Here is a 72,089-nt window from a genome sequence, read left to right as displayed (position 1 = left end):
ATTTTGGAAATCTCGAACTGATATGACTAATATCGAGGTAAGAAGGATGTTGGTGTGATTACCATCGAATAAGAATTCTTTCGGGATAAGTTAGGATTCAGAGTCGCGTAAGAATGAGTATCAAATACGATTCTTGGGTAGTATAGTATTTGAATTGCTAAAGTGACGGGATACAATTTCCTTTATGTATCGTTGTCCATTGTATCGGTTTCTTTCATGGCTAGAAAGTGAGCAGATTTGGTGAGGCGATCAACGATAACCCCGATAGTGTCATAACTGCCGACTGTTTTCGGTAGTTTCAGAATGAAATCCATCGTCATCCCTTCCCATTTCCATTGTGGGATCTCGGCTTGTTGAAGTAATCCGGATGGCTTTTGGCTCACCATTCTCGCGAGGTATACGAATAATCTTCTTACTATAAATAACTTTCACTTTCGTCCTTGAAAGTCAGTCCGTTCCAACTATTTCCTCAAAGCTTTCTAACTCGATGAGTATTAGGTTAATTTTAAGGTCCATTCCAACCAAATCTTATTATACTGCCGTGAAAATTTTTATCAACCTTCTCAAATAACATCTGCTTGTGCGCGAGTAACTAATCCTTTCCAACTACTACTATAAAACTTCCAAGTTTTGTTGGCATGAGGTCATCTCCAAATGACCCACCTGTTAATTTTTAAGGTACTATCTTAAATTACTCCTCTATCTCTGCCAACTTACCATTAGCTTGTCCTATAGAATACTTAACTCTCATGATTGTTAATGGCTTATTAGTCATCACACTAGGATTCTTAGATATAAGGTTTCTATCACTCTAGTATTAAACAATTCCGAGACGATAAATCGTTGTGAAGAAACGTACCCTAACTAAAATCAGGATCCATGCGAGTCTCCATAGCTGAGATAACGATTGCTCTATCGTATGTGAGTCCAAAGTTTTTCCTGTTTAAGAACTTTTTTCTTAAGTATTCAGGGTGTCTATATCTATAACAAATTTTTGGGTTACAGTATCTAGACTACGTGGTTATTCTTTCCCTACCTCTAACGGACCATAATGCGTATACTCAAGCGGTTCCTACCAAAATTTCCTTTGAATCACTTCATATTCCTCATGTAGTAACGTTGGGACTTTTGTATGATTTACTTCAATATAATCACGCTGGCCTGGCGTCATTATATTGTACTAAATCGCACGTTCATTCCAATATCGCTCCATATGGTCAATGTAACGTGATCACTTCAAGTTCTACTCAGTTTCATATAACGTTGCTTTATCTATGCTATCTCAAAACATATCTACATAGTTAATCTCACGGTTCCTCGGTGTGGGTGCGTATGTCCCGCAGATCATGCATCAATGCCTAAATGTCCCGAAATTTCTTCAAAATATTCGGGTTCCGGTAATGTCGTTAGGTTCCTTTCTAGAAATTCAATATGCGTCTCGTGTCGAGTTGTACGTGTAGCAAGTAGTAATACGATATGTTTCGAGGCGACTCCCAAGTCTTTGGGTATGGCTGAGCATCAGTGGAAGGCACTCTGACCTTGTGAAAGGAGATGTCCTCCCGACTTCTCCAATGCCTAAGAGTGTCAGGGACCTAAGTCCAGAAGTGTCGTTAGATCGTCGAGTAGTGGTGGAGAATGGAAGAGATAAGTGACGGTCACGAAAGTGTACGGGATACGGGTCATCTTGCAGAAACTGAACATCCTTCGAATGTTCATACGTTGTACGTGGCTAATTAGGGTGAGCTTGAGGTGCGGTTACTCCGACAAATCCTCCTAGATTGCGTGAAGTAATGTTCCGATTTCTGGAATGGTAGAACAGTAGTAACAGGTGGATTACATTACTAGTACTTAGAGTTAGAAGAGTGGGGAAAAGGGTTCAGAAAACATCTGAATTAGGAAAGATAAGTTCTCCAAGTCGGTATAGCGAAAAGCAGACGGGTAGCAAGCACGTAATCAGGCATAGTAACTACAGCAGCCTAGATCGTCTACAGCAGTGCATAGCATGGCAATGAAAACAGTACTAAACAGAAGTAACAAGCGAAAGCAGATAGTAGCATGCAGCAGCGTAAAATAAGCACACAGTAAGTTCGCATGGCAGTAAAGGTAAGTAGTAGCATGCAGTAAGATTATACAGCAGTAGAAATAAGCAGTGGCATGCAGTAGTAGTAAGCAGTAACATGCAGTAATATAACATAGTAGCATGCAGTGGTCTGCAGAAACAAGTAAATTAGCAAGTTGTAGATTAGTCCTATTAGTGAATCCTACTTGGTCCGGTCTAGACTCACTAATGCAACCTAATTCCCTACAACCAATGCTCTGATACCAACTGTGACGCCCCGTACAAAATCATCGTGTACGGTACATCAACAACAGGATCATTACAAGGTCAAACACTATATGCTGTTTGAAAACCAGTTTTGCATTCATGAACAGATAACGTTTTACAAAAGATGAATAGGAAACATTAATATGAGTACATGATACTAAGGTCATTTAAAAGCTATTGTTTTGAAAATAACATAAGTTGGGAATGCAAAGTAAAAGTTTCATGCTTGAGACATCTCTAAGTAATGCAGCGGAAGTCTAACACAGCAAGTCTGTAACAGCAAGTCTATACACCGAGACTAGAATAGCAAGGCTAACAGCAGAAGCAACAACGTCTAAACACCTGAGAAATACATGCTTAAAAAGTCAACACGAATGTTGGTGAGCTATAGTTTGTTTGTATCAGTAATGTAACGTAGGCCACGAGATTTCAGTGCCGCAAACAGCGTATCAAAACAGTATGTTCAAATCAGTATGAATAAGTATATGTATAACCGTGGGCACCCGGTAACTAGACTTAACGTTTATAACCCCCTGAAAGTACACTTGGCGAGTGCGTATGTTCACGAAGTATTAAACACCCGTTAAATGCTAGCGCGACTAGCCCGAGTGGGGATGTCAAACCCTATGGATCCATATCTAAGATTCGCGTTCACCGGTTTAAAAACCAATGATTAAACGTTACCGTGCTAAGGGGAATATTTATGCCGTTGTATAACCCACACACATATAAAGTTTAAGTACTCGTGCCTAGTATGTAAAACGTAAAAAGCGCATGTATTCTCAGTCCCAAAATAGTTAAAGTAAAAAGGGATGCTATAACTCACAGTGATAAAAGCGGTAAAGTCGGTAATGAAAGTACGCAAGTAGTAAGTCGGTCCGAAAGGTCGTCAACCTAAATCAAAGGTTACTAGGTCAGTAGGTTGTCTTAATAAGTTCTAATAGTGCATAAAATAAGTTTAAGTGTCATCATCATCATCATTCATCATCATAAAAGCTAAGTGAGTTTGACAAGAATAGAGATCGAAACAATAGGCTGACTTCGGTCAGCTGCTACGACCTCTACGTAAATCGAAAAGACGCATGGTCAGTGGATATGGCTCCGTATATGAGTCCCCTAACAGCTGACCAATTTTCAGGACCTAACTCGTCTTCGTTTGACCGTGGCGACGGTTTAAGTGCGAGTAGGTCAGAAATTTCAGCACAACGTTAATAGGGTGTAGTGACTCTCGGAGGGCCATAAATCCTAAACCGTAACTCGGATTAAGACGAGGCCTAAACGGAAAATCATATACTCGAACCGAACTAACTTAAAATCAACTTTCCAGTAGCCCAGGTGGTCTGATCAGATACGAAAATCAGTGGACATGTGCTCCAGTGGGGGTTCTTGGTGCTCGATGCTCATCACGGTTCTCATCCTTGATGCTTGTAGCTTCAAGTGTACAACTCGTTGATGGTTTAGCATCACTTTTGACCATGATTCACCATCAATACACAATATGTTAAGACCAAGTAAGAATACAACTCATTCATGAGTCTTAGATGGATGATGAACCAAGGTTACATCATATCCTTAGTCTTAACACTAATACAAGTCACAATAACAACTAAAGTTACAAACTTTACATCAATTTAACAAGTATGAACACAATCTAAGTCAAAAGAGGTGATGGAACCCTAAGCTAGAGAGCTTGGATCCATTTCACACAAGTTACAAGGTTACAAAGCTAGAAAGCTTGAACCTTTAAGTGTTCTTGAAGATCTTGAAGCATAAAGCTTGGATCTTTAAGATATATGAAGATAACAAACACAAGTTTGAATCTTTTTCACAAAACAACATGATCAAAGCAAAAAGAACTTAGATCTAACAAAAAGATATGAAGATTCAAGCTAGAAAGCTTGCATCTTGATTGTTCTTGAAGATCTTGAAGCATAAAGCTTGGATCTTGAAGATGCATGAAGATTACAAACAAAAGTTTGAATCTTTATCATAAAATAGAAAGATTAAAGTATAAAAGAAGTAGATCTACAAAAGTTATGAAGATTCAAGCTAAAAGCTTGAATCTTCCATGTTCTTGAAAGATTCATGCTTGAATCAACAAGATATAAGTAAGATCAAAGCTAAAAGGAACTTTGATCTCCATAAAATGATGATGATGATCATGAATTTGAAAAGAAAAAGAAGAAGGAAAAGAAGACTTACAAGCAACGCTAGAAAGGAAAGAAAGAGAGAAAGAACAAGTGTGTGAAAAATCAAAATGATCAAGTGTGGAAATGAGAGGCTAAAGGCTAGTATTTATAAGCAAAGAGTGATCACATGGATTGATGACATGGCAAGATCTAGGGTGGTGGTGGTGGACGGTTTATGGAGGGGGAGGGGAAGGACAAAAAGTTTACTTTTTGGCTAATGGTGTCTAAAATGTGTCCTTTTGCTAGAATCTTATGTAACAAAGTTAATTATCCTTATCCATAATGCTAGCATGACTCACTAATTATTTATTTATTTATTTATTTATTATTATGGGCCACTAGTAAATATATTTGGGCTAATTAATTGGGTCACTAGCTAGAGTAGGGTGGGCTTGAGCCCAACAAGGTAAAAAGTCCAAAAAGGCTAACTATTGGGCTTTAGCAATTAAATAAATAAAATTAAGCATCCAAAGGCCCAAGTAATTATTATTATAAAATAATAATTAATATTTCGCTGTTAGTTTGGTCACGTACAAGTACATTTTGTACCCAACCAAACTGTGGGGACTTAATGACGTACGTCACGCCACGCTGCATCACGTGCCGCGTCACACGCAAAGCATGACATCTAGTACACTAGACCCTTGGCTAGTAGCTTCAGTATATTCAAGTTAACGCCACGTGACTAGTATCGTGACAACCTCACGGTGTTGACTTGGTATTGCTGAGCTGGACTAAAATCCTACATATCAAGAACGTGGAGGACGTGGAGTGGGTTGTAGGCTTTTTTAGAAGGTTCTAGTGGCAGTTATGGAGAGTGGGCACTATTATAGCGGTTATTATACATAACCGCCCATTATCCATCTATAAATAGTGCTCTTAAGCCTCATTTTAAGGCTAATCAATCGGCACACACTAATCTTTTTTTTCATCTCTACCTTGGAGGCTCGGCAAAAGACAAACAACACCACACCCTTCAACCCCATCTAACCGAAGGAACCACTTCCAGAGGTTAGTTCATCCTTTTATTTATCTCCACTCGAACCAAACGATTTTGGTTTGAGCATAGAAATAGCACAAACATTAAATAATCGAAGCCCAAACAAATAGCACAAATAATATGAGACAGAATGCAATTATATCCCTTTATCTAAACGCCAGTTAAGGGAATTTTAAGAATGTATTAGAACTACACGTGATGATAACAGTATCTTAAGTTAACCATCATTATATTATTGAAAATGATTGACATCACTTAAAAATCAAACAAAGGATACACATTTTTAAAAGCACCCTTCTCAAGCACTTCTGTATACCTCAAAAAGGTATATGATATACTATTGGATAATAAAAGATTTAATTTGATCCAACTACTATAATTCAAAGATCCTTATCAATACAATGGTTAACCCTTTTCCATGTGTACCTATAGTCAAAATTCTTAGAAAATTTTGAAATTTAAACCCAATTGTATGAAATCAAAATCAGAAAACGGCTTTGGCAAGGTCATGCCTGATTTAATTTATTAGCATATTTTATTGGCAAAGTCAACGATGGTATGTACCAATGGTTTACAATATTTATGCATCTGTTCCTCATCATAATTCAGTATCAATAATCGAGTCGACGTTTATGAATTGTTCTTCTTGTATCGTATTGAGAACGGGTTGCTTTTCATCCTGTTGTCAATCTTCAATCTGTAACATTTGATGAGTACCTCAATAGAGGGTTTGATGAATCAGAGGAATATAATGATATGTTTTTTTTGTGGTGAACCCTAATGTAACCGATGCTGTAAAACGAATTGAGCAGGAATGACTTTGTTTCCGTGCAAGGGATTATGGTAACAAAAAACTTTTATTGGTCTATTAGTATTTAAATTTGATCTTAATCATTGAATTAAGGGGGGTAATGTATGTTTTTTTTAAATCTAATGGCTGTTATTAATTTAATTTTTTATTTATTTATTACTCTATTAAGAGTTTCTTTTAATATATAGTAGAGATAGAGATAGAGATAGAGATAGAGATAGAGATAGAGATTATGTAGCAATAACTTAACTCCGTCTCTTATTTTATTATGTACTCCAACAATTGTAACACATGTCACCAACGAACGTTTGATTCAACGGTATCAAGCCTCAGAGTGGAAGGGCCCGCGACTAGTTGTCAAATAACCCGGGTTCAATTCCTGGGGGCGGAAGGTTTTCTCTCCAATTTCCTGCCATTAGTTGCCAAGCAACCCAGGTTCCACAATTAGTTGCCAAGCAACCGGGGTAGGAGTTTTCTTCTAGCGTGTGTGGGTGAAAATGATGAGCGTTGTTGAAATAAACGATCCGCTGATGCAAATTCGCCGTTAAAAAAAATTGTAACACATGTCAAATATGGTGGAATTGTGGTCAAATAGCCACATGTATTTTGTGGTATTACTATTGTTTTGGAAGGCTTCCTTGTTGTGTGGTACATCCTTACACATTCACCTACCATATTATTTACTAGTATAAATACAACCATAAGTAAGCTCATTCATCATCCCAAATTCAAGAGTTAATCTTGTATACTAATAGATAAATAGAGAGTTAGCGAGTGTTAACCTCCTAATTACAAGAGATATAAAGATTGGTGTTTATCCTTGTAATTAGAGAGAAGTGTAATGCCTATTATTCTTATTAGTAAAACGTTTCTTTCCTTGCCCGTAGTTTTTACCCTATTGGGGTTTTCCACGTTAAATTTCAATGTCCTATTATTATTGCTATTTCAATTATTACTAGCGGTTTGCTATAATTCGGTGTCATTTTTCTCAACAAGTGGTATCAAAAGCTAAGGTTCTTATATCTAGTGTGTTTTAGTGTACTTATCGTATGCTCTGTGGTTTCCACGATGGTGGACTTTCACATCATAAAATAAGTAAGGTTATTTTCACCCGATAAAAGTTCTCGTGTACTATTTCTCAAAAAATAGTATTGTTGAAAAGAAGATTGTAATTATAGCAATGTCTACAAAATTTAAAATTGAAAAATTTAACGGGCGTAATTTCTCGTTATGGAAATTAAAGATGGAAGCTGTCCTGAGAAAGGATAAGTGTTTAGCGGCCATCAGTTAACTGTCATTCTAGCTCACTAATAAAGAATCGGAAGAGATGGACGGCTAAGCTATCGTAAATCTTCATCTGGCACTAGCAGATGGCGTTTTGTCTAGCATAGAAGAAAAGAAACAGCAAAAGAGATTTGGGATTACCTCGTAAAATTGTACGAGACCAAATCACTTCTCAATAAAATATTCCTTAAAAGGAAACTTTATGTCTTACGCATGAGTGAATCCACTTCAGTGAATGAGCACATTAATAGGTTAAATACTCTATTTTCTCAACTCGCTTCATTGAGTTGCAATATAGAGTTACAAGAACGTGTTGAACTTCTACTTCAAAGTCTACCTGACTCGTATGATCAACTCATTATCAACCTAACTAATAATATTCTCACGGAATATCTAGTCTGTGATGATGTTGCAGCTGCTGTTCTAGTAGAAGAGAGTCGCCACAATAATAAGGAGGACAAACAGGCCGGTTCACGACAAGTGGAGGCCTTGGTGGTGACAGGAGGTAGATCTATAGAATGTGGCCCAAGTGGGAGTCACAATCTTGGTAAATCGAAGTGAAGAAAAAAGAAGACCTACATATGCTACAACAGTGGCAAGAAAGGTCATCTGAAGAAGGATTGTCGGAGTTTAAATAACTCTAATCCTCAAGGAAATACTGCAAGTATTTCAGAAGATGGGACTGCTTTGGTTAGTGAAACAGTAGTAGCAAATGAAGGCAGGATGACATTTGTTGATGTTGGTTATTTGACTCAGGAGCTACTTTTCACATGACCTCTAGAAGAGAATGGTTCAAACATTATGAACGTATCTCAGGAGGATCTGTATACATTTGCAATGATCATGAACTAAAGATCATTGGAATTGGAGATATCATTCTGAAGATGCACGATGGTACAATTCGTACTATTCAAGGAGTACGTGTAACGACTCGTCAAAATCGCTAATGATGTAGTTCGTTAATCATTGATTCCATAGTGAGGTTTTGACCTCTATATGATACGTTTTAAATAAAAATATTGCATTCGTTAAAATAAGTGACTTTCTAAACATAGAAAGTTATACACATGTGGGCGATTACTTAAGTATAAGTAAATCTCCAGAAACACATAAGTCTTTATCTTACATATTGACATCAAAGTCAAATTATTTATTAAACAACGTAGTTTTGTTTCGAATGCAATAAACTTTAAACAAAGCATGAGAGACTTCATGCAAGCAACAAGCACATCATAGCGGAAGCAGTCTAAGGACCTGAGAATAAAACATGCTAAAAAAAGTTACCACGAATGTTAGTGAGTTATAGGTTTAATTGCTCGAGTCATAAGTATATAAAGATGGACCACAAGATTTCATTAAAAGTTTATCAATAGATTCTATGTAACAGAGCACCCTGGTAACTAAACTCACTAAAATAATAATTACCCCCTGTTGTTTTAATACACGCAAACCAACGTGTCGTAAACTCAAGTAACATACGTCCGTTAAAAGGCTAGCGCTCTAGTTCAGACGGGGATGTCAAGCCCTATGGATCCATATACAATTACTCGCCCCCACCAGTCCACATCCTATGTACTGGCAGCTACTAGTTACCAAAGCTAAGGTATTTTCGGTTTAAACTCAGTGTAGAATTAAGTATGTACTTGTGTCTATTGCATTTAAAATAAAGTGCATGTATTCCCAGTGCAAAAATATTTAAAGCATTTAAAAAGGAAATCTATAAACTCACTATACAATATTTGAAAAATATAAGTGCAGCGGTAGTGTAAAAATTACACGGTCGACTCCGGATTCACAAACCTAGATCAAGAAAATATATATAAAGATATATAACAACAAATAATAATACAAGTTTATATAACATATATAATACTTTTACTTGTCTTTCATTAGAAATTAATTGTTAGTAGTTATATAATAAGTATATATATATATATATATATATATATATATATATATATATATATATATATATATATATATATATTTCAGGTTCGTGTACTTAGCTTATCTCATAGTGTATTTATCATCTATAGGTGTACTAGGAACCCTTGGATAGCTATTTGAGTCCTCTAACTAATCCAATTCGTCATATGTCCTGAATCAAGGTATAGGTTAGTTAAAATTATAAAATTGTCCAAAACAGTCCAAAACAGTCCAAACAGTCCAATAATCGTCATAGAAACAGTTAGTAGGGTATGATAAATAGCTAAACTTATTATTTTTCTTAGCTATTCTAAAATTTAGTTATTAACATATATATTAACATGGGTTAGGAAGAAAAATACTCTAGGTCTTATTTAGCATAGTTTTTAAGTTAAATATATTAAGCATACAACGTTAATCTTAATCAAAAGTTTCGGTTCACAATTTCTTTGTTACCTCATATATTTTGGTCATACAAATTGCTGGAGACTCCTTAATATGTTGCGTTTTCAGAACATATTCAAAATGTTTTGGTTTCATAGTTGAAGTTAGGCTTATGCTCTCAACTTGTAAGGGTGGACAGATTCGGAGAAATTCCGAACTGTAGTCACCAAATAAAAATGAAAAATACCATTTTCTTTGAGATAATTGATGATTTTTGTACAGAAAATCAATATTATGTAGTTGAACATTTTCCTAAAGAAGCCTTTAAAACAAAGTCTAAGATAGCTTTTTAATTTTTATGTCAAAATAGTTTTTAAAAACCGAAAGAGACTAAATGTTGTTGTTAAGTTTTAAGTGACTTATACATGTATACAAGTTATTAATTCTTAAAGTAACTTAGTATAATGTTATAATACATATATATAAGTGTTTTTCCAGTCATGTTAGTAAGGTTAGCTTAGTTTTCTAACAAGTTTGGTTTACACCAAAACAAGTTCTAGTTTTTACAAGTTTTATAAACTTAAAAAGATAGCAATAAAGTAGGAATTTAACGAGAGTTTTAAGAAGTGTTTTACCTTGATTTTAAAGCTAGATGATGAGAAAAATGCTTGGTGATGATCTAGTATGAAGATATAAGTATTTTGAGAGAGTAATTTGGAGTAAAGAATGAGAAAATTGAATGGAAAAATGGAGTGGTATATATGGACGAATTTTAAGTTCATAATGGAGTCATATGTTTTCAAAATGGTTAGTAAATTTGTGAGTTTTTGTGTCATGAATCATTAACAAGACAAAAGATGCTAGGATACAAAAATGAGGCGGCTAGGAGTGTATTTTCCAATAGTTATACATCTAGAAGCTTTCATATAATACTCGTATAAATATCGCATAAATACGAGTAGAATATTTGATGAAAACGAATCAGAATACGAATGTTTCTATCTTAATAAGTATAAGTATGTTAAAGTATGTATTCATAGCTTTCAAGAGTGTATTTATACATTCATAATACATTTTATATAAATACATTTTAATATGGGTTTAACTACGTCGATAAATATTATTATATATATATATATATATATATATATATATATATATATATATATATATATATATATATATATAGTTTGAAAACCTATAAGTTGTTAATACGAAAATGTAGGTGTAATACTTTGTTAATATACTTCATGAGATACTTAATTATTGTATTTTCAAGTTAGGTATATATATATATATATATATATATATATATATATATATATATATATATATATATATATATACACACACACACACATACATATATATTTAATACACGTAATAACATTCGTGAATCATCAAAATGTTCGAAAGAGGTGAATGACTTCATAAAACCTTTCAAAAATTTTGAGACTCATAATAACACGTTTGCTTATCACGTCAAAAACATTATATCATGTAATTATAAGGTTTAAATTAAGTCAAACATTTTCGGGTGATCACAGTACGACACGTGGAGAGTTTGAAGAAGAACTTATTATCTTTAGGATTAGATGATCTTGATTGTAAGATGGAGATACAAGACAAGATCATGAAAATTAAGAAAGGCGCAGTTGTACTTATGAATTAAAGGAGAAAATGTGGATGCTAATTTATACATTCTGAAAATGTGGGTGCTAATTTATACATTCTGAAAATGTGGGTGCTAATTTATACATTCTGAAAGGTAATAATAATAATAATAATAATAATAATAATAATAATAATAATAATAATAATAATAATAATAATAATAATAATAATAATAATAATAATAATAATAATAATAATAATAATAATGGTTATATTAAACATAGTTATTTATTCAACTAATAATAATAAACTTGGAAATGATAATATTAATAATAATAAATGTAATAATGATAATAATATGAACAAACTACCTTTTAAAACGAGTTGTAAAAAAATGCCTTCGCCTAGGCTCGAACCCGAGACCTCTCGTTAAACCCAAACAACACTTAACCAACTGGTCTAACTCACTTTTCTGATTAATTACCCAATATAAATTTATTTATTCTGGTTTCAGTCGGATTCTCTTTTCTCCTTCTTCCATAAAACTCAATCGACCAAAATTCAATCCATAATCATAATAACAAATCAATTTGTAGTTTTAAAACGCTCAACTGAAGTAGAATCAAATTGTTTTGATCAATTAATTTAAACAGTAAAATAAAAAAAATAGCAGCAACAGACCCCAAAACACGGTTTTAAATTCAATCATCAATCTTTAATTTGACACTGTTTTAGACAGAAATTTCTACATGATAGTGGTTTCAAATCAACACTGTAAACTTTATGTAACCTTATTTGGATCCAAAACTTTGAATTGAACTCGAATTTTACCAAGAACGTCACGGTTGACTTTTTAGAATTAATCTTTAACTCAAGAATTCAAACTCGATACTAAAAATTGGAAAATGAAACTTTGCAGAAAGATTAAATAGAAGATTCCTAACATGATGGCATTCTTACATTTTGAAAATTGGTTCGTATTCAAATTATAGGCAAAAAGATGAGAGAACAGAGTACGTGCCTGGGTCCATAAACAGTTTTTCTGTTTTTAATTCAATAATCAGTAAGTGATGTATTTGATATTGATGGTGAGAAAGTTGACTGGTTTACTAACAAAGAAAGAGTGATGATTTGATATATTAATGAGTGAATGTCGACATGAATATATATCAGAAACAGAAAATAATAAGAAAAATGTAAAATAAAAATTGATGGTGACCTTCAACTGATTTTAACCTCATCTGATAGAAATCGAATTTTTTTGTACTGGATTAGATAAAGACTCGTAACAAATTAGGGACAGAATCCAAATCTTACACAGTTTAGAAAGTGATTTGAAGCAGAAAGCAAAATTCTTTATATTTATTTATATATTTAATTGTAATTATATATATATATATATATATATATATATATATATATATATATATATATATATATATATATATATAATCAATATATGTATTCTTTTATATATGTATATCTGTATTATACGTATATATATGTATATGTATATATATATATGTATATATATATATATATGTTTATATTTTCGATTAAATATATGTAGTTCATAAATTTTTATTATTGATAATGTTATAAAGTATTAATACTAATAATAAAACTAATAATTTATTAATAATGCTATCAAAATACAAATAATAATACTAAATATTACATTAATAATACTAATAATATCAATATAAATTTCAATAATAATACAGATATGATAATATTACTAATTTTAATAGTAACTAATAATAATACTAGTTATAATAATATTAATATTATTAGTGATAATAATAACATTAATAATATAATAATACAACTCAAATTTTATATATATATATATATATATATATATATATATATATATATATATATATATATATATATATATATATATATATATATATATATATATATTTTATTTTAGAAGTAATAATATTACTAATACAAATATTAATATGAATATTAACAATAATACTAATGATGAAATTAATGATAATGATATTAATATATCACTTATATTCAAACTTGTAATTTAATACAATATCTTTTATTATTTATGTATTAATATATTATGTAATGACTTTTACTGAGTAGTTAATATTCATATTATATATATATATATATATATATATATATATATATTTATTTATTTATTTATATCATCCTATATATATATTTATATATAATAATAGTAATTTAATTATTCTAATTGTTATTTTACATTTTGAATTCAAATGATTCATTTATATTTTATTATTTTCAATACCTACATTTATATATATATATATATATATATATATATATATATATATATATATATATATATATATATTTATATATATATATATATATATATATATTTATATATATATATATTTGCAACACTTGTTCGTGAATCATCGGGAATTGGTCAAAGATTAATTGCATTCACATAAACAGTTTCAAATATTTTTAGACTCAAAATTATAGACTTTGCTTATCGTGTCGAATTCATATAAGAATAAAGTTTAAATTTGATCGAAAATTTCCGGGTCGTCACAGTTCACTCTGATGTGTGGCAAGCATCGGTAGAATACCAAGGAAGAGCAAAGTATTTTGTATCATTTATTGATGATTACACTAGGTAGTTGGGTGTGCCCGATTAAGAGGAAGGTGGATGTGTTTGAAGTTTTCAAAGATTACAAAGCGCGGGTTGAACTTGAATCTAGTAAAAAGATCAAGTGTTTGAGGACAGATAATGGAGGAGAGTACACTGGTCATGAATTTGATAAATTCAGCAAACAAGAAGGCATCAAAAGGCAGTTCACAATAGCATACACTCCTCAACAAAATAGAGTGGCAGAGCGGATGAACAGAACCTTGTTAGATAAAACAAGGGCGATGTTGGCAACTGCAAGCTTGTGGTAATCATTTTAGACAGAAGCTGTCAATACTACTTGTTATGTGATAAATCGGTCACCATCAACTGCAATTGAGTTAAAGTCACCGATGGAGATCTGAACTGGAAAACCAGTTAATTATTCAGACCTTCATGTATTTGGAAGTCATGTGTACGCAATGTACAATTTTCAAGAAATGACAAAGTTGGATCTAAAGTTCAGAAAGTGTTTGTTCTTGGGGTATGCTGACGGAGTTAAGGGGTATCGCTTGTGGGACCCCACTGCCCATGAAGTTTGTCGTCAGCAGAGATGTTGTTTTGAAATATGCCAACGAATGATTCCAAGTAATATCTTTAAAATGAGCTAATGCACAGCAGAAGATTTCTTTTATACCTGAGAATAAATATGCTTTAAAGTGTCAACCAAAAGGTTGGTGAGTTCTTTAGTTTATCATAATCATTCATTTCCATCATTTTAATAGACCACAAGAATTTCATTTCTAGTTCTCATAAATATACGTCCCATGCATAGAGACAAAAATCATTCATATGGATTGAACACCTGGTAACCGACATTAACAAGATGCATATAAGAATATCCCCTATCATTCCGGGAAATCCTTCGGACATGATAAAACAACATCGAAGTACTAAAGCATCCAGTACTTTGGATGAGGTTCGTTAGGCCCAATAGATCTATCTTTAGGATTCGCGTCAATTAGGAGTGCACTAATTCTCAAAATTAGTGATGTTCCTTAATTCTTAGGCTACCAATCAAAAAGGGGCATATTCGGCTTCGATCATTCAACCATATAATGTAGTTTCGATTACTTGTGTCTATTTCGTAAAACATTTATAAAAATTTCGCATGTATTCTCAGCCCAAAAATATAAAGGGTAAAAAGGAAAATGAAACTCACCTTACTGTATTTCGTAGTAAAAATACATATAACGTCATTGAACAAGTGCAAGGTTGGCCTCGGATTCACGAACCTATATTAATTATATATATTTATATGTCATTCAATATTTGTCTAACAATTTAGGTCAAGTCGTAGTGTATCACAATCCTAATGCTCGAGACTAATATGCAAAAGTCAACAAAAGTCAATTTGACTAAAAATGATTTCCAAAATTTATACATGATTAATATATAGTTTAAATATCGTCGTTTTATATTTTTAAAAGATTTAATAAAGTAAATAATATTATTCATTTATTAATAAATAAAAATATACTTTTATATATCTTAAGTAGTAAAATTTATAAAGTTCATTTAATATTATAAAAATATTATGATAGATTCTATTAAGGTATTTATATTATATTTATTTGATAAAATAACCTTGATAATAATAATAAGTAAAAGTTGTATTATTTTGTAATAATGATTATTATTATTCTATTAATAAAAATATCAATATTTATATTTATTAAAAAAAGATATTATGATAAAATGATAATTCTAATTATGATAACTTTAATATTTACGATACTTTTATATATTAACTTTTAAAAATAATAATTTTATTTAAAATAGTAATAATAATGATATTTTATAATAACAATGACATTTCTATTAAAATGATAATTTTTGTTAAAATGATAGTTTTAATACTAATGATACTTTTAAAAATAATAATAATGATAAAAATAATAAGAACGATAATTTTATCTAAATTAATATCTTATAATATTTTAATTTCATCATGATACTCATGCTCATTATTTCCTAATCGATTCATTTAATAGCTTTTAAATCGTCTTTTATATCGCGTTCATATTAATGGTAATAATAGTAATCATAAAAATTAGGAGTTACTAATATTAGTTTTTAATTATAAATATTATGATAATATTAATGATAATACTTAATTATAACTTTAACGATAATAACGATAGTAATAATAATAAAAATAACAATTTTTAATGATAATACTTTTTATTGATAATGATAATAATAATAATAATAATAATAATAATAATAATAATAATAATAATAATAATAATAATAATAATAATAATAATAATAATAATAATAATAATAATAATAATAATAATAAGATAAAAATTATAACGACGATAATAACGACGATAATAATAATCATTTTTAATAATAATACAAAAATTCAATTGACTATAATTTCATCGAAACCATTCAACATCTAAATGAAAAGTTCTTAATTTTTCGCTAGCTTTCCAATGACATGCATATCTTATACCTTATCTCAACCGCATATGTAACTAATTCAGGATTCAACATAACCTATTTAACGACAATAGCAAAAATACAAGCATGCATAATCCTATATACTCGAGCACTAGTCAGGGATACACCAATGATATATAAAAGTTAAGTTATGAGTGCTCACGTATCAATATTGAGATTCAATATTGCAGGAAAGGTACGTAGACGCAACGGAGATAATAAACACTAAATTGACCTCACAAGCATACCCATGAGTCATACCCATCACCTCCATAGCTATAACCCATAATTTCCTTATCCCTATCCTACTCGAAAAACCGGTTTTTGATATCACTTGAGCAGAACCTCGTCGTAGTATTTTATGTATAATACATAATAATAATAATACCTCTAATTTTTGATATCATAAGATTAATAATAATCTTTAATAATAATATTAATAATTAAAATAAATAAATAATATAAGTAATACGGAGCAATATAGAGTGATAGGTGAAAAATGAATCAGAAAACGAAAATGCTCGAGCTTTAAAGGAATTGATCCTCACCTAATCGATGATTGATCATAATTTAAATAATATAATAATATAATATAATAATATAATATATATAAAACGTGTTAAAATAGTGAAAAATAGTGAAGAACAGTAAAGACGCCTCAATTATGTAAACATTACACGTTTCGCGTAAAGTTTACAAATTCTGCGTAATGTAAATTCGCGTAGATGGGTACGCGATCCGCATATGGTGTCTTCACGAAAGTTGTATATTTTTGAGTTACGGTTGTTTGAACACTAGAATCACCCTTTTTCGAGTCAGTATGATTTAGTTATGATTTTTCTCGTGCGAGTTCGCAGGTTTAGTGATTTCCATCATTTTAACTTGTAATCTTGAGATGAAATGTTGTAGTCTTTTAGTGCTCATTAGAAATCTTTATTTTATCTTTATTTTTATTTTCATATCATTAAAAATCTATAAAAACATTTTATAATCAAATTCTATTATATCGAAAAAAAATGTTTTCGTACGTTTGAAACTAAATCAAATAATACTATAAGGTTTAGTTTTCCAAAACTACTTATATTCAAAATCATTTTATTCAAAGGTTTAAATAATAGAAATTGTTATATCATAAAATATTTTCATTTCATAAAGTAAAATCATACAATATATAAGTCATAATGGTTTCCAGTTTTTACTTACAGTTTATTCGTGAATCGTAGGGTTAAGTCCAATGGACAATTAAACGTATGAAATCATTTTAAATCAACATATCCATTTGCTTATTTTGTTGACATCCGTTTACATTTCATGTTCTTACTATTAATTTTATGAAAGTTAAATAATTAACTTATCAAGAGTCACGAGAAAGTTATTGTAAAGCATGCATTGAAAATTAAGCAGGAATTTCTACTAACTTTTGTCCAGTTACCGTTAATTGACACTTTTGTTCTTACTTGTAAATCACTTTACCAATCATTCTGAATACCGTTAAAAAAGAAAGGTTTCTTAAATCAAAGTGGACATTTCAACAGAGACTCGTAATCATACAATGTATCTGATAAATCAATCATTAGATATTATCTTTTAATTCCGCTGATAAATATCTTGAAATAATTACGTTCATGTAAAGTATTATTCATCTAATACTTTGTTAAAGTTTTCAAGTTAATATATATATATATATATATATATATACACACACACACACACACATATACATATATAATCATATACGTTCAATTAATGGTTCGTGAATCATTGGAATTTGGTCAAGGTTTAAATGAATGTACAAACATAGTTTAAAACTCTTGAGATTCAACTTAACAATCTTTGCTTATCGTGTCGGAATAATATAAAGATAAAGTTTAAATTTGTTCGGAAATTTCCGGGTCATCACAGTACCTACCCGTTAAAGAAATTTCGTCCCGAAATTTGATTGGGCTGGTCATGGCTGATAATAAGTATGTTTTCATGACGCATATATGCTAAAGATTAGGGTTTTATCACCGTTGAGTATTAACGATAAAACCATTTGAATTTGTGAAGAGTACGAGTGAAGCTATCATCAAAAGAGTGAAATGAGTAGATATAGATTCGTCATATCTTTTGACGTGAATAGGATTGATTTCCAAGTTCAAGAGATTTGGAGAAAATCTTCGTAATAAGATTTGATTCTTTGGTAATCAAGAGAATTAGGATCCGCTTTAAATGCGATCATATGTTTTGATTTCTCTGTCGGATATTTTACTATAAATCCACCTCCTTTGTTTCCTTACAACTCACACCTTCTATTCCTTCTTCGTCTTCTCATACTTTAAAACATTCGTTAATATGCTTCATCCAGTTCTGATTCATGATATAATCCTAACCTTCATATCGGTCATTCTTCTTTTTGATCTACCGCCGGAAGAATCTATTTACTTCTACTATACTCTTGGGTTTATAGTGTTTCTAGTTCTCTGTGTCTTTATATTGCTATATGCATCGATATATACGGTTTATAATTTCTGGGTGGTTGTTGGGTTTTATATCTTCCCTTATATTTCGATGTCCCTGCTTCTGTCTTCTATAATCATTGTCATTTTCAATTAGTGCTCTCTTTTATTTGCTGCGATTTATATCCCAATTTCTATTTTGGAGCTTTGTCCTTTCGTTTCTTCTTCTTGCGAGTAAGTACCGCTTATAATGGTCCATAATTCGCAGATAAAAATTTCGAAATAAACATTGTTAATGTTCTAAGAAGGAAATCGTAATGGCACGATCTTGATTTGTCAAATTATCAGAATACCTCGGAAAAGATCGAATCATCAAGAAAATATTTTCTTGATATTTTTAGAGATTAAGTAGAATACAAGAGTCTTGTAACATGGCACATGATGACGGTATGGTCTGTGAATCATCATGTTTCATTAGAAACTCAGCATGAATTACTGTAATATAATCACGTTGATCAAGTGTCATTATATTATACTGACTCATGCTTCAGTTCCCAACACTACTTCAAAAATATTTCTATTTTAAACTCGAAAGTTTCAGAATTTAGAAACTAACATAGTCTCTTTTATGATGTAATACAGATAGTGCGAAGAGGTAAATGATTTCAGATAGGAATAATTATAAAAATTTCTTCAGAAATATGGAGGATATTTATAATGAAAGATACGATGATATCTTAGAATTTCTAATCTCAGAGGATGTTGAAGAATATTGTCCGCAAGGGTTTAGAGTCAGGAGCAAGGTATTTGATAATAATTTCAGCAGACACTAAATCATTTGGATTCTTTGAAGGTAGGTTTAGTCTTTGTGATTTGTTCATAGCCTCCTTCATGGTTTGCTTAATCCGTTTTCCAGTTCCAAACCTTCTCTTTTTCTGGGCTTTTCCAACAAACTATTCTTTATCATCAAACTTTTGACTGTTAAAGTCATTTACAGTTTTTTTTTTTTTGCTGCTTCATCAGCATTTTCCAAACTTCGAAGAACTAATTCGCAGTTTAGGGTGTTTTTCAGAAATTTCACATTCGAAGTATATAAGTCCAGGAGATAGTTATACACCTATAACTGTTGGCGTAGACATGCTGCAAGATTTCAAAATACTGATTGCTGATTCTCAGTAATTGGCATGACAATTCTTGTTACAAGATGCGAATGAGTAAATGATGGGGTTTTGATAAATATAATGATTTTTCGGAAAGTCAAATATCAGTGAAGTTGTTGGTAAGTTTATTGCTAATGTGGTGAGACATAAAAGGTTCTCCGGTAACGATGACAAAAGGGCAACGTCTATATCAAGGTTATAATAAGACTGTTTCAACTGACAAGTCGAAGTCGACTTGCTGGAGCTGTGACAAAACTAACTAATTTGAAAAGGAATCACAAAGTTATTTTTGCTGATAAATGCCAAAGGATCTGACACGGATACGTGTTAAACTATGACTTTGGTTTCGAGAGCTTTTCAAATCCATAACTGTGGGTAATATGTGGTTGGATCATCATCTCAATTATTCATTGTTTGAAGTGTCTTCAAGAATTTCGAGGGGTTTGAACAAGTATTGTAATCGTTAATATACATATGATGTTCTAGCACAGTTTTGAAGTCAAAGTATAGCTTTGAAAGATGTAGGAATCTAAGAGTGATGATACCGGTTGAATCTTGACTTAAATTTTGATTTGTCAAAATCAGAATACGTAATCAAATTTGGTTGAGAATGGTTGTTTTGATTTCTATAAAAGAATGTATATTTTTGTGAGAGTAGTGAGTATAGTTGATGATTGCTGAATCAGATTCGAAGAATGTAACATATAAATTGTGAATTATATATATATATATATATATATATATATATATATATATATATATATATATATATATATATATATATATATCTCGGGTAGTACCTACCCTTTAAAAAAAATTTACAATTAATATTTTGTACAAAAGAATTTTATTACAGTCTTTATGAAATATATATATATATATATATATATATATATATATATATATATATATATATATATATATATATATATATATATATATATATATATATATATATATATATATATATATATGTATATATATATATATATGTATATATATATATATGTATATATATATATGTATATATATATGTATATATATATATATGTATATATATATATATATGTATATATATATATATATATATGTATATATATATGTATATATACTTTCTTCAGATGTAACATAGATTTTAATGAGTTAATACTAAATTAAACTCCTTCGATTTACGGTTGAAACTAGAATTGAATAATCCCTAAAGGCTTTAGAAATTACATAACTTTTACGGAGTATTTATCCAATGAAATTGAAATTATGAAATAATACTTCGTTATTTGTTGATGCATGATGTTGGTGGTTGTGGAATTCTTGTGAATTTTGCAAGGTACGAATAATGTTATCAGAAAAGTTTCGAGTACATCGATGATGAAAGTGTAAAATCAAACATATATTTGAATAATATACTTGATTTATTATGAGCTGGAATTCATTGAATTAAAACAGAGATTGTGGTTAATGATGGTTAAGTTGATGACGAAGGATGTACATCATAGCATATTAGTAATATGATTTAACCGAGTAGTTAAGATCCATACATAATAGCTTAGTACAGAAAGATTTATTTTGATCTCAAAATTTATATATATAAAATATACATATAATTTCTTCAGAGGGAATGAGTTAATACTTCATAACTCGTTGATACAATATACGCGTTATTGATTCGTAATGATGTCCACAATGTTTCTTGAACTGACGGAGTTTGTGATGTTATAGGTGCTGCTGATTCTGATGACACTGATGGCATTGACTGTGATGGTGATGCTACGGTACTGTTGATGCTGTTAGTAAAACAAGTCTAGCTTATAAATCACGCATCATTCTTGTTAGGGTTTCTACTCTTCCTTCTATCATTTCGATTCACTCATCTGATTTATGGTTAGGGTTAGAATAGATAATCTCTAAGACTTTAGAGATTACATAATCGCCGTGGAATGTTTCTCCAATGAAGTTATGAATTAATACTTCGTCAGTTATTGTTGTTGGTACTCCTTGGTATCTATGGTGCGTATGACGTTGATGCTCGTGGGACAGATTGTGAAGTTGAGGTTTACGACGCGGTTGTGGTTGGGGGTGGTAATGGTACTTTTGGCATTGATGATGGTGGTACTGGTGCTGCTGGTGGTGTTTGTAACATTTGCACCATATTCTCCAGAGCCACTAGCCGAGCGCGAAGCTCGTTGACTTCTTCTATTACACCGGGGTGATTGTGGGTTCTAACGAGCGGATAACTAAAATCTAGAATTTGATGTAGTATATAATTGTGACGAGATACTCGGGAAATGAGAGAGAAAATGGTGTTTCGGATTGGTTCGCCGGTAAGTGCTTCAGGTTCTTCGTCAAGAGGGAAATGTGGTGGATGGAAAGGATCACCTTCTTCTTGTCTCCAATGATTGAGGAGGCTACGAACCCATCCCCAATTCATCCAGAATAGGTGATGACTGATTGGTTGATCCATTCCGGTCACACTACTTTCGGAGCTTGAGTGAGATTCCATTTCGGAATCCGAGTGACTTGAACTAACGACGAATTCCATTTCGTATGATTGGATAAAGGATTTTTTGATATAAAATAATTTTTCCGGCTATCGGGTGGTATTCTATTTACATAGGATATCTATATATATAGATCAAAAGATTTCGTAGATTACGGAGGAATTTGCGGGATATGTCTGGCAAAGTTTAAAGTAACAGATACGATAAGATATGATTTAGCAGCTACGCTAAGATATGAATTTTGTCTATACACTACTCATGCAATTAATGTAGCAAGACGTGTCTAGACTAATGTTAAGACCCCGAAGTTGTATAGTGTTAATGTGAAAATAAGCTTAAATGAAGGTTCCTTAGAAGAGGGCTATATAAAGAACCTAAGTAGTCCTAATTAGATAGCCATTGCATTGTAACTGAGTTCTAGAAGCTGTGGAATGTAATTGTACCGATTCTCTCTAATACCGAGTCTCATTCCTATCTACCGAATCTCTCTTTATCTTATCATTTCTCTCAATCTCAACATGATCTGACCTATCATTTGGTATCAGAGCTTCCAGGAAGTGATTCTACATCACTATATCGATCCAGAGATTGAAGATTACAGAATCTGATTACTCTTGGTATTTTGAATCACATTCGGTATCATCGAATTTGATAATCTGACGTTCAGATTCTTGTGATAAGTTCAGCAAAGGTGCATTAGGTATTTTAGAAAGAGTTTCGATCATCATTACAGATTTTTAACTTCAATTATGGAGAATCAAGTTGATTTTTAGAGTTTGTGGCTAAAACTCTCGGTATTGCTTAATTCAAGCTTGATTCTGGATTTTTGTGAAGATTTAAGGATTCAGTTGTGTTCGTGAGGTGTTAAATCACATTTCTGACGGTTCAATTTCTTCAATTCATTAAGTTTTGAAGATTTGATCAACACTCGGTATCGTAACTGTTATACCGAGTCTGCTTCATTACTTAAATTCATCTTAAGTGTTGCAGATTGTGGTGTGATTGTGATTCTATCACATTCGGTTTGATCATACGCAGCTAATTGGTGTGGTTTGAGAAAGGATTCTGTCATATTTCTAAGTTTTAAACTAAGACTCGGTATTGTCAACTGCTACAGTTGACATTCGGTATCCTATACTTTCAGTATCTTTGATATTTTGTGTGATACTAACGTGTTTCCTTATGCAGCAAGGTTACAGAATCAAATTCAAAAGGATTGAATTGAGATTGAACTTCAAATTCTTACAGAATCTGACTATCGAATCATATACAGAATCTGAGTTTCTGTATCACTTAATTCATTGTTTTAAGTGGTCACAGGCTACAATTCTTGTGGTTACCGAATCTATACTGAATCTGGGTGTGTCTCTTGTATTTCTGACCAGTTTCTTTTACAGAATCTGATATACAGAATCTTTACCGAATCTGCTACAGTACCGAATCTGTTACAGAATCTGCCATTCTGATCAGATTGTTGTGATTTTTCATCTGAGATTTGTGTAATACAGAATCTTTACCGAATCTACCTCATTTTCAAGATGTCTACTCAAGATACTTTGATCATTGGATCAGATTCCCGTCCTTCAGTGTTGTTTGATGGCAAGTACACTCAGTGGCTTCACCGTATCACTCAGTACATAGACTATAAGGGTGAGAAAGCAAAGTACATTTGGGCTTCTCTGAGAGATGTTCCAGTTGTTGATTATCATCCGGATACTGGTATGCCAATTCCAGTCTATGAACTTTCTGGTGATAAGCGTGAGAGAGCTCATGTAATGACCCGCACTTTTTCGATCATTCTATACTTGTAAGATTAATATTTACATAAATTAAACCTTACCAACATGATAAGCAATCCAAATTGTTAAGATTTATGTTTTTGAAAAGAGTTTTACACAACGTTTGACCGTCTAGTTTGACCGATGATATCACGAACTATATAACATATGATAATTATACGTTTGTGTATATATATGTATATATACATATTTAACATGATCTAAGAATGTTTTAATATCTCATTTTGTATTAATAACAATAAGTTATATGTATATTTTGAAACTACTAACTTAAGTTTTCAAAACGATAACCATACGCAACGTTATTTGACTTAAATACTTATGACCTATAATGTTTATACATATATCGTATAAATAATGAATTTAATCACTTTTAAGAACTTAAATACATAAAACCATATAAGTGTATTCACAAAAGATAGCTATATTTGAATCCTCATTCCATTTTTCACAAAATTTCTATACGTATATCTAGAGTATATGTACTCGTATCATACGCAGCTTCTAGATGTATTTACTATTGGTATATAACAATAAAAATCTGCTCCTTAGCAGCCTTAAATGATTAAGAAACATGTGGAACCAACCATTTGTCAAGTAGCATGAATTATTTAGCAAGAAAACAAAGTTAGGTATCTTTTTTTCCTTTATAACCTAAAAACGTTTTTATGCATGCACACCATTTCTTCACCCCATTTTCTCATACTTACACTTCCATTTCTCTCTCAAAATACTCTTAACTTCATACTTGATCATCTCCAAGCATTTTCTCCATCATTTAGCTTCAAAAACAACACTTAAATCTCATAAGAAAACCTTACAAAAACACTTCAAGAAATCCTTCCAAGAACACAAACTTACTTCCAATCTTTCATCCAATTCCATCACCCTTTTGGTTCTAGGTTCTTACTCCTCTTTTACAGAAACCTTGTCCAAGGAACTTGAGGTAGTATCTATGTTCATAACCTTATTCGATTCATATATATATAGCTATCATATTTTGTGGTATACAATTTTAACAACAAGAACATAGTTTGAATGTTTTCAAACTTGTTTGCAAACTAAATAGATCCTTCTAACTTAACTTTTAAAATACTTCAAGACCTGTAATATAACTTAAATATATGCTAATTTAACAAGGTATAACTTGGTTTTTCAAAGAACACCTTAAAAACTGTTTTTACGACGTCGGAGTGTAACCGGGGGCTGTTTTGGGTTGGATAATTAAAAACCATCTTAAACTTTGAATTGAAGGTTTATGTTCTGGAAAAATGATTTTTACTATGAATATGGTAACACATAAAAATTTCATGATTTAATTCAAAGTATAAGTATTTTTAGAAAAATAATCATTTAAGGTTGCCTACATAAAGGAAAAGGTTTAACTTCATAAGTTTCACTAAAATTTCACCTATGCCGTGTGATTTTGAATACAAACTAAGATATTTACAGTTCATAGTCTTAAAGAGGAACTCGATCCAAGGAGATGGCAAGTTGAATCAACGAAAACGGAGTTGTAACGAAGAAACTATGACCGAAACAAAATTGGCTATCCAAGACTAGTTTAACTTCGGGATTAATTGGAGAAAATTAAAATAAATCACATCTTTTTAAGATAACATGATATTTTATATATATGTACTCATAATTCAATTTTATATGGTTCAGGATCACCCGTAAACAACACGAGAAGATTAATCATAAGATCTCATGTTTGTACGCAACACGTCATTTGACAACACCGGTACTTTATGTACGCAACACGTCATTTGACAACACCGGTACCGTGGGTCAAGATTAATCTCGACCAATACATATACGTTGGGGGTTTTATTTATTTCGTTGGGGGTTTATTAAACATCTAAATATGAACCATTAAAATTGAATTACTAACAACGAACTGCTAACTACGGACTAAGGAATTATAAAAAGTATTAAAAGTATAACAAGAATATATATGTGACGTTGTTTAAAAAGAAAAGGTATTGATATATTATATATGGATAGGTTCGTGATATCAACCGGGAGACCAAGTCAAAATATATATATCTTCAAGACGAAAGTGAGTATATAGTCCCACTTTTAAACTCTAAATATTTCGGGATGAGAATACATGTATTTTATGTTTTACGTTATGGACACAAGTAACTGAAAAATATATATTCTACGTTGATTTGTACCACTGGCATACTTCCCTGTAGCTTGGTAACTAATATTTACAGCGGTATTGTAAACGCGAATCCTGTTGATAGATCTATCGGGCTTGACAACCCAAACCGGACTGGACGACCAGTATTCAACGGTTGCACAGTACTTCGTTTCGTGACTACACTTGGTACGGTGTAGTAAGATTTCATAATAAAGGGAATATGCGACGTGATTAATTGTTAAGTATGGTTACCAAGTGCTCAACCACTTAGAATATTTTTATTAAACTGTTTATATACGAAATCTTGTGGTCTATATATATATTGCTGCCGGCACTAAACCTATATCTCACCAACTTTATGTTGACGTTTTAAACATGTTTATTCTCAGGTGATAATTAGAAGTTTCCGCTGCATTATGTTGAATTTGAGCAGGATCTTGCGTACGCATATTTGTGTCAAAAATAAGACTGCATATCCAAGAACTTGTGTTGTAAAATATGCTAGAAATCGTGTTGTTATCATAATTTGTAAAGTTTGTAAGTCGAAGATTATCGCTAAACGATAATCATCTTTATTTCGTCCAAAGCTTGTATCAAAAATAAGAATCATGGTTTGTAATGTATAATATATGCAGTTTTTCTTTTAAAAATGTCGCATATAGAGGTCAATACCTCGCAATGAAATCATACGTTATCTAACACGTTCTTATGGTTAAGGACGGGTTATGACATGTGGTATCAGAGCGGTGGTCTTAGCGAACCAGGTTTGCATTAGTGTGTCTAACTGATAAGTCGTTAGGATACATTAGTAAGTCTGGACTTTGACCGGGTCTGATTTAAAAACCATTGCTTATCATTGTTGGTTAAAATTTATATGTAAATATTATGTAGTACTAATGGGTTAGTTGTTGTGTGATAGATGTCGGGCTCAAAACTTGTTATCACATTCAGCGACTCCGAACCAGAATCTTCAGATGGTGTTCCAGTCATTAACCTATCCGATGACGAAAATAATATCTTTGGGGAAGACTCACAAATTCCGGATGAACCGACTATAGAGAACCCGAAAAGTGAACCCGAGGAGGAAAGTGAACCCGAGGAGGAAAGTGAACCCGAGGAGGAAAGTGAACCCGAGGAAGAAATACAGGAAATTACAAAAGAAGATTTCGAACTAGGAAAGAAACGAAAGGCTAATGAATTAGAAAATTCAAATCCTGAGTTTAATAAGGATGATGTGGCACCAACTCCACTAGACACTACCACCCCTATTCCCGCTATTCTTATTCGTTCTATCCCAGCATCCAGTTCTTCAGTCCCACAGCCAAAATATAGGCAGACAGCCAGGATAAGCGTTAAGCGATTCTTTGAACCTAAACGTCCTAGAAAATAGACCAAACGATGCGCTGCCGTATTAAACCATGGGATCATATAATGTTTTGTATAATATTATTAGTGTGGTTTGCTTAATGTTCGATGTAAGATAAGCATATGTAAAATAGTGAAGTGTGAAATGCAATAATTTTCCATGGTTAAGTATTATTTAGATGGTAGTAATTGATTCTGTACTAAGCTATTAAGTATGGACATTAACGGGTAGGTACTACCCTAGATATAATTATAAAACGCTAATAAGAAGAAAAGGCTTTTATAATAATACCTGGTTCATATTATTAATAAGCTATAATGTACTGTAAATATACACTACATCAATAATATTCCATGTGAATAATTATTTTCTTTTCATTCTTATAGAAGAATATGGCGCGATTGAACCGAATGACGGAACAAGAAATCCAGGAACTCATCAATCAGCGAGTGAACGACAGAATGTTATGGGTCGAGGCTGCAAGAGGTGCTGCAGTTAACCCAAATCTTCGTGTGGGGTGCACTTACAAAACTTTTCAAGCTTGCAAGCCCTCATCATTCAGTGGAACAGAAGGACCGATCGGTTTAACCCGGTGGATAGAAAAGATGGAAACTGTGTTCAAAATCAGTGGTTGTGTTGAAAAGGACATGACCAAATACGCATCGTGCACTTTACAAGATAGTGCACTCACGTGGTGGAAAAATTATGTGAAGGCTGTAGGAGGAGATGTAGCTTATGATACTCCGTGGGAAGAATTCAAAACAATGTTAATCAATGAATATTGTCCAAGGAACGAGGTTAGGAAGTTGGAAGATGAGTTACGAAGTCTGAAGGTTATTGGTACTGAAATCACCAACTATAATCAGCGATTCATGGAATTAGTTTTGCTATGTCCTGAATTGGTTCCAACCGAAGAACGGAAGATTGAAATGTACAAAGATGGTTTGCCCAAAAAGGTCAAGGCAAATGTTACAGCATCGAAACCTAAGACAATTCATGAAGCTATAACCATGGCAAACGAGCTAATGGATCAGGTCATCATGGATAAGAAAGTATCCAATACTGATGTGAAGGTATCAGGTAACAAAAGAAAGTGGAATGGAAATTATGATCGAGGTAACCAACAACAATCTTTTAAGAAACAAGAAAACACGCAAGGTACGGGTAGTGGTTTAAGCTTTGGTTATAAAGGACAAAATCCTTTATGCAACCGATGCCACAAACATCACTCTGGTTACTGTAATGTGGTATGCAACAAATGTAATCGAAAGGGTCATCTTGCTGAAGATTGTAGGGCTCTCGTTACAAATACAAATGGTACCAAGACTCCTGCCACCAATGCAAATAGAACTGCTTTGGCTACCATTACTTGTTTTGGGTGTGGAAAACAAGGTCACTATAAGAGCCAGTGCCCGAATCCAGAGAAGAATATCGGACCTGCACGTGGAAGAGCATTTGTTATTAATGCTAAAGAGGCATGTGAAGACCCGGAGCTTGTTACGGGTACGTTTACCATTAATAACTTATCCGCATCTATTATATTTGATACTGGTGCTGATAGAAGTTACGTGTGTAGAGACTTTCACGCTAAATTGAATTGTTCATCATTACCTCTCGATGCTAAGTACATGATTGAGTTAGCTAATGGTAAACTAATTAAAGCCGATAAAATTTGCCGTGATTGTAAAATAAATTTAGCCGGAGAAACGTTTAAAATTGACTTGATACCCGTAGAATTAGGAAGTTTTGATGTAATAGTCGGCATGGACTGGATGTCCAAAATAGGAGCTGAAGTTGTGTGCGCCAAGAAGGCAATTCGCATTCCTCGTAAGGATAAAACGCCAGTAATGATTTATGGAGAGAAGGGTAACTCAAAGCTAAAACTCATTAGTTATTTGAAAGCTCAAAAGTGCTTGAAGAAAGGGTTCTATGCTATCTTAGCACATGTTAATAAAGTCGAAACAAAGGAAAAAGTGAAGAGCATCAATGACGTGCCTGTGGCAAGAGATTTTCCTGAAGTCTTTCCGGAAAAGTTGCCGGGATTACCTCCATTTAGATCTGTAGAATTTCAAATAGATTTAGTACCAGGAGCTGCACCAGTGGCTCGTGGTCCATATAGACTTGCACCGTCCGAGTTAAAAGAACTTCAGAGTCAGTTAAAAGAATTACTGGATCATGGATTCATACGACCAAGTACTTCACCGTGGGGAGCTCCGATTCTATTTGTTAAAAAGAAAGATGGATCTTTTAGGATGTGTATAGATTATCGTGAATTAAATAAGTTAACTATCAAGAATCGGTATCCACTACCGAGAATTGACGACTTATTTGATCAACTCCAAGGATCATGTGTGTACTCAAAAATTGACTTAAGGTCGGGCTATCATCAATTACGTGTCAAAGAAGAGGACATTCCGAAAACTGCTTTTCGGACACGTTATGGTCATTACGAATTTTTGGTCATGCCGTTTGGGTTGACAAATGCGCCAGCTGTATTCATGGACCTCATCAATCGAGTTTGTAGTCCATATTTAGATAAGTTTGTTATCGTTTTCATTGATGATATTCTTATCTATTCCAAGAGTGAGCAAGAGCATGAGCAGCATTTAAGGTTGATATTAGAGTTGTTGAGAAAAGAACAGCTATATGCTAAATTTTCTAAATGTGCTTTCTGGTTGAAAGAAGTGCAATTTCTATGCCACGTTGTTAGTAGCAAAGGAATTCAGGTTGATCCAGCAAAAATTGAAGCCATTGAAAAATGGGAGACTCCTAAGACACCAACGCAGATACGTCAATTTTTGGGTTTAGCCGGTTATTATAGAAGGTTTATTCAAGATTTTTCCCGAATAGCTAAGCCGATGACAGCGTTAACGCAAAAAGGGAAGAAATATGAATGGACTTCTGAGCAGGAGAGTGCATTTCAATTACTAAAGAAGAAGTTAACTACGGCGCCTATTTTATCGTTACCAGAAGGGAACGATGATTTTGAAATATATTGTGACGCTTCGCGACAAGGTTTTGGTTGCGTTCTTATGCAACGAAAGAAAGTTATTGCATACGCATCCCGACAATTGAAGATTCACGAGCGGAATTATATGACGCATGATCTAGAACTGGGAGCAGTCGTGTTTGCATTGAAGATATGGAGACACTACTTGTATGGGGTTAAATGCACTGTGTTTACTGATCATAAAAGCCTTCAACATATTTTTGATCAGAAACAGCTGAACATGAGACAACGTAGGTGGGTCGAGTTAATAAACGACTATGATTGTGAAATTCGTTATCATCCCGGGAAGGCGAACGTGGTGGCCGATGCTTTAAGCAGAAAGGAACGAGAACCAATTCGAGTACGAGCGATGAACATAAAAATTTGCATGAATCTCAACTCACAAATCAAAGAAGTTCAACGAGAAGCACTTACTAAAGAAAATATAGGAAATGAAATAATGAAGAAGTATGAGAAGCAACTCGTTATGCGGGAAGATGGAATTCGATATTTTGCAAATCGTATTTGGGTACCGAAGTTGGGTGGATTAAGGAAGTTGATATTAAATGAGGCACATAAGACAAGATACTCGATACATCCTGGAGTTGGAAAGATGTACCAAGATCTTAAGACACATTATTGGTGGCCTAATTTAAAGACAGACGTTGCAACATATGTTGGGGAATGTTTAACTTGTTCCAAAGTCAAAGCTGAACACCAGAAGCCATCAGGGTTACTTCAACAACCAGAAATCCCAGAATGGAAATGGGATGGTATTACCATGGATTTCATCACGAAGTTACCAAAGACTGCCTGGGGATACGACACCATTTGGGTGATTGTTGATCGTCTCACCAAGTCTGCACACTTCTTGCCTATAAAGGAAACGGATAGAATGGAGAAACTATTACGATTGTATATAAAGGAAGTTGTTTCAAGGCATGGAATACCTATTTCCATTATATCCGATCGTGATAGTAGATTTACATCAAAGTTCTGGCAATCACTACAGGCGGCCCTAGGAACTCGTTTGGATATGAGTACCGCGTATCATCCGCAAACCGACGGGCAGAGTGAAAGAACGATTCAGACTCTTGAAGACATGCTCAGGGCATGTGTGATCGATTTTGGAAACGGATGGGATAAATATCTACCATTAGCAGAATTCTCGTATAATAATAGTTATCATGCGAGCATTAAAGCTGCGCCATTCGAAGCATTGTACGGAAGGAAGTGTAGATCTCCTATTTGTTGGAATGAAGTAGGAGATCGACAATTAACTGGTCCCGAGATCATACACGAAACGACTGAGAAGATAGTACAAATCAAGGAGAGATTGAAAACAGCCCGTAGTCGCCAAAAGAGCTACGCCGATGTTCGAAGGAAACCATTAGAGTTTCAGATCGGTGACATGGTTATGTTAAAGGTGTCACCTTGGAAAGGTGTAATACGTTTTGGAAAAACGGGTAAACTAAACCCAAGGTATGTAGGCCCGTTCAAGATCATCGAACGCATTGGACCGGTAGCTTATCGACTCGAGTTACCGCAACAACTCGCCGGAGTACATAATACCTTTCACGTCTCAAACCTTAAGAAGTGTCTTGCAAAGGAAGACCTCACCATTCCTCTTGAAGAAATCCATGTCGACGAGAAACTACAATTCATCGAAGAACCAATCGAAATCATGGATCGTGAAGTTAAACGGCTCAAGCAGAGCAACATACCGATCGTTAAGGTTCGTTGGAATGCTCGAAGGGGTCCCGAGTTTACTTGGGAACGAGAGGATCAAATGAAACAAAAGTATCCACACTTGTTTCCCGATGACGCAAAATAGGTACAATTTTAAAATTTCGGGACGAAATTTATTTAACGGGTAGGTACTGTAATGACCCGCACTTTTTCGATCATTCTATACTTGTAAGATTAATATTTACATAAATTAAACCTTACCAACATGATAAGCAATCCAAATTGTTAAAATTTATGTTTTTGAAAAGAGTTTTACACAACGTTTGACCGTCTAGTTTGACCGATGATATCACGAACTATATAACATATGATAATTATACGTTTGTGTATATATATGTATATATACATATTTAACATGATCTAAGAATGTTTTAATATCTCATTTTGTATTAATAACAATAAGTTATATGTATATTTTGAAACTACTAACTTAAGTTTTCAAAACGATAACCATACGCAACGTTATTTGACTTAAATACTTATGACCTATAATGTTTATACATATATCGTATAAGTAATGAATTTAATCACTTTTAAGAACTTAAATACATAAAACCATATAAGTGTATTCACAAAAGATAGCTATATTTGAATCCTCATTCCATTTTTCACAAAATTTCTATACGTATATCTAGAGTATATGTACTCGTATCATACGCAGCTTCTAGATGTATTTACTATTGGTATATAACAATAAAAATCTGCTCCTTAGCAACCTTAAATGATTAAGAAATATGTGGAACCAACCATTTGTCAAGTAGCATGAATTATTTAGCAAGAAAACAAAGTTAGGTATCTTTTTTTTCCTTTATAACCTAAAAACGTTTTTATGCATGCACACCATTTCTTCACCCCATTTTCTCATACTTACACTTCCATTTCTCTCTCAAAATACTCTTAACTTCATACTTGATCATCTCCAAGCATTTTCTCCATCATTTAGCTTCAAAAACAACACTTAAATCTCATAAGAAAACCTTACAAAAACACTTCAAGAAATCCTTCCAAGAACACAAACTTACTTCCAATCTTTCATCCAATTCCATCACCCTTTTGGTTCTAGGTTCTTACTCCTCTTTTACAGAAACCTTGTCCAAGGAACTTGAGGTAGTATCTATGTTCATAACCTTATTCGATTCATATATATATAGCTATCATATTTTGTGGTATACAATTTTAACAACAAGAACATAGTTTGAATGTTTTCAAACTTGTTTGCAAACTAAATAGATCCTTCTAACTTAACTTTTAAAATACTTCAAGACCTGTAATATAACTTAAATATATGCTAATTTAACAAGGTATAACTTGGTTTTTCAAAGAACACCTTAAAAACTGTTTTTACGACGTCGGAGTGTAACCGGGGGCTGTTTTGGGTTGGATAATTAAAAACCATCTTAAACTTTGAATTGAAGGTTTATGTTCTGGAAAAATGATTTTTACTATGAATATGGTAACACATAAAAATTTCATGATTTAATTCAAAGTATAAGTATTTTTAGAAAAATAATCATTTAAGGTTGCCTACATAAAGGAAAAGGTTTAACTTCATAAGTTTCACTAAAATTTCACCTATGCCGTGTGATTTTGAATACAAACTAAGATATTTACAGTTCATAGTCTTAAAGAGGAACTCGATCCAAGGAGATGGCAAGTTGAATCAACGAAAACGGAGTTGTAACGAAGAAACTCTGACCGAAACAAAATTGGCTATCCAAGACTAGTTTAACTTCGGGATTATTTGGAGAAAATTAAAATAAATCACATCTTTTTAAGATAACATGATATTTTATATATATGTACTCATAATTCAATTTTATATGGTTCAGGATCACCCGTAAACAACACGAGAAGATTAATCATAAGATCCCATGTTTGTACGCAACACGTCATTTGACAACACCGGTACTTTATGTACGCAACACGTCATTTGACAACACCGGTACCGTGGGTCAAGATTAATCTCGACCAATACATATACGTTGGGGGTTTTATTTATTTCGTTGGGGGTTTATTAAACATCTAAATATGAACCATTAAAATTGAATTACTAACAACGAACTGCTAACTACGGACTAAGGAATTATAAAAAGTATTAAAAGTATAAAAAGAATATATATGTGACGTTGTTTAAAAAGAAAAGGTATTGATATATTATATATGGATAGGTTCGTGATATCAACCGGGAGACCAAGTCAAAATATATATATCTTCAAGACGAAAGTGAGTATATAGTCCCACTTTTAAACTCTAAATATTTCGGGATGAGAATACATGTATTTTATGTTTTACGTTATGGACACAAGTAACTGAAAAATATATATTCTACGTTGAGTTGTACCACTGGCATACTTCCCTGTAGCTTGGTAACTAATATTTACAGCGGTATTGTAAACGCGAATCCTGTTGATAGATCTATCGGGCTTGACAACCCCAACCGGACTGGACGACCAGTATTCAACGGTTGCACAGTACTTCGTTTCGTGACTACACTTGGTACGGTGTAGTAAGATTTCATAATAAAGGGAATATGTGACGTGATTAATTGTTAAGTATGGTTACCAAGTGCTCAACCACTTAGAATATTTTTATTAAACTGTTTATATACGAAATCTTGTGGTCTATATATATATTGCTGCCGGCACTAAACCTATATCTCACCAACTTTATGTTGACGTTTTAAACATGTTTATTCTCAGGTGATAATTAGAAGTTTCCGCTGCATTATGTTGAATTTGAGCAGGATCTTGCGTACGCATATTTGTGTCAAAAATAAGACTGCATATCCAAGAACTTGTGTTGTAAAATATGCTAGAAATCGTGTTGTTATCATCATTTGTAAAGTTTGTAAGTCGAAGATTATCGCTAAACGATAATCATCTTTATTTCGTCCAAAGCTTGTATCAAAAATAAGAATCATGGTTTGTAATGTATAATATATGCAGTTTTTCTTTTAAAAATGTCGCATATAGAGGTCAATACCTCGCAATGAAATCATACGTTATCTAACACGTTCTTATGGTTAAGGACGGGTTATGACAGCTCAGGGTGACATAGAGGCAAAGAATATTGTTATGCAAGCTATCCCGTATGAATTGTTTGAAAATGTTGATAGCAACACAATAGCAAAAGATATATGAGATGAGATCAAACGACAGCAAGAAGGTTATGACATGTCAGATGTTACTAAATTGAATAAGGCTCTGGGATTCTATGAAGATTTCAAGCAGGAAACTGATGAACCACTCAAGGATACTTATCGTCGTTTCAATGGTGTTCTCAATGAGTTGAAAAGGTGCAAGATCATAAAAGTAAATGATGAAGTCAACATGAAGTTTCTCAAAAAGCTCAATGCTGATTGGCTTCCTTATGGAACCATTGTTCGATCTACTAAAGAGATTGACAAGTTGATATTCATGAGCTTGTTGGAGTTCTTATGCATTACCAACCTGAAGTGTCTAAACTTCAAGAAGGAAGGAAAGAGTCTTCTCTGGGCAATCCACTTGCCCTAATTGCTAAAAAGAAGAGCAAATCGTTAACGTCTTCCAAAGGCTTGTCCAAGAAAGTGCTTGTTGAAGAATCAACTTATTCAGAAGATTTGAATCTTTCTGATGTTGATGATTCTCACCTTGAATTAGTCAAGATGGCAGCCATGTTCACAAAAGCCTTGAACAAACACAAGTTTAAAGGCAAATCAAGCAATCAACGCAAAAACTCATCATCTTCCTCGTACTACAAGAAAGCTGATCAATCTAAACAACAACGTGCTGATGATTCCAAGAAGGAAGATTCAATTTGTTTCAATTGTGGCAAAGCTGGTCATTACTCTCGTGAGTGCAAGATGCCTAAGAAGAAGGACGCAGCTTACTACAAGAAGAAAATATTGATGGCTAAGATTGTGGAAACTGGGGGAGAGCTAAAACCGGTTGATGATACTTGGTTTAACTGGACTGACGATTTAGATTCAGAAGTGGAACATGCAAATGTTTGCAAGGTGACAAAGCTCATTAAAGCTAAGGAAGCAATGGAGAATTCTGACTCAACATCCGATGATGATGAGGTACAATCATCTGAAATCTCACCTGATTTTATCAAAAATGCAAAATGACTTGATGAAGAATCTGGTCTCAATGTCAAAAGAAGTCAAAGGCTTAAAATCTGAAAACAAGGTTTTAAAAGATAAAATCAAAATGAATGAGACCAGACCTTCCTCATCCAAATTGCAAACGGATGTGCAACAATTGACTCTCCAACTCAACTCTACGGAAACTGAGTTGGAAGATCTGAAAAAGACAATTCATCCAATTAAAGTTGAAAGAACTGATTATCTTTTAAAATCGGAACGACTTGCAGAAAAAGTTCAATTTTTAGAAAAAAATCTTTCTGATTTGAAAAACCAACATGAACCCACACTTTCAAAACTAAACAAGAAAATCGTTCAATTGGAAAACACCATAATTGAAAAGAACACTGAAATTTCTTTATTGTCAAAAGAATCTTTTCAAATGAAAGCACAACTTGCTCGATATGAGGAAAAACTCTATTGAATAGAGCAATCCAAAGCTATCATGGATATGGAACTTTCAAAACAAATGATTTTCATGAATAGACCAAAAACGATTCATGGTGAAAAGTGGGGGTTGGGTTATGAAGATCCAAAAATTTTGGAAAATGCTTCCAAAAAGATTCCAGGATTATATCATTCTGATTATTTTCAAGCTGGTTTACCATCGCATTTTGTACATGCTTCTGATGCTGATTTTGATGATATTATTGAAAATCGTAAATCTAGGAAATACCATCAAATTAGCTTAATGTATGAAAAAATCAATGCTACGATAGGTAAATCAAATCCTGATTTCTTGAAAAATCTTGTTGAAACTGAAAAGAACATGCAACGTGAAGATTATGTGCCTAAGCGTAGACTGGTTTATATCCCAACACTCATGCTAGAGAAATACATTTTAATGCTTGAGAATGAAGTGTTTAACAAACCTAGTTCTAGCATTACTGCAATAGATGAGGTGTTTGATGAACCAATTTTTGATGTGAAACCAATTCTACCAACTTTACCTGCATGTCCAGATGATGTTTTCCATGAAGACCTAGCACATGAACTAACTGTCTTCTTTGAGACAGATTCTCTAGGTCAAAATTCTTTAGATGAAAAAGTAGAACCTCAGGATGAACCGAACATTGAACCTTTGATAGATTTTGAAAGTCAACTTCATCCTTTGCATGATTATTACTTGCATTTACCTGCTGTACGTAATTTGAATCGTATAGTAGCTCAACTTGAACAGGAGAATATTGACTTGCAACTTAAGTGCCAATCATTAGAACAAATGCTTGCTTTGTGTGATAAATTGCCTTCACTGCCTAAGAAAGAATGTACTTATGCTTTTAAGGAGGGTGAAGTGATAGTTTCTGCTGAAGAATTATGTCTTGAGATTAAAAGCTTAAAACAAAAGATAATTCAAATGAAACAGGCTAACACACTTAAGCAAACGTCTAATGTTGCAACCAATGTGCTTGAATGTACTGATGGGATTACTAAGAAGGGGAAGGGAAAAACAACATCTAAGGATGTAAAAACCATTACTATTCTTAAAAATCCTCTACGTTCTCAATTTGGCAATCATGGTTCGAAAGTTGTTTCTACAACTCAATATTTTGTTAAAAAGGTTCATTCTCCAAATGGTTCTGTGTTAACTGAAAGGATTCCTATGATTCCTATGTCAAAAACTTCAAAAGAGAGTCTTTTAAAGAAATCAGTTAAATCCACAACACACACAAGTTCTAAACCTGATTTAAGTGAGTATGATGCAAAAGAACGTACAATCAAATTGGAAATTATGTAAAATCAGTCATCTCATGTGTCAACTAAAAAGTTTGGACGTCTAACTAACAACGGTGTTTTTCGTGTCACAGGTCATAATTCAAACTTGAATTACAAATCTGTATGGGTTCCTAAGTCCACGACTAAGAAAGTAGCAACCAAACCAAAGCAAACTACTAGTCGGCCTAGGAAATCCTCTCATGTTTTTCAATTTTCATCTATGAACAAAACATCTACTTGGAATAAATTGTGTGTTAAGACTTCTGATAACGATGTAAAGATTGATATTGCGTATGATGCTTCATGTAATGTGGTTTTAAATGATGTTTTATTGTCTAAACTGCATTATGCTTTACGTGATTATTTCATCATTGATCCAAAGTTTGTTGTTAATCCAAAGTTTATTGTTGGTACTAACCACAAAGGACCCAAAAAACTTTGGGTACCTAAACTATAGGAAATTCACATTTACAGGGTTTCGACGTCTGTGTTTGGTATATCGATTCCGGTTGTTCTCGACACATGACGGGCGATAAATCCTTGCTTGTCAACTTCATTGACAAATTCCTAGGAACGGTTACATTCGGAAACGATGAGATTGCAACAATAACGGGTTACGGAGATTTTGTGCAAAATGGCATAACAATCAAACGGGTTTCATATGTTGAGGGTTTGGGGTGCAGTTTATTTAGTGTGAGCCAATTCTGCGATGGAGATCTCCAAGTTCTGTTTGAACGTCGACAATGCTCGGTGCAATCCACCGAAGGGAATGATCTTCTTGTTGGTAAACGTTGTGCTTCACTATATACTATTGACCTCAATGATGCACCATCACATGCAACTATGTGTTTGGCCACTCGTTCTACCAAAGAAAATTCATGGTTATGGCATCATCGGATGTCACACCTGAATTACAAGGGTATCAATCGACTAGTCTCTAAAGATTTAGTTGATGGTATTCCAACCTTTCAATATGATAAGCATCATGTGTGTCCATCATGTGCGATGGGTAAGCTGAAACGGACTAATCATCCGCTTAAGCAAAACCCCAGTACTTCATCGTCTTTGCAATTATTGCAAATGGACTTATGTGGGCCCATACGTATTTCTAGCCTCGGTGGCAAGAAACATGTGCTTGTCATTGTTGATGACTATACCCAGTTTACATGGATTTTTCTTTTGCGAACTAAGTCAGAAACCCCCACCATTATCATTGAATTCATTAAAAAGATTCAACGCTCTTTTAACAAACATGTTAAGAGCATCAGAACTGATAATGGGACGGAATTTAAGAATGACCCGCTTGATAGTTATTTGAAAGACCAAGGCATTGAACATCAGTTCTCTGCTGCTCGGACCCCCCAACAAAATGGAGTCGTCGAACGACGTAATCGTACGTTGTGCGAAGCAGCACGAACGATGCTTGCCTACTCCAAATTACCTCCAAAAATGTGGGGGGAGGCCATTTCAACTGCATGCTATACCCAAAATCGTTGTATTGTAAACAAACGTTTTGATAAAACTCCATATGAGTTATTATATGGTAGACGCCCGAATGTCAAATATTTCCGTGTTTTTGGTTGTATATGCTATGTGCTTAACGACTTTGACAGCCTCGGAAAGTTTGATCCTCATGGCGATCAGGCCATATTTCTTGGTTATTCCTCGAACAAAGTTGCTTATCATGTTTATCATAAGCGGACAAAGATGATTAAAGAGAGCATCAACGTCAAGTTCGATGAATTTTCGGGAATGGCTTTTGAACAACTCAGTTCAAAACCCGATCCTAACCTGGCTACTACTTCTTCCGCGCAAAACTCAATTTTCTCGAAGAAGGGTGTTCCTACGGTTACTTCAGAGGAACTGGATATCTTGTTTGATAGTCTTTATACTCCTCAACGGGATTCAAAAGTTCAAGCCGTACCGGTTACACCATCACAGTTGTGATGACCCGGGGATTTCCGACCAAATTTAAACTTAATCTCTCGATACGATAAGCAAAGTCTGTCAAACTGAATCTCAAAAACTTTGAATTGTGTTCATGTATACACTTGACCTTTGACTAATTCTGGCGATTCACGAACATTCACTTGTACATAAATGAATTTTTATATATATATATATATATATATATATATATATATATATATATATATGTATATATGTATATATATATATATAAGGATTTAATACTTAATGTAAGTACTATAAATATATAATCATTAAAAACTTCATAAATAATAAATGGTATATATTAAATGAAAATACAAGTTAAGAATATAGTCATTATAATAACGTTATTATTACTTTCATTATTAATACTAATACTAACAATAATTTCAATATTAGTTTTATGAATATATATTATCAGATATTATAATTGTTATTATTATGTATTATATCATAATTATTGTTAGTTTAGTTATTATTAGGAATTAAATATACTATTATTATTATTACCATTGTTAATATCACTAGTAGATTATAATGAGTAGTAAAGTTCTGATTAAGATTATTATTATTTATAATTACCATTACCATTAAAATTATTACTATTAGTATTATTATAAATAATACAAATCATTATTATTATCACTAAGAATATCATTATTGACACTTTTATAATAATTATTATCATTATCATTAGTAATATTATTATTACTATTATGTTATCATAAACTTTTATTATTATGTATAATATTAAGAACTGTATTATTATAGTTGTATTTAATAATAATATTATTTATAATCTATAAAAATAGATATATAAATATAAGAAATATACATATAAAAATACAAATAGATATATATATATATATATATATATATATATATATATATATATATATATATATATATATATATATATATATATATATATATATATATATATATATATATATATATATATATATATATACATATATGCCGTTATATACATATTTATGTTAGGGAATTAGTATTATTATTTATTAATATTATTAATTATTAATATAATTATTAATATTAATATACATATATAGGTGAAATCTGCTAAAGGCGATTTTGTTTTGTTTTTACCTGACTTGTTAGACGTTTACAGCAAACAAGTTGTACTAAATTGTTACAAGTTGCTTTCAAAATCTTTTTCCTTGTCTGCTCGATATTCACCAACAACACCCATATTTTTCTTTATTGGAATTATTTAACTAAAATAGCTCAAGAATTGTTCAGCTTATCTCCATTATCAAACACAAACATATTTCATATCTTTTGTCTGATAGAGTGTAAAAACAGAATTATAATTTTTTTTTCTTTTCTATTCTTCCCTGCTCGTTATTTTTTTTTTTTTATCAAAATTCGAAATCGAAGCAATTGTTAAAAACTAATAATGCAAAGTTGTTAGGATTGATCTAACTAAACTCTCTGTAAGTTTTCACGTTTCAATTCTTTCGATTTGTGTTTAATTTCGAAGTCAAAGTTTAAAGTAAAAAAAGTCAACTGTGTGTTCTTCAAACGAATTCGAACTTCCTGTTGTAATTCAAGTTAAATTAATGATTTGGAATGTTTCTCCAAATGTTTTATAACCTATTTCGTGTTATACTTTTACATATAACATAACGAATTGTAAGATCAATTTTTTTTTAAAAAAATAAACAGCGACGGCTTTGGTTTATTTTTTTCTGTTATATTTTTTTTTTTGTGTTCTGTCAATTAAGATAATCATAATCATTAATCGTTTCGAATTCCAGAAAACATCCTAACTCGATTTGTTAGTCGCTTGTGTTGATTGTTAAGCTCGTTGGTTGATTTGATGAAGAAGATGAATGAGAAACTGAAACAAGATATATAGGTTTTTAGATTAGAGATTTTAACAGAAAAACAAAGATATAGAAGTGGTTTGTGTGAGGTTGAGATTATTAGGAGGTCGTGGGTTCGAACCCAACTGGTGGCTGCTACTTTTTTTAAAAGCTTTTTGAGGTAGTTTTTCAAAACTATATGTTTTTATTATTATTATAATTGTTGGTATTAGTCTTAAAAATTATTATTATTGTTATTTAACAATTATTACAACTATAGAAATTATAATTGCTATTTATATTGTTATTACTAATGTCACAATCATTAATAAGTATTATTAATTAGTATCATTGATTTTGATTATTATTATTATTAGTAGTATTATTATTTAACACTCATTATTATTATTATTAGGATTTTAGCTATTATTACTATTATTAGTAGTATTATCATTATTAGCGTTATAATTATTAATATTATTATTTAACAATTATTATTAGTAATCATGATTATAACTACAAGTATGAATATTATTATTATTATCACTAATAGTTATATTGTTATTATTGTTATTATGATTAAGAATATTATTAATATTAATATCATGAAAATAATACAAATTATCATCAATTGTATTAATATTAGTATTAGTATCACTTTTATAACTATTAATATTATTGTTAAACAAAAGTATCATTATTAACAATATCGTCATTATTATTAATATTATCATTTTTAATAAAGTTATTAATATTATTATTAGTAAATTATTAATATCTAAATTTTCATTTTAAACCAATAAATATTCTGTACATAAGACATACTTATTACATATACTACAACTATATTAATATTCCATATAATTATATACAAATTTTATTAACATTACTTATATAAAAACTTTCATACAACAAATTATGTATTTTTAATATAATACTAACTATATATAGATATGAATATAACCATATTAGTCACTTTAAATACATATACAAAATAAAGTTATATAACAAATAATTTAAGATACAAAATAAATTATATGTTTTTAATTGGAATCTAGTATAAATCTTATTGAACTACAATATATATATATATATATATATATATATATATATATATATATATATATATATATATATATATATATATATATATATATATAAATAATATATACTAATAAATGAAATTATAATATTTCTATTATATGTTTTAGTAGATACACAATTGATATAGGTTCGTGAATCCGAGGCCAACCCTATACTTGTTCAATGTCGTTCTATGTATTTTTACTACAAAATACATTAGGTGAGTTCCTTTGATCCCCTTTTACTCTTTACATTTTTGGGACTGAGAATACATGCGTAACTTTTATAACTGTTTTACAAAATAGACACAAGTAATTAAAATGACATTATATGGTTGAATGATCGAAATCGAATATGCCCCTTTTTATTAAGTCTGGTAATCTAAGAATTAGGGAACAGACACCCTAATTGACACGAATCCTAAAGATAGATCTATCGGGCCCAACAAGCCCCATCCAAAGTACCGGATGCTTTAGTACTTCAAAATTTATATCATGTCCGAAGGAGGATCCCGGAATGATGGGGATATTCTTATATGCATATTGTGAATGTCGGTTACCAGGTGTTCAATCCATATGAATGATATTTTTGTCTCTATGCATGGGACGTATGTTTATGAGAAATGGAAATATGAAATCTTGTGGTCTATTAAAATTATGAAATGAGTATTTATGTTAAACTAATGAACTCACCAACCTTTTGGTTGACACTTTAAAGCATGTTTATTCTCAGGTATGAAAGAAGTCTTCCGCTGTGAAATTGCTCATTTAAAAGATATTACTTGGAGTCATTCATGTCATATTTCAAAAGACGTTGCATTCGAGTCGTCTAGTTCATCAAGATTATTATTTAGTCAATTATAGTTGAATATATTATGAAATGATTTACATGTCGGCAATTTTCGATATAAAGCAAGTTGTCTTTTAAAAACGAATGCAATGTTTGTAAAATGTATCATATAGAGGTCAAGTACCTCGCGATGTAACCAACTATTGTGAATCGTTTGTAATCGATATGGACTTTGTCCGGATGGATGAGGACGGGTCCTTTCAGTTGGTATCAGAGCGGTGGTCGTAGCTAACCAAGTCTTGCATTAGTGTGTCTAACTAGTAGTCGTTAGGATGCATTAGTAAGTCTGGACTCCGACCGTGTCTGCATGTCAAAAGTTTTGCTTATTATTTCGTGTCGAAAATTACCTGCTTATCATTCTTAGAGAATCACTTGCTTATCATTCTTAGTCTAGACACGTTTTACTGCATTGACTGCATGAATAGTGTATAGACAAAATGCATATCTTAGCGTATCTGCTACTTCATATCTTAGCGTATCTGTTACTGTAATTTTGACTGACATATTCCGTAGATTCCTCCGTAACTTATGGGATTTTAGTATTATTATGCATATGTAAATTATGTATTGCATGGTACTAATCTACATCCTATAATCTTATTCTTATCGAAAATCTTTCATCCGATCGTACGAGATGAATCCCTTAACCAGTTCGAGTCCCTCAGATTCCGATAACTATTCCGATAGTTATTCCGACAGCTATTCCGACATAGATGTTCACCTAAGCCCCGAAAACAGCGTCATCTGCATGAATCAACCAATCAGCCATTATCAATTCATCTGATGGGTTCGTAGTCGACTTAAATAATGAAAACGCGCAGGAGGCAATCCCTTCCACCAACCGAATTCACCTCTTGACAATGAACCTGAAGCGTTTACCGGCGAACTTGTTCGAGACACCATTTTCAGTCTGATTTCCAGGGTAACTCGACAAGATTACATTCTATCCACAATTCTGAACCTTATTCATCCGCTCGTACCGACCGACAATCGTCCTGGAGTAATGAGTCAACGAACTTCGCGCTCGAATAATCAATTCGGAGAATATGGTGCAAAATGTACCAGCTTCAGCAACATCACCGGCACCAACAGTACGATCAATAACAGCACCAGTACCATCAACAATCCATGTTTCAATATCACCATATGTACTTTGAGTATGATCTTCGTTCTACGTATCGTTCTATCTCATTTATCTTCATTCGACATGGCGAATATGTAATCTCTAAAGTTTTAGAGATTATTTATTCTAGTTCCAACCGAAAAGCAAATGAGTTTAATATCATATTAACTCATTAAATCCATGAATACATCTGAAGAAAATATATATGTATATATGTTTTCATAAAGATTGTAATTAAAAATTCTCTTGTACAAACTGTTAATGGTGAAAATATTTTAACGGGTAGGTAATACCCGAGGAATATTTAGATTTCGCATTGATAAGTTACACTGTACATTCTTCGAATCTGATTCAACAGTCATTTACTATCCTACTTGGAACCACAGTTATACGAATCCGTTCATCATAGAATAACCATTTTCATTCAATTTCATAATTGGATTTTGACCTATCAGAATCTAACAAGTGGCATAAAGAAGAAAGCATTTGACGGAATAAAATTTGTTAGAAACAAACAAATTAACGATGAGAAATTTTGTTAAGAATCCACGCTAACCAAATCCTAGCTAACTGTTCCTAGCTAACTGATAATGCCAAAAATGAACACATATTTTACAGCATTATTCCCCAAGAAAGACAAGATTTTAGTTGATATTGTTCGATTTACAAGCACTATTCGTTTAAATATTAAAAAGTGAAGATAAAAGGCAGATTCGACAAATTGAAGACGGAAAGGTCCAAAAAGCTAAAAAGTACAAGATACAATTAAAAAGGTTCAAATTATTGATGAAGAACGTCTAAAAACGACAAGAGTACAAGTTACAAAACGCAAAGTACACGATATAAAATTGTACGAAAGGGCGTTCGAAAATCCGGAACCGAGGCATGAACCAACTCTCAACGCGCGACGCAACGGAGCTGAAAGTACAAGTCAACTATGCACAAGAATAAAATATAATATTTAATTAATTCATAATAAGAATAATATTAAATAATAAAAAGTTGTTAATTGAGCATAGTTCAGGGGTCGTAAGTGAAAATTCAATTTGATATTTTGCCTATAAAAGGCATGTAATTCGATGAATTAGAACTACACCTTTTTCCCTTTTCTTTCTCTGATTCTCAATGTAAGATATTTATATTTATAATATTAATTTTAATTTTAAGTTTAATAATAATAATTTAGTTATTGTAACAAATGATTTACGGGCTTTAAGTCGGAACTCTGTCCGTGTAACGCTACGCTATTTTTAACCACTGTAAGCTATGTTCTTCCTTTTTAATTTAATGTCTCGTAACTAAGTTATTATTATGCTTATTTGAGCCGAAGTAATCGTGATGTTAGGCTAAAATATTAAGATGGGGTTATTGAACTTTGGACCATAATTAAGGTTTGGGCAAAAGACCGACACTTGTGGAAATTGGACTATTGACTATTAATAGATGGGGGGTATTGTCTAATTGAGTGACAACTCATTGGAGTCTGTCGAACCTATCTTCAAATTAATTAACCTAATAATTAATAATGATTATGGTTGTCCTATTTAGTGACGTTCATATGGAATCTGTTATAATCATTTAATTAATCAATTGGGTTGGGTAATTGATTATTCATTCTGATCAAGTGGATGAATTAATATTCATAAACTAATTAAAACAGGGGTGGATTACATACAGTGATAACTGGTGTAATTGTTGACAGAAGTGATAACTGCGTCACAGTTTAAATCCTTAATCAGTTGGAATATTTGACTTCGGGTATAAGGGTAATTTGACGAGGATACTCGCACTTTATATTTATGACCGATGGACTATTATGGACAAAAACCAGATAGACGTATCAAATAAACCAGGACAAAGGACAATTAACCCATGGTAATAAATTAAAATCAACACGTCAAACATCATGATTACGGAAGTTTAAATAAGCATAATTCTTTTATTGTATTTCTCATCGTATCTTTATTTACTGTCATTTTATTACTCGCAATTTTATTTACTGTCATTTTATTTATTGTCATTATTTTACGCACTTTAATTATCGTCATTTATCTTTGCGCTTAAAATATAGAATCGACAAACCGGTCATTAAACGGTAAAACCCCCCTTTTATAATAATATTACTACTTATATAATTATATATATTTTGTATAAATATAGTTGTTAAAAATATAGTAAGTATCACCAGCTCCCTGTGGAACGAACCGGACTTACTAAAAACTACACTACTCTACGATTAGGTACACTGCCTATAGTGTTGTAGCAAGGTTTAGGTATATCCCACTCTATAAATAAATAAATAACTTGTGTAATTTGTAACGTATTTTGTATTAAAAATAATAATACTATTTCGTACCCCCACGCTACCACATCAAGTTTTTGGCGCCGCTGCCGGGGAGCGCTAAAACGCTATATTTTTAATTATAATAATATTGAAATAAAATATAATAATATAATAATATTGAAATAGAATATAATAATATAATAATATTGAAATAGAATATAATAATATAATAATATTTTAGAAATACGTAAATTTTAAAAAAGTCGTATTTATTAAATACTTCAGGGGTATATTATGTAACTTATAATTAATAATTTCTATAATGTCGCTTTTATGTGAATAGTAAATTAATTAATTTCTTTTCATTTACTATTCATGAATAGTAAATGAGTTAAAAAAAAAATTTTGTAAAAAAAAAAACGTTTTTTTTAAAGAAAAAAAAATTCGTTTTTTATAAAAAAAAATTGTAAAAAAAAAACGTTTTTTTAAGAAAAAAAAAATTTCGTTTTTAAAAAAAAAAAAATTGTAAAAAAAAAATCGTTTTTTATAAAAAAAAAAAAAAAATTTAAAAAAAATAATAAATAATAATATTTTTTTTTTTTTAAGTTTTATTACCTTTAGATTTTTAGATTATAGTCGCAACTTTTAGTATTAAGTTTAGTTTTGCCATAGTTATTTTTACTTCTAGAATTTTTAGGCTTTGCCGTAAAATCCCTTAAGTGCTTATTCCTTAGACTAAGTTTTAGGTGCTTTAGAATTTTACGACGCCGTATTTCGCACTACTTTCTTATTTTTATTTTTCGACGCCTATTTTTCGACCTTTTTATTTTTCGACACTTTTCGACGCGCAATCTTTTTCTCTCTTATTTCTCGCCATTCTAGTTTTTAGGACTTAGAATTTTTTCTACTTCTTCTCTAAATTTCTTAAAATTACGAAAATTTATTTTAAGTGGTTAAATTGATAGACATCAAAATTTTCTGGTTCGTAGTAATAGTTGGATTTGTACGTGGACCGGGTTATTGGAGCCAAACAGTACTCAATTATATTGAGACCAAACGAATCCTGCCCCTCTGCTGCATCTTTTGGCTATTCGAAACGTGGGCAAAATCAGAAAAGTCTATTAATTGGATAACTTATTATAATTTTTCTTTCCTTTTTAAAAACTAATAGGATATTCAGTGAATGCACCGAGCAAGACGTTCGCCGCCGGTCATACGTTCACCACCTGTAACTCGATCAAGACATCTAGCAAATATTGTCGCCGTTGATTTTTCTTTAGAATCGTCATCTAGTCGAACAAGAACTCCAACTCAAATTTCCGATAATCCATCTTTTGAACCCGACTTCACAATTAAGAACCCGGAGCATATTCAAGGACAATTCCAAGATCTTGAACCACTAATTATTCCTCCTGAGCCACAAACCATTAAATCAGAATCCTCTAGTGATTCGTATTCAACAAATTCAATTATGGAAGTAACGGAACCTCTAAGTATGGAAGATCGAATGAGAGCCACACGCACGGGCCAAGGTCACGCCATTATTAAGCCAGAAGTTAATGCGCCAGATTATGAAATCAAAGGACAAATTCTACACATGGTAACTAACCAATGCCAATTCAGTGGTGCACCGAATGAAGATCCTAACGAACACCTTCGTACGTTTAAAAGAATTTGTACACTATTCAAAATCCGAGAAGTGGAAGATGAGCAGATCTATCTCATGTTGTTTCCCTGGACTTTAAAGGGAGAAGCCAAAGATTGGTTAGAATCGTTACCTGAAGGGGCGATTGACACATGGGATGTTTTAGTTGAAAAATTTCTTAAACAATTCTTTCCGGCATCCAAAGTCGTGAGACTTCAAGGAGAAATTGTTACGTTCGCGCAAAAGCCAAATGAAACATTATATGAGGCGTGGACAAGATTCGGAAGGATGTTGAGAGGATGTCCTCAACACGGTTTAGACACTTACCAAATAGTACAAATATTCTACCAAGGTGTCAACGTTGCTACACGAAAAGACATCGACATAACAGCTGGTGGTTCCATTATGAAGAAAACCGCAACTGAAGCTTACAAAATTATTGATAACACAGCCTCCCACTCGCATGAGTGGCACCAAGAAAAAGATATTTTTCGTTCATCTAAAGTGGCTAGAGCCGATTCTAGCCATGACTTTGATTCCGTTTCAGCAAAAATAGATGCTTTCGAAAGACGAATGGAAAAGATGAATAAAGATATTCACGCAATACGAATCAGTTGTGAGCTATGCGGTGGACCACACTTATTGAAAGATTGTCACATTGAACCAACCATGGAACAACGAGAGAATGTTTTCTATATGAACCAAAGGCCTGGAAATAATTATCAAAATAATTATCAACCGCCAAAGCTAAACTTCAATCGAAATCAAAACATTCTTTACAATCCAAAAGGACCCGAAAATAACTGGTATAACCAACAAGGTCCGAATAACCAACCAACTCAAAACAACACTTTCAATCAACAAAGACCTGGCTTATATAAACCACAACAACAAACCGAAGAGAAAAAGTCAAATATGGAAGACGTGGTATTCAAGCTAGTTGAATCTCAAACACAATTTATTGAAACTCAAACCCAAACGAACGAGAGGTTTGATCAGTCATTAAGAACTCAACAAGCTTCCATTTTGAATCTAGAAAAACACGTAGGTACTCTTGCTAGCTTAATGAGTGAGAGGGAACAAGGAAAGCTACCGAGTAATACTGAAGCAAATCCTCGGAATGAGAATGTTAACATGGTTTCAACAAATTCTGAAAAACCAGCTCCGGAAGATGGGAAGGTTTTAGATGAGAATAAAAATGAAGAAGTTACACCACCACCACCAGAGTATGTAAAGCCAGTGGTGGCACCATATAAACCACCCATCCCGTTTCCAAGAAAAGGAGTTGAGTATGAGCAAGTAATAAGTAATAAAGATTGTGATACTTCTGGAAAGAAGAAGAAGAAAAAGAATAAGAAAGTGCAAGAAACAAAAACAGTAGAAGTAAACCCGGTGAATACAGTTCCATCAAAACCTCCACCTAGGGTAGGTGATCCGGGTGAATTTATTGTTCCTTGTCTACTTAGCGATTGTGTCATGTATGATGCACTAGCAGATTTAGGTGCAAGTGTGAGTGTTATGCCTCTTTCATTATATAAGAGATTAGGAGTAGGTAAGTTAAGTCCAACGGATATGAGTGTTCGACTCTTTGATCAAACCATTAAGCACCCAGTTGGAATTGCTGACAACCTACCCATTCAAGTAGGTAATTTAACCTTTCTAGTCGAATTCATTGTCATTGACATAGAAGAGGACCCAAACATTCCTCTAATTTTAGGTCGACCATTCTTTGCGTCCACCGGGGCGTTATTTGATGTAGGAAATGGAAGAATGACACTTAAAAGTGGTGACAAATCTATCACCTTTATGATTCGAAAATCTAAATCTTCACCAACCAAGACCGTTGAACCAGAAAAAACGATTGGTAAGAACCATGTTGTTTTACCAACTCCAACGGTAGTGCTTAATAATAATAAAACGCCTAAGTGTGGGGAAAATGAAGTAACACCTAATGATGACATGATAACAAAGAACCTCGTTATTGATACGAAATTAAATGACCCCGTTATTAACAGTTCAATGAAGAAACTTTTTAAACGGGCTATTGGTGCTAGAAGTAAGGGGAACTTTAAGTTATATAACCGGTTAGTATCCAATCTGTCGCCTAAAGAAAGGGCGAAGCTAGTTGAATTATGGGATATTACGGAAGAAGCCGGGCACTGGCTTAAAGAGAAAGTCACAGATATGCAAGTTGATTATGGACCAAGAGAAATTGACGATGAAGTTAATCACAATTTTGACACCACAGCTACCTAAGTGTGGGGAGATTCAAATGTTCTAAAAAGAAAATGCTATCTAGAGTTAGTTGTTCTGTTCTCGTGTAGTTCCGAGAATGGAACCCGATTGGTCTTTTCCGCTAGCAGACACTAAAGAACTAGTTTTCTCCCTCCATTCTGAATTTTTGTTTTGTAGGTTTTTTTTTATGAAATTAATATGCATTTTAATTTAAGTTTTTAAAAACAAAATTTACTTTAATTCATTAAGTTTAAAAAATGATTTCTAAAATTCGTCGTGAGTTAAAGACTAGGTCGTTGAGCCGAAATTGCTTTACCCGAGGGCGGGGCGACAAATTTTGTTATCATTATTTTTAATTTTATTGATTTAAAGTATGCCAAAAATATTATACTTTATAAATTTTTGAAAAGTGGGGTTATAAACCAAACTTCAAAAATATATATATATATATATATGTTTGTATTTTATCTTATGTACACAACAGGGTAAAACAGCGCACTTTCAAAGACTGTCATTAAGTTCAACAAAAAGCTACTAATTTTGATGACAAGGCGCAAAATATCAAATGTGATGTAAAATAATATGCTTACAAACTGGGTATTTTTAATCACTTTTCTGCACTAATCACCCTCATGAATTTATAATTATAGTCTGATTTCATGCAAATGAGGGCATTGCATGATCTCAAGTGTGGGGAAGGGTTATAAATTCTCTCGGATTTACACTTAGTTTATTTGCCAAATTTTGTGAAAATTTGAAAAATTTTCAATTAAATGAACTCAAAATCATGTTTATACATATTTATGAACGATGAAAACTAGGTGATAATACCGAAATTATCGTTACCTCGAAAAGGACATAAATTGAGAAACACCCTAAAACGCTTGAATTCATTTAAAATGAAATAGAAGAAAATAAAAAGGCAAAGAAAGAAACTAAGTGTGGGAAGAATGTACCAAGTTATTCAATTTAAAACATATATCACATATTTTTGTACAAGATTATTGCAGGTACTTTTGCTTTGGACGATACTAATCAGTTTTACCCGGTTTACTATAATACATTTGAAAGAAAGATGGATCTACACGATGAATCAATTCCATCATTAAAAGGAAGTAAAGTCTTCCGAAAAAGACACGCGCTTCTTGATTTAGGTCATGAAGTTGTCGTCCAGACCAGCTGTAGGTTGACGAAAAATCTAGAAAAGTCATCTCTAAAATCAGCAGGAAATCCACGGACCTCAGCATCAAACAGGGTCGCCAAGTGGTCAGATTTATCCTAACCATGAGAAGGATTTATCTCGTACAATGGGGAGGCACCGTGCAAATTAGCTTGATAAGACTAATGAATCAGATCCCCAGAAAAGGATAATCTCCTTAAAGATTAAAAATCAGCTTTTAAGACTGATAATACTCAATCCTAGAGATTGACCTTAAAGATTGAGAATTCAAACTCATGGAATTCGATGATATCTAAACTCGAGCTTGAACGAGAAAATATTTTGATCAAAAATACAAACCGATTTGTTTTCTGAAAAACCATTTTCAATGCGTTCATTACCATTGAACGTAAAATCCTAAGAAATTCACCTGGAATTCATTAGGTCACCTGAACCAAATCGGGTGTCAACCGTAAGAACGGTGGTTGCATAGCATGGTCGGAGACAGGACCTTGTGCCGGACCGAAAAATCATAGGATGATCTTTACTATCGCTCCTACCAAGGATAGTTCTAGCATCCGACACGTTAATAAGACCATAATCATCTGCATGTCACGGGACATTGCCTTAACAGTTTCTTGTTCATCGCTTTCCTTTACAACCGGACGGTAGTTTGCCGAAAGGTAATATACGGAACAAGTAAACTGGATGTGTGCTTTCCGATACCGGGATAGCAGTGGATTACACGAACCTAAAAGTTTTAGCCAAAATATTGATCCACAAATATATTTTGCAACACCGACGATGGATCAAATCAGAAAACTTATCTAGGGTAAAAGCTAGAATGAATTTTCAAAAGATCAAATGTTTTCATAAAGATCCAATTTCCTTAATGGATCTAAATTTTTATAGTCATGTGGGACTGTAAACCATATCGTTACTACCATTGTTTATACCGCCATATCAAAATCACTGATGTACAAAGTGTGAAGAATAAAGAAGTGATTCAAGTGTTTCAAGACTATATTGCTTGAGGACAAGCAACGCTTAAGTGTGGGAATATTGATAATGCCAAAAATGAACACATATTTTACAGCATTATTCCCCAAGAAAGACAAGATTTTAGTTGATATTGTTCGATTTACAAGCACTATTCGTTTAAATATTAAAAAGTGAAGATAAAAGGCAGATTCGACAAATTGAAGACGGAAAGGTCCAAAAAGCTAAAAAGTACAAGATACAATTAAAAAGGTTCAAATTATTGATGAAGAACGTCTAAAAACGACAAGAGTACAAGTTACAAAACGCAAAGTACACGATATAAAATTGTACGAAAGGGCGTTCGAAAATCCGGAACCGAGGCATGAACCAACTCTCAACGCGCGACGCAACGGAGCTGAAAGTACAAGCCAACTATGCACAAGAATAAAATATAATATTTAATTAATTCATAATAAGAATAATATTAAATAATAAAAAGTTGTTAATTGAGCATAGTTCAGGGGTCGTAAGTGAAAATTCAATTTGATATTTTGCCTATAAAAGGCATGTAATTCGATGAATTAGAACTACACCTTTTTCCCTTTTCTTTCTCTGATTCTCAATGTAAGATATTTATATTTATAATATTAATTTTAATTTTAAGTTTAATAATAATAATTTAGTTATTGTAACAAATGATTTACGGGCTTTAAGTCGGAACTCTGTCCGTGTAACGCTACGCTATTTTTAACCACTGTAAGCTATGTTCTTCCTTTTTAATTTAATGTCTCGTAACTAAGTTATTATTATGCTTATTTGAGCCGAAGTAATCGTGATGTTAGGCTAAAATATTAAGATGGGGTTATTGAACTTTGGACCATAATTAAGGTTTGGGCAAAAGACCGACACTTGTGGAAATTGGACTATTGACTATTAATAGATGGGGGGTATTGTCTAATTGAGTGACAACTCATTGGAGTCTGTCGAACCTATCTTCAAATTAATTAACCTAATAATTAATAATGATTATGGTTGTCCTATTTAGTGACGTTCATATGGAATCTGTTATAATCATTTAATTAATCAATTGGGTTGGGTAATTGATTATTCATTCTGATCAAGTGGATGAATTAATATTCATAAACTAATTAAAACAGGGGTGGATTACATACAGTGATAACTGGTGTAATTGTTGACAGAAGTGATAACTGCGTCACAGTTTAAATCCTTAATCAGTTGGAATATTTGACTTCGGGTATAAGGGTAATTTGACGAGGATACTCGCACTTTATATTTATGACCGATGGACTATTATGGACAAAAACCAGATAGACGTATCAAATAAACCAGGACAAAGGACAATTAACCCATGGTAATAAATTAAAATCAACACGTCAAACATCATGATTACGGAAGTTTAAATAAGCATAATTCTTTTATTGTATTTCTCATCGTATCTTTATTTACTGTCATTTTATTACTCGCAATTTTATTTACTGTCATTTTATTTATTGTCATTATTTTACGCACTTTAATTATCGTCATTTATCTTTGCGCTTAAAATATAGAATCGACAAACCGGTCATTAAACGGTAAAACCCCCCTTTTATAATAATATTACTACTTATATAATTATATATATTTTGTATAAATATAGTTGTTAAAAATATAGTAAGTATCACCAGCTCCCTGTGGAACGAACCGGACTTACTAAAAACTACACTACTCTACGATTAGGTACACTGCCTATAGTGTTGTAGCAAGGTTTAGGTATATCCCACTCTATAAATAAATAAATAACTTGTGTAATTTGTAACGTATTTTGTATTAAAAATAATAATACTATTTCGTACCCCCACGCTACCACATCACTAACTATGGACTAATCAACTGAGGACAACCAACAGTGAACAATTAAAATGAATTAAAATATTGATTATAACATATGAAACTAAACAATACTTCAAGTTTGCCACTTGATTTCATCTTAAACCTCATTTGTATCTTGACGATTCCAATCTGCGTTCAAACCTTTCATGATTCTTGAAAACACCTCAATCGAGAGGATGAACCAACTGCATATTTCCTATGGAAGAAAAGATCGATGCATATTATTATGCACCTGAAAACACTCGGAACTTGAGTAAACGTTTAACGCATAGCTGTGCTAAATCCTTTAGCGTTATTATTATCGAAAATAAATTTGCAATCTCTTTCCAAATTAGCCAATTTTGTCACAGCTCCAACAAGTCAACTTCGACTTTTCGTTCGAAACAACCCTATTATAACCTTTATATGTATACGTGCTCTTTTATTGTTACCGGGGAACCTTTCACATTTTACCATATTACCAACAGATGTACCAGCAATCTCGTTGCTTCTTGGTTTAAATCTCTCTGATAAATCATTATATTTATTGATTGAAACCCTATCATATACCCATCCGCATCTTGTAACGAATACTGCCATACCAATTACCGGGAATCAGCTATCAGTACCTTGAAAACTCACAGCATATCTACATCAACAGTTATATGTATCCATATAACATTTATCTCTTAGAATTATGATCTTTCATTCTGAAAAGTACTCAGTCACAAATCAATACTCTGAATGTTGAAAAAGCTGAATGAAGCAGCAGAAACCATAGACAACCGTAAAACGACCTTAATCATCGAAAGTTTGATGACAAAGAATAGTATGTTGGAAAAGCTCAGAAAAGTTGGAACTGGAAAACGGATTGAGCTAACCACGAAGAAGACCAAGGACAAATACAAGGACCAAACCCTATATTCAAAGGATTCAGGTAATTCTGGATCCGTTGAAATCTTTAGAGAATATCTTGCTCCGAAGTCATGTTAAAATCTTAAGGAAAATCATTCTCCATCAACCATCGAACTTAGAAAATTCCAAAAATATCATCATCAATATCTTCGATATTTCTGAAGATATTTTCATAAATATTCTCGTTCGAAATTATATACCTCCTCGTGCTTCCTGTGTATCATTATATTGGAAACATTCAATAGAAAATTTAGTACCGAAAAGCGGATTATGCGAAACTATGAAAGAAACCGTGGACAAATCACAAAGAATAAGTTTGACTTCAAAGAATCTAAATGGTTCAATGTCTGCTAAAGTCTTTAGCGAATACTTTGCTCATTACTATAAACCTTGCGGACAATAGTCTCCATCATCCTCTGATCTTAGATATTCAAAGATATTATCGTATCTTTCATTATAAATATCCTCGATATTTCTGAATATATTTTTATAACTAATACTATCTGAAATCATTTATCTCTTTGTGCTATCAGTGTTACAACATATAGAAACTGTTAGTTTATATATTCTGTAAACTTTCGAGCTTAAAATATGAATGTTATTGAAGTAATGTTGGGAACTGATGCATGAGTTAGTTTAATATAATGACACTTGATCAACGTGATTATATTACAGTAAGTCATGCTGAGTTCTAATGGGACATGATGGTTCACAGTAGATCATACCACCATCATGTGTCATATTACATAACTCTTTCATTCTAATTAACTTCTGAACATATCAAGAAAGTATATTCTTGATAGCTCTATTCTCAATGATTCTGGTAACTTGACGAATCAAATCGTGCTATTACGTTCTTCCTTGATTATAACATTAAATTCATTCGAAACTCCGTACTTACAAATTCTTGACCATTACTCGTTTTACTAGAGATCGAGAGGAGATTAAAAAGACGAAGAGCTCCGAAACATAAAGTAAGATATAAAACTCGACAACAACACTGAGATTACAATAATTAAAAATTAAAACATCACGACAATTAAAAATTAAAAGATTATAATCAAACTACTCGTCGTCATCAATTGTCATCTGCAAAGTAGCGTTCACCAGTCATTTCACCATCCGTAAGGTACTCTGGAGACATCGGTATTTCTCTTGATGCCTCAACTGCTACTTCGGCTGATTCATCGAGGTAACGATAACCCAACGTCTCTTCATCTTCAAGAACCGCATACAAAGAAATGCATTTACCGCGATCTTCAATGGTATCTTTTATAAAGTACCATTGATCATCGGTACACAGAAAACTTGCCCTACAATCCGCATCATAATCGTCTTTATAAAAGAACACAGACGTGAATTCACACGGAACTTTTTCCTTCAGAAAGGATAGCAAGTCTTGTAAACCAACATCACGAATGTCGATATCTTCAAATGAAATACTGTCACCCCACTTATATTCCTTCATTTGATTACGGAAATCACCTCCGTAATGAACATCAAATGAAACAATCATTGGGGGAAGTGTTAACATTTTGCAGTTTGGGAGTGTTTAATTTTGATTTTTGAGAAAGGTGGAAATATAAAAGAAATATATGTTTGAGTGTTTAAAAATGAAGTATATGGTTGGTGTTTTTATAGTGTAAAAGTGACCGTTGGGATAGCCGTTGGAATTTTTTTTTATTTTACTAACGGCTAAAAATTTGGGCAAGTTTTTGGGCGAAGGTGGACGATGCCCGTTGGGACCTCTTTCATGATAGTTTCATTCGTGCTCTTCGAATAATCAAATTATTTTATCTGTATTATCCTATAATGATGAAAACTCTATTTATCAACTTATATTCGTCATGAAAACATTTTTATTGTTAGCCATGACCACCTCACTCAAATTTCGGGACGAAATTTCTTTAACGGGTAGGTACTGTGATGACCCGGGGATTTCCGACCAAATTTAAACTTAATCTCTCGATACGATAAGCAAAGTCTGTCAAACTGAATCTCAAAAACTTTGAATTGTGTTCATGTATACACTTGACCTTTGACTAATTCTGGCGATTCACGAACATTCACTTGTACATAAATGAATTTATATATATATATATATATATATATATATATATATATATATATATATATATGTATATATGTATATATATATATAGTATATATATATATATATATATATATATATATATATAAGGATTTAATACTTAATGTAAGTACTATAAATATATAATCATTAAAAACTTCCTAAATAATAAATGGTATATATTAAATGAAAATACAAGTTAAGAATATAGTCATTATAATAACGTTATTATTACTTTCATTATTAATACTAATACTAACAATAATTTCAATATTAGTTTTATGAATATATATTATCAGATATTATAATTGTTATTATTATGTATTATATCATAATTATTGTTAGTTTAGTTATTATTAGGAATTAAATATACTATTATTATTATTACCATTGTTAATATCACTAGTAGATTATAATGAGTAGTAAAGTTCTGATTAAGATTATTATTATTTATAATTACCATTACCATTAAAATTATTACTATTAGTATTATTATAAATAATACAAATCATTATTATTATCACTAAGAATATCATTATTGACACTTTTATAATAATTATTATCATTATCATTAGTAATATTATTATTACTATTATGTTATTATAAACTTTTATTATTATGTATAATATTAAGAACTGTATTATTATAGTTGTATTTAATAATAATATTATTTATAATCTATAAAAATAGATATATAAATATAAGAAATATACATATAAAAATACAAATAGATATATATATATATATATATATATATATATATATATATATATATATATATATATATATATATATATATATATATATATATATATATATATATATATATACATATATGCCGTTATATACATATTTATGTTAGGGAATTAGTATTATTATTTATTAATATTATTAATTATTAATATAATTATTAATATTAATATACATATATAGGTGAAATCTGCTAAAGGCGATTTTGTTTTGTTTTTACCTGACTTGTTAGACGTTTACAGCAAACAAGTTGTACTAAATTGTTACAAGTTGCTTTCAAAATCTTTTTCCTTGTCTGCTCGATATTCACCAACAACACCCATATTTTTCTTTATTGAAATTATTTAACTAAAATAGCTCAAGAATTGTTCAGCTTATCTCCATTATCAAACACAAACATATTTCATATCTTTTGTCTGATAGAGTGTAAAAACAGAATTATAATTTTTTTTTCTTTTCTATTCTTCCCTGCTCGTTATTTTTTTTTTTTTATCAAAATTCGAAATCGAAGCAATTGTTAAAAACTAATAATGCAAAATTGTTAGGATTGATCTAACTAAACTCTCTGTAAGTTTTCACGTTTCAATTCTTTCGATTTGTGTTTAATTTCGAAGTCAAAGTTTAAAGTAAAAAAAGTCAACTGTGTGTTCTTCAAATGAATTCGAACTTCCTGTTGTAATTCAAGTTAAATTAATGATTTGGAATGTTTCTCCAAATGTTTTATAACCTATTTCGTGTTATAACTTTTACATATAACATAACGAATTGTAAGATCAATTTTTTTTTTTTAAAAATAAACAGCGACGGCTTTGGTTTATTTTTTTTTTGTTATAATTTTTTTTTTGTTCTGTCAATTAAGATAATCATAATCATTAATCGTTTCGAATTCCAGAAAACATCCTAACTCGATTTGTTAGTCGCTTGTGTTGATTGTTAAGCTCGTTGGTTGATTTGATGAAGAAGATGAATGAGAAACTGAAACAAGATATATAGGTTTTTAGATTAGAGATTTTAACAGAAAAACAAAGATAGAGAAGTGGTTTGTGTGAGGTTGAGATTATTAGGAGGTCGTGGGTTCGAACCCAACTGGTGGCTGCTACTTTTTTTAAAAGCTTTTTGAGGTAGTTTTTCAAAACTATATGTTTTTATTATTATTATTATTGTTGGTATTAGTCTTAAAAATTATTATTATTGTTATTTAACAATTATTACAACTATAGAAATTATAATTGCTATTTATATTGTTATTACTAATGTCACAATCATTAATAAGTATTATTAATTAGTATCATTGATTTTGATTATTATTATTATTATTAGTAGTATTATTATTTAACACTCATTATTATTATTATTAGGATTTTAGCTATTATTACTATTATTAGTAGTATTATCATTATTAGCGTTATAATTATTAATATTATTATTTAACAATTATTATTAGTAATCATGATTATAACTACAAGTATGAATATTATTATTATTATCACTAATAGTTATATTATTATTATTGTTATTATGATTAAGAATATTATTAATATTAATATCATGAAAATAATACAAATTATCATCAATTGTATTAATATTAGTATTAGTATCACTTTTATAACTATTAGTATTATTGTTAAACAAAAGTATCATTATTAACAATATCGTCATTATTATTAATATTATCATTTTTAATAAAGTTATTAATATTATTATTAGTAAATTATTAATATCAAAATTTTCATTTTAAACCAATAAATATTCTGTACATAAGACATACTTATTACATATACTACAACTATATTAATATTCCATATAATTATATACAAATTTTATTAACATTACTTATATAAAAACTTTCATACAACAAATTATGTATTTTTAATATAATACTAACTATATATAGATATGAATATAACCATATTAGTCACTTTAAATACATATACAAAATAAAGTTATATAACAAATAAGTTAAGATACAAAATAAAGTATATGTTTTTAATTGGAATCTAGTATAAATCTTATTTAACTACAATATATATATATATATATATATATATATATATATATATATATATATATATATATATATATATATATAAATAATATATACTAATAAATGAAATTATAATATTTCTATTATATGTTTTAATAGATACACAATTGATATAGGTTCGTGAATCCGAGGCCAACCCTATACTTGTTCAATGTCGTTCTATGTATTTTTACTACAAAATACATTAGGTGAGTTCCTTTGATCCCCTTTTACTCTTTACATTTTTGGGACTGAGAATACATGCGTAACTTTTATAACTGTTTTACAAAGTAGACACAAGTAATTAAAATGACATTATATGGTTGAATGATCGAAATCGAATATACCCCTTTTAATTAAGTCTGGTAATCTAAGAATTAGGGAACAGACACCCTAATTGACACGAATCCTAAAGATAGATCTATCGGGCCCAACAAGCCCCATCCAAAGTACCGGATGCTTTAGTACTTCGAAATTTATATCATGTCCGAAGGAGGATCCCGGAATGATGGAGATATTCGTATATGCATATTGTGAATGTCGGTTACCAGGTGTTCAATCCATATGAATGATATTTTTGTCTCTATGCATGGGACGTATGTTTATGAGAAATGAAAATATGAAATCTTGTGGTCTATTAAAATTATGAAATGAGTATTTATGTTAAACTAATGAACTCACCAACCTTTTGGTTGACACTTTAAAGCATGTTTATTCTCAGGTATGAAAGAAGTCTTCCGCTGTGAAATTGCTCATTTAAAAGATATTACTTGGAGTCATTCATGTCATATTTCAAAAGACGTTGCATTCGAGTAGTCGAGTTCATCAAGATTATTATTTAGTCAATTATAGTTGAATATATTATGAAATGATTTACATGTCGGAAATTTTCGATATAAAGCAAGTTGTCTTTTAAAAACGAATGCAATGTTTGTAAAATGTATCATATAGAGGTCAAGTACCTCGCGATGTAACCAACTATTGTGAATCGTTTGTAATCGATATGGACTTTGTCCGGATGGATGAGGACGGGTCCTTTCAACAGTCAACTACTGTGGAGACTCTTCAAAGTCTTTTTGATGAAGATTCAACACCAACTGATTCACCTGTTGCTTCTTCATCCTCCCTCCAACCTCCTGTTACTGATAATCTTGATCCAATTCAAGATTCATCAGTTGATACAACTCCAGCTGTTTCTCCAGATACTCTATTGAATCCATTAGATAATGTTACATCAGATCAAGCGGATCAAGGCTCAACGTCAACAACGGTTGATGTTTCAATGGATACCACTGATGTACAACCTCTTCCACACACCCGATGGACTAAAAGTCATCCAATAGATCTTATTATTGGTGACGCATCTGCTCCAGTGTCAACTCGAAGGGCTACTCATAATATGTGTCTATTCACAGCCTTTCTTAGTAAGATTGAACCAACAACGGTTGCTCAAGCTTTACTATATCCATACTGGGTAGTTGCAATGCAAGACGAGATCAATCAATTTGAACGATTGAAAGTATGGCGATTAGTTCCAAGACCAACGGGTCAACGACCAATAGGGGTAAAGTGGATTTTCAAGAACAAGAAAGATTCTGATGGAATTATGGTTCGAAATAAGGCATGTCTTGTGGCCAAAGGATATCGACAACAAGAAGGCATTGATTATGATGAAACGTTTGCTCCAGTTGCTAGGATTGAGGCAATTCGTCTTTTCCTCGCATTTGCTTCTCATATGAAGTTCACGGTGTTTCAAATGGATGTCAAAAATGCTTTTCTAAATGGTTATCTTCAAGAGGAAGTCTATGTTGATCAACTAGAGGGCTTTGTCGATCCCATTCATCTAAACCACGTCTACTACTTGGAGAAAGCTTTATACGGTCTGAAGCAAGCACCGCGTGCATGGTACGAGACCTTAACAAAGTATTTGCTGGACAATGGCTTCTCTCGTGGAATGATTGATACAACGCTATTCATCCGTAAAAACCACGGTCACATTCTCTTGGTTCAAATTTACGTTGATGATATTATTTTTGGTTCCACGTCCCCGGTCTTATGCAAAGAATTTGGTGACCTTATGGCCAACAAATTCGAAATGAGCATGCTTGACCAATTAACTTTCTTCTTGGGGTTACAAGTAAAATAATTACCAAATGGGATTTTTATCAGTCAAACTAAGTATATCAATGATATTCTAAAACGTTTTAAAATGACTGCTTTAAAACAATGTCAACCCCAATGAGAACTTTACTGGATGCTGATACTAATGGGGAACCCTTTGATATTACGATTTATCGAAGCATGGTTGGTTCTTTAACGTATCTGACTGCAAGTCGACCAGACATTACACTTGCCATAACTGTCTGTGCTCGCTTTCAGTCCAATTCAAATAAATCTCACTCCAAAGCGGTTGTTAGGATTTTTCAATACCTTAAAGGTACACCTAACCTTGGGATCTGGTATCCTCATGGATCCGATTTCAATCTCACTGCTTATACTGATGCGGATCATGGTGGTTGCCATGTTGATAGAAAAAGCACATCTGGATCAATTCAGATGTTGGGGAATAGTCTAGTTGGTTGGTCATCCAAAAAGCAGAACTGTGTGTCTTTATCAACAGCTGAGTCTGAGTACATTGCTGCAGCTCACTGTTGTTCACAAGTTTTGTGGATGCAAACTCAACTCTTGGACTATGGCTTTAAGATTTCTCAGACCCCGATCTATTGTGATTCACAAAGTGCTATTGCAATAACAAGCAACCCGGTTCAGCATTCTAAAACTAAACACATAGATATTCGTTATCATTTCATTAAGGATCATGTAGAGAAAGGGGATGTAGAATTGTACTTTGTGCCTACTAAAGTGCAATTAGCTGACATGTTCACTAAACCTTTAGATGAACTTAGGCTAAAATGCTTGATCAAAGAGATTGGCATGGTAGAGTATAGTGCTTGATATTCCTTAGATCTGTTGGGACTTATTTTTGGGATCTTGTGTTTAGAGGGAGTAGATACTTTCTAGGGGGAGCAACTAAGTTTCAGTGCTTTAGATAATTTTTCTTTAAGGGACTGCCTTTAGATTAATGATAACTTTCTAGGTACATTTGTTCAATGGTTACGCAAGGGGGAGGTAACTCATTGATATCCTATTTCAAGGGGGAGTTAATTCATTTTCTTGGGAACATAATCAAAATGCTGATTTACTTTCTTGTATATCACATTTTGAGGGGGAGAAAAAGGGAGAAAATGAGAAAATTATTCAAAAATATTGTTTTTTCAAAAAGTGAATTAAAAATTTCTTTATTTTTATCTGAAATAATTCACTATGGCTTGTATACATCTCAGTATGCAACCCGTGTTAACAATTGGTATCACTGAAGATTTGTACTTTGTATAAAATTCAAAGCTCTTTTGAGTACAAATCTTATTTTGAAAAATTCATAAAAATTGGAAAAGATAAAATCCAAAAATATTTAAATTTTACTGAATAAATGCTATTTTTAGCATTTTACCGAGTCTGACAACCAACTGCACAGATTCGGTAACTTCAAAGTTTTCAAAAAAAAAAATTGTCTCAGAATTGTTTTTCATGAAAAGATTAAAATGGATTTCAAGAGGAAAAATCAATTTGTCAAGATTTAGAGTTAAATTGTTAATGTTTTGAAAAATTGGACTGAATTCGGTATATTAGGCCCATTCTGTAAAGCCCATTCGGTATTTTACCTTCGGTATCTATAAAAGGAGAGTCAAAGTCAAACATTACTCTTACTGTTATTAATTACCTACCGAGTCTGTTGATTATACCGAATCTGCCTCATTCTTCCGAGTCCGTCATTCTGTTTCTTCAAATTCTTAGTAATTGTTCATTTTAATCAATGTTTAAGATATATAATTGTAGATCTGAGATAATTATGTTTTTATCAACCAGAAAAGTTCAAAATAACTGGATTATGACCTTTAATTTTTGAAATCTTGTTGATTATACCGAGTCTGAGTCGAGTTCAATTAATCTTTGATTAAACTCAATTGATTTTGAAAATCAACATGAAATCTTGTCTAATCTGAGTTAAATTGACTGATATATCATTTGACTGAGCCTGATTACATGTTTAATTGCTTATTTGATGGATTCTATATCTACCGAATGTGTTCTTATCCTGATACCGAATTTGTTCATACAATTAACATGTTAATATGCTTATAATTGAATGGTTGATTGATCATGGTTGTGAAATTACATGATATATGATAGAATATGCATGTTTGAGTGACTTTCTGTTAATTGTTGAAGATACCGAATCTGGTTTTCCTTCTTGATACCGAGTCTGAAACTTGGTACCTTGAAAGTTTCTAATTTATATCTTCAAACACTTAACATGTTTATTCTATATTTTTCTGATATGAAAACTCAAGCTTATTTGGTTACAGAATCTAAAGTTTTCATAACTACCGAATCTGCTTGAATTGTGCTGAAATTGACTAAGTGTTATATAATTGACTTTGCATGATGATTTTGTACTAAGATGAATATCATATGAATGTCATGGTTGTCAATTATTTGTTCATATTTGAGAATAAAAGTCTTTTATATTTTTGAAAAATCATAAAAATCTTAAAATTTAAAAAATATAAAAAGGATTTCAAAGGCAAATAAGAATAGAGATATATGCTTTTTGTTAAATATTTTGTGGTCTTCTATTTCTTATCTTTACAGCTAAATGGAGAACAATCACTTTATCAACTCTGAAACCAATATTCCCTGCAAATATTGGACTGCAATTCTAGAGAGGCATACTTTATGGCCTGCTCTGAGCTCCACAGTTAGTGTGCCAGAAACAGACTTGGATATTCTTAACAGATCAATCAGATTTGTGGAGGCCACACAACCAAATGCTACTAATCCACAGGGCGAACCAGCCAGATTTGAATTTAGGCTGAGGGGAGTACAAGGATTCAGGAGTTTCACAAAAGCTGACTTCAGGAGGATATTCAGACTTCCTCTTGTACAGAATGCTCCTGCTTTTCCTGCTACTCAGCAAATGATGACTTCTGTCTTTGATCTTGGTTATGTTGGAGCTACCAATGTTCCACCAGCTAAGTTTTAGAAGAAATATCTGCATTCAAGGTGGTATGTGATCTTCTCAATCATCAACAGATGCTTGTTGATGACAAGAAGTGGATCTGATAGCTTAACTGTGCCGATGCTCAAACTTTTTTACTCATTCACAAGAGTAGAGAATCCTGATTATGCAGAACTTATATAGGATTTGGTTCAGGCACAGGTTGAAAAGCCAAGGGGTTCATACATCCCTTGCGAAAGGTTTTTCTGTATCTTTATCCATGATGCTATCAATGCTTGCAAAAATGCAAATATCTTTGTACCAGGTACACATGGATTACAGATGAAAAGGTTTGGAGAGTTGAAGATGAACACCCCTATGGTGTCTGATAATAAATTCATTGCGCCGATTCCAAATTGGCTAGTGAGGCTAGCTGAACCCCAAGACGCTCGTATGCGTTCTTATTTTCAGGCTGTAGGAATACCTCATCCGAACCCAGTACAACAAGAACAAGTTGAACCTGCCATGGTTCCAGCCCCAGAGGTTGTAGGGGAACCTGTAGTTCAACCACCCGGGCCAGCTAATCCTCCACTTAGAGTAAACCTCAAACGATCTAGGGTAGCACACCAAGCTCAACCCGTGAGGATCAGGGAACCTAGTCCAACTAGGATTGAACCAACCCTTTCCACAACACCCGAAGTAAGCAGTGACACTTCAGCAACAGCATCTGAATCATCTCCTGAACATTCTCCTAAGAGAACTCGATACATACCTGATGAGATGATTCAGACTCCACCAACCCAACGAGTAACTAGATCTAGGACTTCGATGAAATGTCCCGTTCTTATTGATTAAAAACGTTCCATATTAATTGATTTCATTGCGAGGTTTTGACCTCTATATGAGACGTTTTTCAAAGACTGCATTCATTTTAAAACAAACCATAACCTTTATTTCATCAATAAAGGTTTAAAAATCTTTACGTAGATTATCAAATAATGATAATCTAAAATATCCTGTTTACACACGACCATTACATAATGGTTTACAATACAAATATGTTACAACAAAATAAGTTTCTTGAATGCAGTTTTTACACAATATCATACAAACATGGACTCCAAATCTCGTCCTTATTTAAGTATGCGACAGCGGAAGCTCTTAATAATCACCTGAGAATAAACATGCTTAAAACGTCAACAAAAATGTTGGTGAGTTATAGGTTTAACCTATATATATCAAATCATAATAATAGACTACAAGATTTCATATTTCAATACACATCCCATACATAGAGATAAAAGTCATTCATATGGTGAACACCTGGTAACCGACATTAACAAGATGCATATATAAGAATATCCCCATCATTCCGGGACACCCTTCGGATATGATATAAATTTCGAAGTACTAAAGCATCCGGTACTTTGGATGGGGCTTGTTGGGCCCGATAGATCTATCTTTAGGATTCGCGTCAATTAGGGTGTCTGTTCCCTAATTCTTAGATTACCAGACTTAATAAAAAGGGGCATATTCTATTTCGATAATTCAACCATAGAATGTAGTTTCATGTACTTGTGTCTATTTTGTAAATCATTTATAAAACCTGCATGTATTCTCATCCCAAAAATATTAGATTTTAAAAGTGGGACTATAACTCACTTTCACAGATTTTTACTTCGTCTGGAAGTAAGACTTGGCCACTGGTTGATTCACAAACCTATAACAATATATACATATATATCAAAGTATGTTCAAAATATATTTACAACACTTTTAATATATTTTGATGTTTTAAGTTTATTAAGTCAGCTGTCCTCGTTAGTAACCTACAACTAGTTGTCCACAGTTAGATGTACAGAAATAAATCGATAAATATTATCTTGAATCAATCCATGACTCAGTGTATACGTATCTGAGTATTGATCACAACTCAAACTATATATATTTTGGAATCAACCTCAACCCTGTATAGCTAACTCCAACATTCACATATAGAGTGTCTATGGTTGTTTCGAAATATATATAGATGTGTCGACATGATAGGTTGAAACATTGTATACGTGTCTATGGTATCTCAAGATTACATAATATACAATACAAGTTGATTAAGTTATGGTTGGAATAGATTTGTTACCAATTTTCACGTAGCTAAAATGAGAAAAATTATCCAATCTTGTTTTACCCATAACTTCTTCATTTTAAATCCGTTTTGAGTGAATCAAATTGCTATGGTTTCATATTGAACTCTATTTTATGAATCTAAACAGAAAAAGTATAGGTTTATAGTCGGAAAAATAAGTTACAAGTCGTTTTTGTAAAGGTAGTCATTTCAGTCGAAAGAACGACGTCTAGATGACCATTTTAGAAAACATACTTCCACTTTGAGTTTAACCATAATTTTTGGATATAGTTTCATGTTCATAATAAAAATCATTTTCTCAGAATAACAACTTTTAAATTAAAGTTTATCATAGTTTTTAATTAACTAACCCAAAACAGCCCGCGGTGTTACTACGACGGCGTAAATCCGGTTTTACGGTGTTTTTCGTGTTTCCAGGTTTTAAATCATTAAGTTAGCATATCATATAGATATAGAACATGTGTTTAGTTGATTTTAAAAGTCAAGTTAGAAGGATTAACTTTTGTTTGCGAACAAGTTTAGAATTAACTAAACTATGTTCTAGTGATTACAAGTTTAAACCTTCGAATAAGATAGCTTTATATGTATGAATCGAATGATGTTATGAACATCATTACTACCTTAAGTTCCTTAGATAAACCTACTGGAAAAGTGGAAAATGGATCTAGCTTCAACGGATCCTTGGATGACTCGAAGTTCTTGAAGCAGAATCATGACACGAAAACAAGTTCAAGTAAGATCATCACTTGAAATAAGATTGTTATAGTTATAGAAATTGAACCAAAGTTTGAATATGATTATTACCTTGTATTAGAATGATAACCTACTGTAAGAAACAAAGATTTCTTGAGGTTGGATGATTACCTTACAAGATTGGAAGTGAGCTAGCAAACTTGAAAGTATTCTTGATTTTATGTAACTAGAACTTGTAGAATATATGAAGAACACTTAGAACTTGAAGATAGAACTTGAGAGAGATTAATTAGATGAAGAAAATTGAAGAATGAAAGTGTTTGTAGGTGTTTTTGGTCGTTGGTGTATGGATTAGATATAAAGGATATGTAATTTTGTTTTCATGTAAATAAGTCATGAATGATTACTCATATTTTTGTAATTTTATGAGATATTTCATGCTAGTTGCCAAATGATGGTTCCCACATGTGTTAGGTGACTCACATGGGCTGCTAAGAGCTGATCATTGGAGTGTATATACCAATAGTACATACATCTAAAAGCTGTGTATTGTACGAGTACGAATACAGGTGCATACGAGTAGAATTGTTGATGAAACTGAACGAGGATGTAATTGTAAGAATTTTTGTTAAGTAGAAGTATTTTGATAAGTGTATTGAAGTCTTTTAAAAGTGTATAAATACATATTAAAACACTACATGTATATACATTTTAACTGAGTCGTTAAGTCATCGTTAGTCGTTACATGTAAGTGTTGTTTTGAAACCTTTAGGTTAACGATCTTGTTAAATGTCGTTAACCCAATGTTTATAATATCAAATGAGATTTTAAATTATTATATTATCATGATATTATCATGTATGAATATCTCTTAATATGATATATATACATTAAATGTCTTTACAACGATAATCGTTACATATATGTCTCGTTTAAAAATCATTAAGTTAGTAGTCTTGTTTTTACATATGTAGTTCATTGTTAATATACTTAATGATATGTTTACTTATCATATTATCATGTTAACTATATATATATCCATATATATGTCATCATATAGTTTTTACAAGTTTTAACGTTCGTGAATCACCGGTCAACTTGGGTGGTCAATTGTCTATATGAAACATATTTCAATTAATCAAGTCTTAACAAGTTTGATTGCTTAACATGTTGGAAACATTTAATCATGTAAATATCAATCTCAATTAATATATATAAACATGGAAAAGTTCGGGTCACTACAGTACCTACCCGTTAAATAAATTTCGTCCCGAAATTTTAAGCAGTTGGAGGTGTTGACGTATCTTCTGGAAATAAATGCGGGTATTTCTTCTTCATCTGATCTTCACGCTCCCAGGTGAACTCGGGTCCTCTACGAGCATTCCATCGAACCTTAACAATTGGTATCTTGTTTTGCTTAAGTCTTTTAACCTCACGATCCATTATTTCGACGGGTTCTTCGATGAATTGAAGTTTTTCGTTGATTTGGATTTCATCTAACGGAATAGTGAGATCTTCTTTAGCAAAACATTTCTTCAAATTTGAGACGTGGAAAGTGTTATGTACAGCCGCGAGTTGTTGAGGTAACTCAAGTCGGTAAGCTACTGGTCCGACACGATCAATAATCTTGAATGGTCCAATATACCTTGGATTTAATTTCCCTCGTTTACCAAATCGAACAACGCCTTTCCAAGGTGCAACTTTAAGCATGACCATCTCTCCAATTTCAAATCCTATATCTTTTCTTTTAATGTCAGCGTAGCTCTTTTGTCGACTTTGGGCGGTTTTCAACCGTTGTTGAATTTGGATGATCTTCTCGGTAGTTTCTTGTATAATCTCCGAACCCGTAATCTGTCTATCCCCCACTTCACTCCAACAAATCGGAGACCTGCACTTTCTACCATAAAGTGCTTCAAATGGCGCCATCTCAATGCTTGAATGGTAGCTGTTGTTGTAGGAAAATTCTGCTAACGGTAGATGTCGATCCCAACTGTTTTCGAAATCAATAACACATGCTCGTAGCATGTCTTCAAGCGTTTGTATCGTCCTTTCACTCTGCCCATCAGTTTATGGATGATAGGCAGTACTCATGTCTAGACGAGTTCCTAATGCTTGCTGTAATGTGTGCCAGAATCTTGAAATAAATCTGCCATCCCTATCAGAGATAATAGAGATTGGTATTCCATGCCTGGAGACGACTTCCTTCAAATACAGTCGTGCTAACTTCTCCATCTTGTCATCTTCTCTTATTGGCAGGAAGTGTGCTGATTTGGTGAGACGATCAACTATTACCCAAATAGTATTAAAACCACTTGCAGTCCTTGGCAATTTAGTGATGAAATCCATGGTAATGTTTTCCCATTTCCATTCCGGGATTTCGGGTTGTTGAAGTAGACCTGATGGTTTCTGATGCTCAGCTTTGACCTTAGAACACGTCAAACATTCTCCTACGTATTTAGCAACATCGGCTTTCATACCCGGCCACCAAAAATGTTTCTTGAGATCCTTGTACATCTTCCCCGTTCCAGGATGTATTGAGTATCTGGTTTTATGAGCTTCTCTAAGTACCATTTCTCTCATATCTCCAAATTTAGGTACCCAAATCCTTTCAGCCCTATACCGGGTTCCGTCTTCCCGAATATTAAGATGCTTCTCCGATCCTTTGGGTATTTCATCCTTTAAATTTCCCTCTTTTAAAACTCCTTGTTGCGCCTCCTTTATTTGAGTAGTAAGGTTATTATGAATCATTATATTCATAGATTTTACTCGAATGGGTTCTCTGTCCTTCCTG

This window comes from Rutidosis leptorrhynchoides, chromosome 3 (genome assembly GCF_046630445.1).
Source record: "Rutidosis leptorrhynchoides isolate AG116_Rl617_1_P2 chromosome 3, CSIRO_AGI_Rlap_v1, whole genome shotgun sequence".
NCBI lineage: Eukaryota > Viridiplantae > Streptophyta > Magnoliopsida > Asterales > Asteraceae > Rutidosis > Rutidosis leptorrhynchoides.
The sequence above is the reverse complement of the archived record's forward strand: the minus strand, read 5'-3'. Positions refer to the sequence as shown.